Source organism: Pinus tabuliformis, chromosome 7 (genome assembly GCF_031772625.1).
Source record: "Pinus tabuliformis cultivar Carrire ecotype Pingquan chromosome 7, CPIR1, whole genome shotgun sequence".
In the NCBI taxonomy this organism is placed as follows: domain Eukaryota; kingdom Viridiplantae; phylum Streptophyta; class Pinopsida; order Pinales; family Pinaceae; genus Pinus; species Pinus tabuliformis.
In genome coordinates this window covers 899,977,762-900,049,850 of record NC_142293.1, presented here as the reverse complement: position 1 = coordinate 900,049,850, position 72,089 = coordinate 899,977,762, and positions in this window count along the sequence as shown.

The following is a 72,089-nucleotide window of genomic DNA, read 5'->3' as shown; positions in this document are numbered from 1 at the left end:
TACATGGCAACGTATGAAAATACCATATGGAACTATAAATAGATGCCATGTGGATTGTTCAAATGCTAACATGAATGATGACAAGGCAATGAATGGTGACATGGCAGTCAATGATGACGTGGTAGGTTAAATGGATCGTGACTGGGCATTTTGTGGGCAAATCACAGGCTGCCATGTGGATGAATCATGGGCTACCTTATGGCAACCTAAATTTGAACAAAATATAGTTAAATTCTAAAATATATGCGGGCAGGATTTGAACATGAGACCTCATCCAAACAAATCAAAGGACTTACCATTAAACCACCCAAGTTTATCATGAAATAAGGTGCAAATATTTCTTTTTAAAGTATATTTTGACAAATTATGTGAGTAAAAGGTGGCTCATAGAGAGGAGTGGATGGGGTTTGACCCCACAACCTTTGGCAAAAAAAATCAGATCTTAACCATTGTGCAACAACTCATTATTGTGATATGAATATCATTCAAAATATTTTTATTATTGTTTTTGTTGCATGTTGCTACAAGCTTTTTAAAGAAAACTTCATGGGCTCATTTCACACAATATTTGTTGGATTATTCTCAAATTTTGCAGACAAGTTCCTACTATTTGTATCTTTATGCATAGAAAAAATCAACACCATCCAATGGACAGATCTCGAGATATAATTGAAATGGTTGTAGGTGATGATGTGTTTCGATAATTTTTTTTTTGCAAACTTCAAAAATGGTTTTCTCACAAACTACACATCATATTGAGCTGAAATTTTGTAGGAAGGTTCCTATCATCCTAATTATTTTGCACAACAATATCATATCGATCCCATGCACGTATCTTCATATATAAGTGAAAAGTTCGAAGCTGATGATATTCATTTTCTCGAAAAATGTGAAGCGGATTGGGTTGAAATTTACAAGGGTTGTTCATTAGAATATTATGCATTTTTTGTACAAAAATGATGAGAACCCAATTCCTAGTTTATGAGATACCTTCAATTTAATTTCTGCATTTTGTACTTTTTTTGCTTTTGAAATAAAACTACAAATTTTTATTTAAGTGATACAAATCAAATTGAATGAAATTTTTGTTAGAAAATGGAGACAAATCAAATTGAAAATTGAAGATAAAAATTAATTTAGGCATTCTTTACATCTCAACAACTTAAACCATTCCATAAAACTTTTCAAAGCCATTTATTTGATTCCTACTTTCCAATCATTTAGGTCGCAACAAGGCGCAAGAAGAGAGCATACTTTGAAATTTAACAATTATTTTTGCGTTTTAAAATCTGAAACATAGAAAGCATAGGAAAAAGATCAGACCCTAAATTTTTATCTCTTCCTCTTTCATGAATATCCATTTTCCTCATAAATATATCTGCCAATGGCCAGTGAATGAAGTGGCTCTTACTGCACCACAATGAAATCACACAAAAAAATCATGGTTTTATTCCTTTGTTCTACCTTAATATACCAAAAAAAATAAAACTTTTCTTCAAGTATATGCATATTTCCAATGTAACCATCTACGAATCAAGATCTCTAGTATGATCATATCCAATTCTGAAAAATATATCTCTATGTCCTCTAGGATATGAGAGACCGGTTTTACTTTTGATGAGAAAATTTGTTGAAGAATGAAGGAATGTTGTGGCCTAGCATCTACTTGGAACCAATATTCAATGTAGTCGATTCTTTCCTAGTTCTCTTTATTAGTTATCATGCCTTGAATTTATTCTAGAATTTACCTTCATTCTCTAAAGGGTACCAAGGATCTGGAAACAAACATTCTAAAAATTCTTCAATTTTTGGCTCAAATGTTTACTTCTCATCATTTGTAGTCCATTGGATCTCTTGTTCTTTTACTGCTTCTTGGGATGAACTATATCCTTGGTGGCTATTCTAGAACTAGGACAAGGGCTTGAGAAGACTCTTATAGGGGCATATCCTTTTCTTCCCAACAAATCATTAAGTATCATTTTAGTTCCTTTACTGGTCTAGAGCTCTTACTTCAAAAATGGATTAGTATTGAGAGTCATACATTATCCACAAAAAAATTGAAATTCATGCATCCTATATGATTTTAATATGATGTTAACCATGCATCTAAGAATAAATGAAACTACCATGAGTTTGTCTAAACTTTCAAAATAAGCACCTACGTATACCTCCACTACAATGACACCAAAATGTTGGGTGATTTAATTGTGAGTTAAATCCCTATCATTAAATTGTTAACTCAGGGTTCGTTCACTTATGAGGTATATGTGTACTATATATACTAGGTGATTATTTATTAGAATAGATTAACATAATGCAAGAAACTTGAAACAAATTACAAAAAAAATAGTGAAAGAAAATGAAAAGCAAGTGCACACATTCTCTCTTAGTCACTCTCTCTCTCAAAGACTACCTCTATGAAAAAAAACAATTCTAATCTATGCTATGAAATGAAAAAGTAATTTAATCTAGTAGTCTATGAGATTACTAATGTGAGATTACTAGTGTGCCAATCCAATCCAAACATAAGGAAATTAAATCAATCTTAACAAAACAACATTAATGAAATAAACATAAAAACATATAATCAAAATAACATAAAAGAAACTAAACTAAACTTGCATAAATGAAATAACATAAATATTTACAACAAAGGAAAGAGGTGTGCAAGCTGCGGTTGATGGGGGCCCTCTACTCCTCAGCAAGCACACTGAACAATTGTCAAAGCTTGGAGATCAAATAAACAACATGTATTCCATAAAATGAAGTTGGAAAAAGTTTCAAAGGTATTACAATAATTGAACTCTCTTCATCTCTGTACTCACTTTACAAATTACATTAATCATTTCTTCTCCATTATTCTCTATTCTATAATATCTCATATCTTTGATGGAACACCTTTGAATGAAGGATGCACTCATATTTATACAAAAACTTAATATAACTAAACAATAAATATAGATCCACAAATCTCTCCCAGATCCACAATTATATCTTGTGGTTATAACCAATTACCTAAAAATATGAGATACAAATCATCTCACACATATTTAAGAGACACATATGAAAACATCCATGATTCTTCTCCTTTGAATGTGCTTAGTCAATGATCTAAATCTTCTAGAAATATTCCACAAATCTTCATGAGTTGAAATTGAAATTCGAATTTGTGGTTGAGTGGCCAAATAAGACTCTTATATAATCTTAAAATAGGCCTACAACATCATAAAACTCATCCCACTTTTAGATATATATGAAAACATGGTAATTTCCTAATATTTAATCATAAATTCTCTTAAAATAATTAAAATAAATGACTTGGACAATAATAATGATAAACCCATATGATCATGCAAATGGCATTAATGTAGGGTTATGGAGCTACAGAATATGGTAAAGAGTTACGAAATATAGTAAAATGATAGCGATGAGGGTGAAAGAGGATGACATTTTGGAGGCCCAACATTGACCTTCTTGCAGTTTTATTGTTTTCATATTTCTTTCTAATTTGTGGAGTCACTTCACCTCTTCTTGGAGTATCATGAAAACTTGATGTTCCTTGCTCTTGAACCTATACCTTTTCATATTTAACACTTATATCTATTTTTACATAATCATCACTATCATTCCATACACCAGTATTGTTCATTTTATCCCCTTCCTCTACATTCTCAAACAAACACCACATCCCTACTTGCAACCAATATATGAGAACTAGGATCAAACAACTTGTATTCTTTTGTATCATCACAATAACCAATAAATATGCACTTAATTGACTTGGAATCAAGTTTTCTTCTTTTATATTTTAGAATATATGCAAATGCATGGCATCCAAAAACTCTTAAATGGCTCAGTTTGGGTTTATACCCATAAAATGCCTTAAAATGTGTTTTACGATCTAAAATCTTCATAGGACTCCTATTTTTCAAATAAACAATACTATTAACGCTTTCAACCCAAAATCCATTAGAAATTTTTTTACCTTGAAGCATACTACATGCACATTCTACTGGTGTTCAGTTTTTCCTCTCGATAACTCCATTTTGCTAAGGTGTATGTGACATTGTAAATTGATGTAGAATCCTATTCCTTTTACAATATTGATTAAATGATCTCGATTTATATTCTCACACATGATCATATGTGAGAATTTTGAAACACTTTCCCATTTGTTTTTCCACCATATTTTTGAACTCTTTAAAGTACTAAAAACATCAATCTTCTTTCTTATGAAATAGACCTATGTATACCTATATATCTATCAACAAAAAAAATAAAAAAATACCATGCTCCATCAAGAGATCTAGTTTTCATATGTCTACATACAATGGTATGAATCAATGCAAGTATTTCCCTCTATCTTTTCTCTTTATGTATAATAAATTACTTTCTATGTTGCTTTCCAAGTACACATGCTTCACATTCAACATGATCATTCTTCATAACGGGAAGACCTTCAAGCATTGATTTATTTCGAAGTAACATTAAATCATTGTGATTTAAATTATCATATTTTTGATACCAGAGCTCTACTATTGACATTGTTGTAGATGCCAATTCTTGACTTGTCCTGGTCGCATCAAACTTATTCAATCCTCCAACTCTAGTACCTGTGGCAATAACCTTGTAGCAATCTTTGACATCTTTAACATCACACTATGATTTTACAAATTCCACCTTCAAATCTTGGTCAACAATAGTAGAGACAAAAATTAAATTATTTTTAATACCAGGAACATACATCACATTATGGATCTGTCTCTCTTGTCCATTAGGAAAATTCACACATATTATTCCATAACCTTGAACTTTAAGTGACTTTTTATCTCCTAAATAAACATATGTTCCATGAATGTTATCATAATATTCATTAAACCAATATTTATTACAAGCCATATGGATTGATGCACAAGAATCAATGAACCAAGAAATAATATTATTAGTTTCTACATACAATGCAACATCATAAACAAACAATCTAAGATTTTTAAATGCATCACTGATTGAGGTGTCTTTGTCAACAAAATTTCCATTAGGCCTTATGTTTCTTTCTTTAGACTCATTATATTTTCTTTTATAGAAATCTTTAGAGTGATTCTCAGGTTTTCCGACAATAATAAAAATCATCATTTCTCTTATCATGAGTTGGAAATTTAGATTGTGCCATACCTTTTTCTTTTTCTTGAAACTTGCCTCCTTTTTTCTTGTCTCATGGCTTGCCTCTGTATGGTTCTTTACCCTTGGCTACCAATGCCAAATCTGAACCATTCAAGCCCAAATTAAATCTCTTCATCCTCTCTCCCTATTGTAGAAGGATTCTGATCAATTCATCAATCGTAGGGGGGGTTATCTCTAGCTGAAAGACTTGAAACAAAAAACTGATAATCTTGCACTAGGCCATTTAATGTGACAGTGAAATAGTTAGTACTGGATACCTTGTCACCAATATATCCTAACTTATCACATACATATTATACATAGGAAATGAAATTGCTTATATTTTCATTCGCTTCCATTTTTATAGACAAAAAATTGTTTTCAAAAATAAGATTTGATTTGTATTTGTTATTTCATACAAACCCTTGAGAACATCCTAAATTTCTTTTGATGTCTTGTAATATATGACATGAGGAATTATATTCTCTTCTATGGACATACGTAACTTAGCACCTTTGCTTCATCTCTCATGTCTACCAATTTGGAACAGATGTTGCAACAATGGTTTTGGGATCATCCCCACTCACAAATGAACACAAATTATAACCCTCTAAAATTGTTAGCAACTTGAATTTCCAGTTCACATAAGTTTCTCCATCAAGTTTAGTGGATTCATTCAAATAATAATCAACCAAAAGATTTTACATGATGACAAAATTTTTTGTTTTTCCAAAGAACAACTTCTAAAAAGAAATTATAATTGTTGAACCAATTAAATCCTTAAAAACATACTCATTTAATTCTCTCCTTTTTCACACCATTCTCAAATAACTCTTCTTTCTTTTGACTCTTTTTCACCCTTAAAAATGTAACACCCCACATAACAATCATCACACCTAAAAGAATATCATTGCACCTTTTCAAAACTGTTTTAATTGCGTCGTTTCAAAAACGTTTTTTTTTTAATGTTTTGAGACAAAAGTTAGAATACCCTTTTTTTTTTCAAAATTACAAATGATGGTCCGCTGCAAGCAATACCTAATTTACTCCAAATTATTTGTTGGAAAGGCAGAGGAGGAAAAACAAAAATTTAACACACAAAACACACACGAGTTGTGGCTCTTCAATTGATCACACAAACTTGATAATTACAATGAACCCGATGAAGGTTATTTAAACTTTTTTTTTGAATAGCGACTTGCCCAAAATAACTTAACATGCAACCACACACTAAATTTGACTTTACTCAAAATATGACTTAACTCGACTTGACTTAACTTGAGTCAGTTAAATGACTCTAATTTTAGATAACTCTCCAATGCAGGAGTAATTACCTATCTTTAACACTCCCCCTTAATTATGACCGCTAAACTAAAACATGACTCATGACAACTCAAACATTCCTTTTGATCTACATCTCAGCTAGGCTTACAACATCCAAGTTTCCTCTGTGAAACTCAAATACATCTTTTGCTAATGTCTTAGTAAATATATCAGCCAATTAATCGCTCGATTTACAAGGCTTCAAGTGGACTTCTCCATTTCTCACAAGTTTTATAATAAAATGATATCTAGTATCAACATGCTTTCTCTTTTGATGAAACATGACTATTATTGGATAGTGCAATGGATGAAGTGTTGTCACAATATATTATTGTTGATCTTTGTTGTTTCTTCTTGATTCCATCAAATACTCTTCTTAACCATAGTACTTGGAATTTTGTTGATGTTGTTGCTACATATTCTGTTTCTACTCACGAAAGTTTCACAATAGGCTACTTCTTAGATGCCCATGAAATCACACCTGAACCAAGAAGGAACACATAACTAGAAGTGACCTTCCTATCATCCAAACTTCTTGCAAAATCATTATCTATATATCTAGTCAAATCCTTCTTCTTTGTGTGATCTGAAATGAGGGCTTAACATCTTTTTATACTTACAAGAACCTCTCACTCCAAAGCTTAACAATTATATGATCTAGCTTATGTTGACAACTGCGGAATTAAGTACTTGAAACAGGTGTATGTATTTTTATGTTTTTAACTATTTAAGTGCTTTAAGTTGATTTGTTTCTGTGGATATTAAACACACATAATAGCTATATAATGAAGAAAATAAACATCAACACATAACAGCAAATTTAATCTAGGAGTTCACCCGAATATCGTGGGCTACGTCTCCTTGAGCTTCTGTCAATTTGAATTGGCTCTTTGGGATTATGGCTTCAATTCTTTTACAAGTTCCACACTCAACTCCAATGGTTATTTTCTGAACCAATGGGCTTAGAAAACGATCTATATCCCTGTCATGGTTGTCATCATTCTACAAACAGATTTAGGATCCCTTAGACTTTATTCCTTCAATCGGTGCACTGAGCTTCCCTGAGCTTCTTAATGGCACAAAGTCCTTCAGAATTATTCAACTGTCTCTGAAACCTCTTCTACTATCTCCAACACATATCATGCATCAACAATAGACTGTTCATTTGCTCAAAATGAGCACTGCATCCCCGATCTAGGTCTTCCTCCACGGTTGGCACTGGGCTGCCTCAAACTTCCCTATAGAACCTCAGCCTTTAGAAATATTTAGATGCTTCTATAAACCATTGAAATGGATTCAGAAGGCTCATTATAGTCATGAATGACTGTTGGTGCATTGAGAACAGATACTGGTAGCTCCTGCAACTGCCTCCAAACCCTAGTGGCCCTAAGCTCCAAAATCTCCCTGGATGAAAATTTCCCTGAAGATGGCTACTTCAGCTTCTCTGAACTATTCCATTGGCTTCATAGGGCCTCAATTAGCCTATCTAGCCTCTTGTTTCACTCTCTTAGGTCGAAAATCACTTCTGGAGTGCATTTATTCTTTATCTCCTAGTAATCCTCCACTAAATCTGGCAGACTGCACTTAACTGTAGTTAAATTTGGCAATTCCCCTAAATTTATGCGCTCTGCCAAACTAAACTGTCAGAGTTGGTGGTTACCGTTACCTCTTCCGCGCATGTGACCGGTATTACCACCGACCGTTAGGGATATGGTTAGTGGTTTTGATGGCCACAGTTTACTCTGCGTAATGGGACCAGTCTTTCGGGATCAGTGGCAGGTAAGACCACTGGTGGTCCTGACCCCCAAACCACTGCCCATTAAACATTAAAATAAAATTTTGTCCATAGACTGTTAAGAACCATTGTTATCAGAGTTGCTAGTGCGCTTGTTTAGCCAGCCAGAGGTCATGGGTTCGATTTCGTCGGACCCAACAAAATTTTACAATACCATTCTAGGGCCACGTGGTGGCCTCCGGGCTTGCCACGTGTCAGCTCTTGAATGGTCAGCCAAACAGAATATTTTGAGGAATATTCCAAATAATATTCCTTGGAATATTATTTTTCTAATATCTTCCAAAAATCATTTATTCTTGGAAATTGCAGTTTACTAGACTTTTTCAAATGGCGATAAATTCTTCATATGGTGTGAGTTTTTCGAACCGTTTGCAACGCTAGAATCAGGAAGACGAGATCTATCCGGTCATTCAGGTTGAATACTCTTTCAAAAACTTTGAATTTTGAGCTATCATTAAAGTCTTGGATCAATATCTGATCACTCCTCCGCGTTGGGAATATTTTGGACCCAAAAAGACTGATACACTAATCTAAACAATAGATGAGAGTATAGTACCCTCTTCTTTCAGCCTCCATACACTTTCCTGCATGGTTGGTGCCTTTGAACCAAAACTAAAAGGTAGTAAACACTTCCCTTCCTGGATGCACTTGTCCTCCTGTTAAGAATTGTCTTCCTTGAACTCATTCAGAATTTACAGAAGGTAGCTGAACATCGCTTCCAAGCCACTTCCATGGTGACCTTTTTTTCTTCAAATCTCCTTTAGCAGACGATGTCAAAATATAAGAAAACAACTTGACGACATAAATTCTTGCTCCATCAAAAGAAACAAATTTCACATCATGTGAATCATCATCATGTCTTTACATCTTGTGTAAAAATGATCGAATAAGTCCCAAGCTGACAAAAATCATGCCTTTTCAAACATTTGACCCTTCAAGTCAAGCATGTACATAAAGAATTTTAATGGTTCTTTTAAGAAGATGAAACACTTCATCATTATCTCCCATTTACAATCTTGGAGACCAAATCAACTTTTCCAAGTTGACATGACATTACATGCATGTTTAAACAAAAAAATATGATGGTCGATAGCTTTCCATCAAGTCAATTACATACATGTTCAAATACAAGGAAATCATTAACATCCCTATGTTCATACATTCCATTCTCATGCATGTATTCGATTCTTCAACTCTCTCTTAAGTACAATCATGAGTACAAGATCCTCGATCACATGTACATGTACTTTCAAAGCTGAAATGAATATAATTTTGTTGCAATAAAGTGAGTCTACATAGTCAACTTTTCCATCCTGCAACTTGCATTCCATTAGTAAGAAATGCAAATAGATGTGACACATTTCTTTTCTCATCAAAAAAACATGTAACTTTAATTGGATAAGAATTCTAACCATTTCTTAACGATCCACACCAAAGGTGCTTCCTTTAACTGCACATCGACGTCAACATGTGGATCATCCTGAAACTCATCGATTATGGAAACTTCCTTTCCATTGTTACCATAATCTTTTTCCACTTTCTTCAAATTTCGTGGAAGCATTGTTGGATTTGGGGTCCAACACCTTTCAGTAACATTTCCTTGCTTATGGAAATAAGTATAACACATGTTCATCTTCTTGACAACATAATTTGCCTTGTCCAATGGACCTTTGGCTTCTTGCCTTCTTTCCTTCAAAAGTTTCCTATATGTGGCCATTCTCTTCCAACATCTAGAAACACTATGTTTAACCAAACCACAAAAGGAACATGCAATTCCTTTCCAATGCTTATGTGGAAATTTATCATGCTTAACACAATCAAAAGAAGTGTGATTGAAATCAGATTTATACCTTTCTCTTTCACCTTCATTACCTTCATGAGGATGTGAATCAAATGAAGAAGTAGCTCCCTTTGGAACACCATCAATCTCTTCAATGCTTTTAGAGCTTTCACAACTTCCTGGTTCAAGTGCATGCTTATGTACACCTTCTTCTTGCAAATGATATTTCAAACAATTGCATTCTCCAAGAATAAAATCTTTACAAAGTTTAGGTAGGGAACCTGAAATGAAACTCCTTCAAGGAACTGTTTCAATTGCCTTCATGATTTCTTTGGAACTTTCTCCATAAGATTTTCCATAGCTAAGACACAAATATTTAGGCCTTTCCTCAACCATTATTGGCTCAACTATACCCTGTGCATGTTTGCCCAATCCTTTTCCTTCATAGCCCATTTTGGACATTAACTTGGACCCTATGCCTCTTGTATGTTTTTCAAAAGAACCAACATAAACATTCTTAGAGGAAATTGAAGACAAACTCTAATTGTTTACGTCTTCTTTAAGCTGATACTTGAATAAGGCTTCTTTGGAACAAGGAGCTGTGTCTCTAACTCATGTATCTTTTCCATATCCATATTTGCAATATGAAGTTGTCTCTCCATTTCCTGCAATTTGTCAGAAAGCAATTGCTTCTCTTCCTTCATGGAATTCAACTGCTCTCAAAGTTCGGTGCTCATTTCTCTCACCATATCCATCATGATGAACAAATCTTGCCTCAAGTCTTCATCAAAGAATCTTGTGAAAGAGGAGGATTTGGAAAAATCACTTGTAGAAGTTTTCATCATCAAAATTAACAAAATCACTTCAAAAAAATTCTCAAAGTTTTCAAAGAACTAATGACAAATTTCTGAACTAAATGGCAGTAGAATCAAATTCTTATTCAAGCAACCTTTTGCAAACAACCCTCTTATGCTTCAAGGGTTGCCTTTAGGTCCTTGGGGTAAGGAGAATGCCTTCAGCCCTTCCTCCTTCTTGTCCTCTCCTAGACTTAGCTTATAAGTAGCTTTCCATTCACCTTTGCAAACTCAAACAATAGTTAGTTTACAAACAATCAAACAGTAGAATCCTTTGTATTGTTTAAACACCTATCAAGTCAAACAAGCAAATAGATTTCTCTGTAAATCAAGCATCATGCTCTGATACCACCTGATTTGAAATGAGGGTTTAACATCTTGTTATACTTACAAGAACCTCTCCCTCCAAAGCTTAACAATTATATGATCTAGCTTATGTTGACAGCTGCGGAATTAAGTACTTGAAACAAGTGTATGTCTTTGTATATTTTTAACTTTTTAAGTGCTTTAATTTTATTTGTTTTTGCTGATATTAAACACACATAACAGCCATATAATGAAGCAAATAAACATCAACACATAACAACAAACTTAATCTAGGATTTCACCCGAATATCGTGGGCTACGTCTCCTTGAGCTTCTATCAATTTGACTTGACTCTTTGGTATTATTGCTTCAATTCTTTTACAAGTTCTACACTCAACTCCAATGGTTATTGACTGAACCAATGGGCTTAGAAAACAATCTATATCCCTATCATGGTTGTCATCATTCTGCAAATAGATCTAAGATCCCTTAGACTTGATTCCTTCAATCGGTGCACTGAGCTTCCATGAGCTTCTTGATGGCACAAAATCCTTTAGAATTCTTCAACCATCTTTGAAACCTCTTCTACTGTCTCCAACACATATCAGACATCAATAAGGGACTATTCATTTGCTCAAAATGAGCACTGCATCCCCGATCTAGGCCTTCCTCCACGATTGGCACTAGGCTGCCTCAAAATTCCCTGTAGCATCTCAGCCTTTAGAAGTCTTCAGCTGCTTCTATAAACCATTGCAATGGATTCAAAAGGCTCATTAAAGTTAGGAATGACTGTTGTTTCGCTGAGAACGGATACTGGTAGCTCTTGCAACTGCGTCCAACCCTTGGTGGCCCTGAGCTCCAAAATCTCCCTAGATGAAAATCTCCTTGAAGATGGCTTCTTCAGATTCTCTGGACTATTCCATTGGCTTCAAAAGGCCTCAATTATCCTAGCTAGCCTCTTGTTTCACTCTCTTAGGTGAAAAATCACTTCTCGAGTGCATTTATTCATTATCTCCTAGTGATCCTCCACTAAATCTAGCAGTCTGCACTTAACTGCAGTTAAATTTGGAAATTTCCCTAAATTTCTCTGCTTCGCCAAACTAAACCGTCAGAGTTGGTAGTTACCGTTACCTTTGGCGTGCATGTGACAGGTATTACCGCCAACGGTTAGGGATATGGTTAGCGGTTTTGATGGCCATGGTTTACTCCGCGTAATGTGACCAATCTTTCGGGACCGCTGGTGGTCCTGACCCCAAAACCTTTGCCCATCAAACTTTAAAATAAACTTTTGTCCATAGACTATTAAGAACCACTGTTAGCGGAGTTGGTAGCACGCTTTTTTAGCCAACTGGAGGTCGCGGGTTCGATTCCGTCGGACCCAACAAAATTTTACAACACCATTCCAGGGCCACTTGGCATCCTCCGGGCTTGCCACATGTCAGCTCCTGATTGGTTGGCCAAAAGGAATTTTTGGGGAATATTCTTTTTTCTAATATTTTCCAAAAATCATTTATTCTTGGAAATTGCAGTTGACTTGACTTTTTGAAATGGCGATAACTTCTTCATATGGTGTGAGTTTTTCGAACCATTTGTGGTGTCGGAATTAAGAAGACGAGATCAATCCGGTCATTCACGTTTGAAACTCTTTCAAACAATTTGAATTTTGAGCTATCATTAAAGTCCTGGATCAATATCTGATCATTGTGCTTGCATACATTATGCCACAATCTATAGTTCCTACTATGTATCTCAGAATTCATTTTCTTGCTCTCCAATGTGTGTCTTTTCGAGTCTCCATAAATCTGGAAACAAAATTCACTCCTTGCATAATATCCGATCTTGTAGTTGTGAGATACATGAGGCTACAAACCAATGTTTTGAATAGAGCTAGATTGACATTTGATCCTTCATCATCCTTACATAAATTTGTACCTGTTGCAACTAGTGTAGGGTCATATTTACAATTTTCCATCATGAATTTTTTCAGCAAATATTTGGAATATTTATTTTGACAAATAAAAGTTCCTCTTTCGGATTGCTCAACTTCTATGCCAAGAAAATATTTCATAAGTATGAGATCTTTCATCTCAAATTCTTTCTTCATGTATGCTTTAAATTCATCCAATTCAAAATCACATGTATAAATCATGTCGTCAACATATAAAAAAACAATCAAAATATGTCCATGCTCATTTACCTTTGTGCACAAGGAAGGCTTAATTTTGCTTATGCAAAATACATTCTTGATCGTGTAGCTGTCAATTCTATTATACCAATCTTTAGGCCATTTCTTGAGCCCATAGAGCACTTTCTTCAACTTATAAACTTTATTTTCTTGTCCTTCAACTTCATATCCTGGAGGTTGCTGCACATAATTTTCTTCTTCTAAAACTCCATTCAAGAAGGATGATTTCACATCCATCTGATAAAATTTCCACTTGTTCTAAACTATTGTTTCTAAGTCTACCCTTACACTATCCAATCTAGCTACTCGAGCAAACGTTTCTCCTAAATCTATTCCCAGTTGTTGCGAAAATACTTTTGCTACAAGTCTTGCTTTAAATCTGTCAATTTCACCTTTCTCATTCAACTTTGTATTGTACACTCATTTCACACTAATGAGGTTTTTATCATTTGGAAAATCAACCAAATCCCATGTATCATTCTTTTCAAAAGCTTCAATTTCTTCATCCATGACTTGCATGCAATTTTCATCTCTGATTACTTCATCACCTGATTGATTTCTGGGAGAATTTAGATCTAATGATCTGCTTGAAGATCCATGTTGTTCAAAAATTCTTGGAGTCGTTACTAGCCTTGCTATGTTTGGTGTCTGCTCTTGTGATCCCTGCTGCTCAGTTTCTGCTACATGCTCTTCTTCCATCAGTGGCACTTGTACATTAACTATCTTATCTATACTCCCATTCCATGACTCCTATTCTTTGAACACAAAATCTCTATTGATTATGATCTTCTTGGTGATAGAATTATACAGTTTGTAAGCTTTTGACTACTCACTATAACCAATAAATATGAATTTTTCACTTTCATCATCCAATTTCCCCTTAGCTCCTTAGGCACATGTGCATAAGCTACACATCCAAACACTCTAAGATGAGATACACTACAAGACATACCTAGCCATGATTCTTCTGTTACTCTGTTCATCACAATCTTTTTACGGGATCTGTTTATCACATAAAAAACACATGCAACTACTTTTTCATAATACTCATTAGAAATATTTCTTCCTTTCAACATGCTCCTTGCCATATTCATAATGGTTGTGCTCTTTCTCTCTACTACACCATTCTGTTGCGGCGTGTACTTGTTTGTAAAATTCTTTTTAATTCCATGTGGTTTGCAGTAATCATGGAATGCCTTCCAATCATAATATCCACCATGATCTCACCTCAATACCTTGATCAATCGATCACTTTGGTTCTCGGCTAAGGCTTTGAATTCTTTGAAATTTGAAAAATTTTCATTCTTATGCTCTAGGAAGTAAACCCAAGTATTTCTACTATAATAATCAATGAAAGTGAGGAAGTAACAACTTCCACCAATCGACTGTGTCCACATAGGTCCACATGCTTCTCTATGCACTAGCTCAAGAGGTTCTTTTTCTTGGATACAACATGTAGTTCTAACCCCATTTTTTAATAATATTCCAATATCAAGGCTTGAAGCTATGTTAGCTCACTTGTATCCCACATTGTTGAGGTGTCTTTTGACATAGAAATAGGAGGAATGTGGAAGGAAATGGAATCATTTTTAATTGGAATGATAATGTTTGTCATGTTCTTGTGACGTCTTTGGAATCTCTAACAGTTTTAAACAAGTTTACCCTTTCCTCCTTTGTGAACAATATCCCTTACATGGTGAGTAAGTTTTTTCCTAGTTATAGTAACTTATCATAATCCCAATGCAAAAGTGGGACTATTTTTCCCCCAAGGTCAAGAATTTCTCCCCTCACTCTTACCACCCTAAATATTTAAATAAATTTAAAATGTATATAGTAACTATTTTAAAAGTAACAACACATATTTTATTAGTTTATGTTAATGTTATTTGTAATACATATAATATGTGTTACATTTTTTATTGGTTTTTGGTAATGGAAATTGTAAAATGTATAGCCCTTTAAAATATAATAAATCATGGGAATTCAGGGTTGCATGGGAAGATAGTAGATAGATAGAAAGGGATGTAAGTGCATGTACACTCGAAAGAAAGGAGATGAAAAGAGGATACAAGCCATCTTAGTTTCATCCCAACACATCATGGTTCTCCATCACTTGATTCCAAAGCTATTATCATTGCAACAAGTCAAGACTCACACATTAAATTAGGTAATTATGGAAGTGATAAGGTTCTAATTTTGCTTTATTATAAAATAAGAATGTAGAATGGAGCTTAGAGTTTATAATAGCAATGTGGTAAACATTAGTTATTTAAATGGATGCTTGTATTTACAACCAACTAGAAAGGTATGCCAAAGACGGGAGGGATTTTAGTTGTTATTGATAATATAATGTTTCATCTAACTTTGTACTTTTTAAGTGGAAAAATTGAAGGAATTGGTTTTTAAGGCCCATTTTAAGGGTGATTCCTAGTTTGTTGACCTAGGATAAGAAACATACAAGGATGATTTTAGGCATACACTAACACCTTCTATAATAAAAAATCACAATAATATATATCAACTCCTCGAAGACATTCTACATTGTTGGCATTATGATACAAGTCTTGTTCTTGATGGAAACTCACATATATGATGAATGATGGTAGTTCACAGTGTAACAAGTTAACAACACAGGATTACAGATCAGACTCCAGAGATTGAAGAAAGAGAATGGTCTAAGAAGTATACGTTGTTTCACCTTGTCAAAGTAGCGTATACAAGCGGGCTCACTGTACAAAAGAAGTGTATCCATATGCGCGCACTTTCAAAGGAGGAAAAGCGTGTATGGGTTAGAAAATCAAGGAAATTTAAGATTAAATAATACTAAGGCTCAATACCATGGTATTATCCAACAATATTGAGCGGAGTAACGGTTATTTGATCCCGTCCAAGAATACCACATGTTCTAAGTGTTGTTTTGGTCCGAGGTATTGAGAAAGGCCAAAAACTATATAAGGAGGAGAAGATCAAAGGGCCATGTGTGAAAGTGAATGGGTTTTTCATGATTACTTCTATCTAAAGTATATTTTATGTTGTAAGGGTTATGGTAATGATACGATATAAAATATCACGTGCACCTTTGGCTACAATGTTGGATCAGGATGATGAAACCTGAAATGACTTATCATTGTATGATCTGATAATGGATGGGCTAGATTTGAATGCTAACGCATGTTTTATTCTGTAAATGTTATGATTTGGGTATGACTGAAGTCTAGAATATCTGTGAAGTTTTAAGTTAGTATTTGCAGATCTATGCATTGGTTAGCCTTGGTGAAGGCGTGTATACACGTTGGTTCGACACTTCGAAGTAGCATATACATTATGAAATATGATGTTTGAAGTTGCAGTTGGTTATGGTTGTTGATGTAGAGTTTTTGGTTCTACTCTGTGTTCTGGTGACAATGTTCTGAATGTTCAAATTGATTGATTGTGATTTTCTTCAGTGTTGATGGGTTTTCAGTGATTGGTTGTATTGCAGTGGTGATTGATTTTGAGCTTCAATGTTACTGATGGGTCATGTAAGCATGCCAAAGGAGATGGAATAACCTACCACAGAGTCTCTGGATCAGGGAGTACCACTCTCCTAAGAGATCAAGAAATGCATTCGAAAGGATACCCCTGTATAAGAAGGTCATGCAAAGACTGAAGATCAACTGGATTGGACTAAATATTAGTCCACCATTGTTGTTGGGTTTGATGGAAGGTAGGAAGGAAGAAGAGGAAAGAAAGCAATGGGAAGAGATAGAGAAAAATGCAGGGTTCTATCCTCAAGAAGAGACACCATCCACAGAAGCCTGGGATGTTAGAGAGGCCACCAGGGCTATGAAAGATATGGATATAGATGACTAGGTTGCTCAGAGGATGAGAAACAATTTCAATAGGGGGTTGATGATGAGGCTCATCATTAGGTAAACTATATGGGTCACAATGCATGGCTTATTAAATTTACTTTTCTCACATTTATTTACATATTTTGTTATATTTTGCTTAGTGAGAAGAGTAAATGTGAGTTACTATGTTATGTGGCCTAATGTGTGTTAAACATAAGAATTGGAGCATTTTTGGGTTGAATTAAGTGCGGGAATTCAGAGTAGATAGACAAGAGAGATTTTAGGGGTTGGTATCCCTCCTTAACTCCTCAAATCATTCAAATATTCCTCCACTCTATCTCATCAGTTTGGTGTCACTGCCAGCCAAGAAAACCGAGTTCATTGGTCGCCAAGCCAAAGACAGTCAAGGAAGATTTATTCTTGAGTTAGGCAACCAAGTATCCCTTTTTTCTAGGGAGTTGGTTGTAGCTCTAGTATTTTATAAATAAGAGAGCCAAGGGACTCATTAGGATTCGAATTTTTGTTGTAGCCAAGAGGCCATTTTGAGCTAAAACATTTTGACTCTATTATGATGATGTACATGAGATTTTTATGATAATGAGAAATTTTTTTTTGATCCAGCACTCAGTTGACTCAGAGCGCTGAAGCTCTTGGGTTAGGGCCCAATGCTAGTAGTAGAAGTTCCTCTTTTGTAGTTTTATTCTTAGCTTAGAATGAGTTAACTGTTGAATTTTTTTGTTTTGTTTTGTTTTGTTAGCTTAGCAGGTTATTTGAATTGTTCACCTTCCCTACACCTTCTACAACTTTCGTGCACCCCTCCAACACCTCATATCACTATCCTTACCCTCCAAAACCTCTCAGCTAACTTGTTGTAGTAGTTTAGGACATCTTGTAGTAGATCAGGACATCTTGTAGCAAACCTGTAGCAACATATTTTGACCCTGTTTTGACCTAAAATGATAGGATAGCCTAGTATAGGAGTAGGTTAGCCCCTCAACTTGGACTCCATGATCAAAAGTGCCAACTAGACCATCTTTCTCATTCCTTTCCCTACTGCAAGATCAGATAGAATTATCTTTTATATTTATGAAGTTAGCAATTAAGACTTTTTATGAAAATGTCAATGAGATAGTTTAAGCTTGCATGTTTGAATTCTGAGATGATATAGTAACTTTCTATTTTCAAGAAGTCTTGGTGGCTAGATGATCAATTGCAATATTAGCATAGTTTCTTTCTGCAAGTAATTTGTGTCATTTCATAGCTAGATGATTTATGACATTTCACAGAATTTACAATTTGGCAGTTTTCATTTCCTAGTTAGACAAGCATTTACTTTCCCTACACTAGAACTAGCTTTACATTCACTGTTAGTATTCAAACTCCCTTTAGTTCAATAGAGGACTGGTCTGGAACCCTAATGGTCAAGTGCCCCAGTTGAGAAGTGGCATGAGTAGAATGATGCATCTGATGTGTATATAGCACTGTCACCTCCAAGTTTGTACGAAACACAGGGTTGATGAAGTAAAGTTGGTAGCCCTAGGAGTTGCAACATTCTTACTGCAATACATAGGCTCATCAATTCTTATCTATGTGAATAGATTTGTTGATGTTGAACATAGAAATAAATCGTTGGATTATAGGTAGTTAATGAATTTCATTAACGAACATGAGACTACTCAACATTGATGTTAATGAGAGTCAAGATTCCTAAGTACATCTTGCTCGGTACAAATAGATGTGTCAAATTCGATCACTTAGAAGATCTGACAAACTGGGGACATTGATGTATTATCATTGCTTATTGGCGAGAGAACTCTCCATTAAGGCATGCAAGCCTTAAAGTACTAGAAATATCTCTAGTCTTGATCCCATATGGCGTGTCAGAGTCAATGTGCGAAGACATGTTAGAAGGGAGGCCTTAATGAATCCTCTATCATCCAATGCGAGTATAAAATAATAATTTGAAGGACCATAGATGAAATATTTTCATTATGAAGCAAGGTTTATTTGACAAAGAGGAAGAGGGAAATGGGGTGACTCAGCATTGTAAGGGAGCTGAATGACTTTACTTTTGGGTTAAGGGTGAGTGAAAATGAGGTAGGAAAGTCTGAAGATTATAAAGGGAAAATTAGTTTTGAAATTTAGCAGTAGTGAGATAGAAATTCATGGATGTGTAAGCTTAGAACGAGGAAAATGAATAAGTTCATAATGACATTAGTTGCATTTTGAAAAGTTTCTTTGGTAGCAATTGACATGCTGGATGTGATCAAGTTATCCTCTTCAATATTTATTTTGGAACATGCTTTTCTTTGAAAAATGTGGTCTTTAAAAACCACCCATGCATAAAGTAGTCTTGTTATCATCTTCAATCTTGGAAAAGACTTATCACTAATCAGCAATAAAGTGCAAGATCTGCAAAAATTCACAAATAGTTCTTAATGAAATAGATTCAAGGAAAAATGAAATGCATTTTACATGTCGGCAGAGGTGCACTTTAGACTACTTTTCTTTCTAGCTACCTATTTTGAGTGCTTTAAAAAAACAGATTAGAGTAAATGCATGGAAAACATGATCTGATAATTTTATTTCTATTTTCAGGAAGTTTCGGGGTCCGTTTGCTACAAAATCCAGAAAAAAAAGCCACTTTTTATTGTCTCAAATGTAGATGAAAATTATTCCGTGGCTTAGATCTTGGCTAAACCTTTCCAATGACGCTTGAATCGTAAAAAATGAAAATTTTATGAGAAAGTTATGGTTGTTTGAAGTTTTGGCAAAAATGCAGTGATTGGTGCCACATGGCAACGTATGAAAATACCATATGGAACCATAAATAGATGCCATGTGGACTGTTCAAATGCTAACATGAATGATGACAAGGCAATGAATGGTGACATGGCAGTCAATGATGACGTGGTAGGTTAAATGGATCGTGACTGGGCATTTTGTGGGCAAATCACAGGCTGCCATGTGGATGAATCATGGGCTACCATGTGGCAACCCAAATTTGACCAAAATATAGTTAAATTCTAAAATATATGCGGGCAGGATTTGAACATGAGACCTCATCCAAACAAATCAAAGGACTTACCATTAAACCACCCAAGTTTATCATGAAATAAGGTGCAAATATTTCTTTTTAAAGTATATTTTGACAAATTATGTGAGTAAAAGGTGGCTCAAAGAGTGGAGTGGATGGGGTTTGACCCCACAACCTTTGGCAAAAAAAATCAGATCTTAACCATTGTGCAACAACTCATTATTGTGATATGAATATCATTCAAAATATTTTTATTATTGTTTTTGTTGCATGTTGCTACAAGCTTTTTAAAGAAAACTTCATGGGCTCATTTCACACAATATTTGTTGTATTATTCTCAAATTTTGTAGACAAGTTCCTACTGTTTGTATCTTTATGCATAGCAAAAATCAACACCATCCAATGGACAGATCTCGAGATATAATTGAAATGGTTGTAGGTGATGATGTGTTTCGATAATTTTTTTTTGCAAACTTCAAAAATGGTTTTCTCACAAACTACACATCATATTGAGCTGAAATTTTGTAGGAAGGTTCCTATCATCCTAATTCTTCTACACAACAATATCATATCGATCCCATGCACGTATCTTGATATATAAGTGAAAAGTTTGAAGCTGATGATATTCATTTTCTCGAAAAATGTGAAGCGGATTGGGTTGAAATTTACAAGGGTTGTTCATTAGAATATTATGCATTTTTTGTACAAAAATGATGAGAACCCAATTCCTAGTTTATGAGATACCTTCAATTTAATTTCTGCATTTTGTACTTTTTTTGCTTTTGAAATAAAACTACAAATTTTTATTTAAGTGATACAAATCAAATTCAATGAAATTTTTGTTAGCAAATGGAGACAAATCAAATTGAAAATTGAAGATAAAAATTAATTTAGGCATTCTTTACATCTCAACAACTTAAACCATTCCATAAAACTTTTCAAAGCCATTTATTCGATTCCTACTTTCCGATCATTTAGGTCGCAACAAGGCGCAAGAAGAGAGCATACTTTGAAATTTAACAATTATTTTTGCGTTTTAAAATCTGAAACATAGAAAGCATAGGAAAAAGATCAGACCCTAAATTTTTATCTCTTCCTCTTTCATGAATATCCATTTTCCTCATAAATATATCTGCCAATGGCCAGTGAATGAAGTGGCTCTTACTGCACCACAATGAAATCACACAAAAAAATCATGGTTTTATTCCTTTGTTCTATTTTAATATACCAAAAAAAATAAAACTTTTCTTCAAGTATATGCATATTTGCAATGTAACCATCTACGAATCAAGATCTCTAGTATGATCATATCCAATTCTGAAAAATATATCTCTATGTCCTCTAGGATATGAGAGACCGGTTTTACTTTTGATGAGAAAATTTGTTGAAGAATGAAGGAATGTTGTGGCCTAGCATCTACTTGGAACCAATCTTCAATGTAGTCGATTCTTTCCTAGCTCTCTTTATTAGTTATCATGCCTTGAATTTATTCTAGAATTTACCTTCATCCTCTAAAGGGTACCAAGGATCTGGAAACAAACATTCTAAAAATTCTTCAATTTTTGGCTCAAATGTTTACTTCTCATCATTTGTAGTCCATTGGATCTCTTGTTCTTTTACTGCTTCTTGGGATGAACTATATCCTTGGTGGCTATTCTAGAACTAGGACAAGGGCTTGAGAAGACTCTTATAGGGGCATATCCTTTTCTTCCCAACAAATCATTAAGTATCATTTTAGTTCCTTTACTGGTCTAGAGCTCTTGCTTCAAAAATGGATTAGTATTGAGAGTCATACATTATCCAAAAAAAAATTGAAATTCATGCATCCTATATGATTTTAATATGATTTTAACCATGCATCTAAGAATAAATGAAACTATCATGAGTTTGTCTAAACTTTCAAAATAAGCACCTATGTATACCTCCACTACAATGACACCAAAATGTTGGGTGATTTAATTGTGAGTTAAATCCCTATCATTAAATTGTTAACTCGAGGTTCGTTCACTTATGAGGTATATGTGTACTATATATACTAGGTGATTATTTATTAGAATAGATTAACATAATGCAAGAAACTTGAAACAAATTACAAAAAAAATAGTGAAAGAAAATGAAAAGCAAGTGCACACATTCTCTCTTAGTCACTTTCTCTCTCAAAGACTACCTCTATGAAAACAAACAATTCTAATCTATGCTATGAAATGAAAAAGTAATTTGATCTAGTAGTCTATGAGATTACTAATGTGAGACTACTAGTGTGCCAATCCAATCCAAACATAATGAAATTAAATCAATCTTAACGAAACGACATTAATGAAATAAACATAAAAACATATAATCAAAATAACATAAAAGAAACTAAACTAAACTTGCATAAATGAAATAACATAAATATTTACAACAAAGGAAAGAGGTGTGCAAGCTGCGGTTGATGGGGGCCCTCTACTCCTCAGCAAGCAGACTGAACGATTGTCAAAGCTTGGAGATCAAATAAACAACATGTATTCCATAAAATGAAGTTGGAAAAAGTTCCAAAGATATTACAATAATTGAACTCTCTTCATCTCTGTACTCACTTTACAAATTACATTAATCATTTCTTCTCCATTATTCTCTATTCTATAACATCTCATATCTTTGATGGAACACCTTTGAATGAAGGATGCACTCATATTTATACAAAAACCTAATATAACTAAACAATAAATATAGATCCACAAATCTCTCCTAGATCCACAATTATATCTTGTGGTTATAACCAATTACCTAAAAATATGAGATACAAATCATCTCACACATATTTAAGAGACACATATGAAAACATCCATGATTCTTCTCCTTTGAATGTGCTTAGTCAATGATCTAAATCTTCTAGAAATATTCCACAAATCTTCATGAGTTGAAATTGAAATTCGAATTTGTGGTTGAGTGGCCAAATAAGACTCTTATATAATCTTAAAATAGGCCTACAACATCATAAAACTCATCCCACTTTTATATATATATGAAAACATGGTAATTTCCTAATATTTAATCATAAATTCTCTTAAAATAATTAAAATAAATGACTTGGACAATAATAATGATAAACCCATATGATCATGCAAATGGCATTAATGTAGGGTTATGGAGCTACAGAATATGGTAAAGAGTTACGAAATATAGTAAAATGATAGCGATGAGGGTGAAAGAGGATGACATTTTGGAGGCCCAACAATGACCTTCTTGCAGTTTTATTGTTTTCATATTTCTTTCTAATTTGTGGAGTCACTTCACCTCTTCTTGGAGTATCATGAAAACTTGATGTTACTTGCTCTTGAACCTATACCTTTTCATGTTTAACACTTATATCTATTTTTACATAATCATCACTGTCATTCCATACACCAGTATTGTTCATTTTATCCCCTTCCTCTACATTCTCATGAAACACCACATCCCTACTTGCAACCAATATATGAGAACTAGGATCAAACAACTTGTATTCTTTTGTATCATCACAATAACCAATAAATATGCACTTAATTGACTTGGAATCAAGTTTTCTTCTTTTATATTTTAGAATATATGCAAATGCATGGCATCCAAAAACTCTTAAATGGCTCAGTTTGGGTTTATACCCATAAAATGCTTTAAAATGTGTTTTAAGATCTAAAATCTTCATAGGACTCCTACTTTTCAAATAAACAATACTATTAACGCTTTCAACCCAAAATCCATTAGAAATTTTTTTACCTTGAAGCATACTACATGCACATTCTACTAGTGTTCAGTTTTTCCTCTCGATAACTCCATTTTGCTAAGGTGTATGTGACATTGTAAATTGATGTAGAATCCTATTCCTTTTACAATATTGATTAAATGATCTCGATTTATATTCTCACACATGATCATATGTGAGAATTTTGAAACACTTTCCCATTTGTTTTTCCACCATATTTTTGACCTCTTTAAAGTACTAAAAACATCAATCTTCTTTCTTATGAAATAGACCTATGTATACCTATATATCTATCAACAAAAAAAATAAAAAAATACCATGCTCCATCAAGAGATCTAGTTTTCATAGGTCTACATACATTGGTATGAATCAATGCAAGTATTTCCCTCTATCTTTTCTCTTTATGTATAATAAATTACTTTCTATGTTGCTTTCCAAGTACACATGCTTCACATTCAACATGATCATTCTTCATAACGGGAAGACCTTCAAGCATTGATTTATTTCGAAGTAACATTAAATCATTGTGATTTAAATTATCATATTTTTGATACCAGAGCTCTACTATTGACATTGTTGTAGATGCCAATTCTTGACTTGTCCTGGTCGCATCAAACTTATTCAATCCTCCAACTCTAGTACCTGTGGCAATAACCTTGTAGCAATATTTGACATCTTTAACATCACACTATGATTTTACAAATTCCACCTTCAAATCTTGGTCAACAATAGTAGAGACAAAAATTAAATTATTTTTAATACCAGGAACATACATCACATTATGGATCTATCTCTTTTGTCCATTAGGAAAATTCACACATATTATTCCATAACCTTGAACTTTAAGTGACTTTTTATCTCCTAAATAAACATATGTTCCATGAATGTTATCCTAATATTCATTAAACCAATATTTATTACAAGCCATATGGATTGATGCACAAGAATCAATGAACCAAGAAATAATATTATTAGTTTCTACATACAATGCAACATCATAAACAAAAAATCTAAGATTTTTAAATGCATCACTGATTGAGGTGTCTTTGTCAACAAAATTTCCATTAGGCCTTATGTTTCCTTCTTTAGACTCATTATATTTTCTTTTATATAAATCTTTAGAGTGATTCTCAGGTTTTCCGACAATAATAAAAATCATCATTTCTCTTATCATGAGTTGGAAATTTAGATTGTGCCATACCTTTTTCTTTTCTTGAAACTTGCCTCCTTTTTTCTTGTCTCATGGCTTGCCTCTGTATGGTTCTTTACCCTTGGCTACCAATGCCAAATCTGAACCATTCAAGCCCAAATTAAATCTCTTCATCCTCTCTCCCTATTGTAGAAGAATTCTGATCAATTCATCAATCGTAGGGGGGGTTATCTCTAGCTGAAAGACTTGAAACAAAAAACTGATAATCTTGCACTAGGCCATTTAATGTGACAGTGAAAAAGTTAGTACTGGATACCTTGTCACCAATATATCCTAACTTATCACATATATATTATACATAGGAAATGAAATTGCATATATTTTCATTCGCTTTCATTTTTATAGACAAAAATTTGCTTTCAAAAATAAGATTTGATTTGTATTTGTTATTTCATACAAACCCTTGAGAACATCCTACATTTCTTTTGATGTCTTGTAATATATGACATGAGGAATTATATTCTCTTCTATGGACATACGTAACTTAGCACCTTTGCTTTCATCTCTCATGTCTCCCAATTTGGAAAAGATGTTGCAACAATGGTTTTGGGATCATCCCCACTCACAAATTAACACAAATTATAACCCTCTAAAATTGTTAGCAACTTGAATTTCCAGTTCACATAAGTTTCTCCATCAAGTTTAGTGGATTCATTCAAATAATAATCAACCAAAAGATTTTACATGATGACAAAATTTTTTGTTTTTCCAAAGAACAACTTCTAAAAAGAAATTATAATTGTTGAACCAATTAAATCCTTAAAAACATACTCATTTAATTCTCTCCTTTTTCACACCATTCTCAAATAACTCTTCTTTCTTTTGACTCTTTTTCACCCTTAAAAATGTAACACCCCACATAACAATCATCACACCTAAAATAATATCATCGCACCTTTTCAAAACTGTTTTAATTGCGCCTTTTCAAAAACGTTTTTTTTTTAATGTTTTGAGACAAAAGTTAGAATACCCTTTTTTTTCAAAATTACAAATGATGGTCCGCTGCAAGCAATACCTAATTTACTCCAAATTATTTGTTGGAAAGGCAGAGGAGGAAAAACAAAAATTTAACACACAAAATACACATGAGTTGTGGCTCTTCAATTGATCACACAAAATTGATAATTACAATGAACCCGATGAGGGTTATTTAAACTTTTTTTTTGAATAGCGACTTGCCCAAAATAACTTAACATGCAACCACACACTAAATTTGACTTTACTCAAAATATGACTTAACTCGACTTGACTTAACTTGAGTCAGTTAAATGACTCTAATTTTAGATAACTCTCCAATGCAGGAGTAATTACCTATCTTTAACACTCCCCCTTAATTATGACCGCTAAACTAAAACATGACTGATGACAACTCAAACATTCCTTTTGATCTACATCTCAGCTAGGCTTACAACATCCAAGTTTCCTCTGTGAAACTCAAATACATCTTTTGCTAATGTCTTAGTAAATATATCAGCCAATTAATCGCTCGATTTACAAGGCTTCAAGTGGACTTCTCCATTTCTCACAAGTTTTATAATAAAATGATATCTAGTATCAACATGCTTTCTCTTTTGATGAAACATGACTATTATTGGATAGTGCAATGGATGAAGTGTTGTCACAATATATTATTGTTGATCTTTGTTGTTTCTTCTTGATTCCATCAAATACTCTTCTTAACCATAGTACTTGGCCTTTTGTTGATGTTGTTGCTACATATTCTGTTTCTACTCATGAAAGTTTCACAATAGGCTACTTCTTAGATGCCCATGAAATCACACCTGAACCAAGAAGGAACACATAACTAGAAGTGACCTTCCTATCATCCAAACTTCTTGCAAAATCATTATCTATATATCTAGTCAAATCCTTCTTCTTTGTGTGATCTGAAATGAGGGCTTAACATCTTTTTATACTTACAAGAACCTCTCACTCCAAAGCTTAACAATTATATGATCTAGCTTATGTTGACAACTGCGGAATTAAGTACTTGTAACAGGTGTATGTATTTTTATGTTTTTAACTATTTAAGTGCTTTAAGTTGATTTGTTTATGTGGATATTAAACACACATAATAGCCATATAATGAAGAAAATAAACATGAACACATAACAGCAAATTTAATCTAGGAGTTCACCCGAATATCGTGGGCTACGTCTCCTTGAGCTTCTGTCAATTTGAATTGGCTCTTTGGGATTATGGCTTCAATTCTTTTACAAATTCCACACTCAACTCAAATGGTTATTTTCTGAACCAATGGGCTTAGAAAACCATCTATATCCCTGTCATGGTTGTCATCATTCTACAAACAGATTTAGGATCCCTTAGACTTTATTCCTTCAATCGGTGCACTGAGCTTCCCTGAGCTTCTTAATGGCACAAACTCCTTCAGAATTATTCAACTGTCTCTGAAACCTCTTCTACTATCTCCAACACATATCATACATCAAAAATAGATTGTTCATTTGCTCAAAATGAGCACTGCATCCCCGATCTAGGTCTTCCTCCACGGTTGGCACTGGGCTGCCTCAAACTTCCCTATAGAACCTCAGCCTTTAGAAGTCTTTAGATGCTTCTATAAACCATTGAAATGGATTCAAAAGGCTCATTATATTCATGAATGACTGTTGGTGCGTTGAGAACAGATACTGGTAGCTCCTGCAACTGCCTCCAAACCCTAGTGGCCCTGAGCTCCAAAATCTCCCTGGATGAAAATCTCCCTGAAGATGGCTACTTCAGCTTCTCTGAACTATTCCATTGGCTTCATAGGGCCTCAATTAGCCTATCTAGCCTCTTGTTTCACTCTCTTAGGTCGAAAATCACTTCTGGAGTGCATTTATTCTTTATCTCCCAGTGATCCTCCACTAAATCTGGCAGACTGCAGTTAAATTTGGCAATTCCCCTAAATTTCTGTGCTCTGCCAAACAAAACTGTCAGAGTTGGTGGTTAACGTTACCTCTTCCGCGCATGTGACCGGTATTACCACCGATCGTTAGGGATATGGTTAGCGGTTTTGATGGCCACAGTTCACTCCGCGTAATGGGACCAGTCTTTCGGGATCAGTGGCGGGTAAGACCGCTGGTGGTCCTGACCCCCAAACCTCTGCCCATTAAACATTAAAATAAAATTTTGTCCATAGACTGTTAAGAACCACTGTTATCAGAGTTGCTAGTGCGCTTGTTTAGCCAGCCAGAGGTCATGGGTTCGATTCCGTCGGACCCAACAAAATTTTACAACACCATTCTAGGGCCACATGGTGGCCTCCGGGCTTGCCACGTGTCAGCTCTTGAATGGTCAGCCAAACAGAATATTTTGAGGAATATTCCAAAGAATATTCCTTGGAATATTCTTTTCCTAATATTTTCCAAAAATCATTTATTCTTGGAAATTGCAGTTTACTAGACTTTTTCAAATGGCGATAAATTCTTCATATGGTGTGAGTTTTTCAAACTGTTTGCAACGCTAGAATCAGGAAGACGAGATCTATCCGGTCATTCATGTTCAACACTCTTTCAAAAACTTTGAATTTTGAGCTATCATTAAAGTCTTGGATCAATATCTGATCACTCCTCCCCGTTGGGAATATTTTGGACCCCAAAAGACTGATACACTAATCTAAACAATAGATGAGAGTATAGTACCCTCATCTTTCAGCCTCCATACACTTTCCTGCATGGTTGGTGCCTTTGAACCAAAACTCAAAGGTAGTCAACACTTCCCTTCCTGGATGCACTTGTCCTCCTGTTAAGGATTGTCTTCCTTGAACTCATTAAGAATTTACAGAAGGTAGTTGAACATCGCTTCCAAGCCACTTCCATGGTGACCTTTTTTTTTTCAAATCTCCTTTAGCAGACGATGTCAAAATATAAGAAAACAACTTGACAACATAAATTCTTGCTCCATCAAAAGAAACAAATTTCACATCATGTGAATCATCATCATGTCTTTACATCTTGTGTACAAATGATCGACTAAGTCCCAAGCTGACAAAAATCATGCCTTTTCAAACATTTGACCCTTCAAGTCAAGCATGTACATAAAGAATTTTAATGATTCTTTTAAGAAGACGAAACACTTCATCATTATCCCCCATTTACAATCTTGGAGACCAAATCAACTTTTCCAAGTTGACATGACATTACATGCATGTTTAAACAAAAAAATATGATGGTCGATAGCTTTCCATCAACTCAATTACATATATGTTCAAATACAAGGAAATCATTAACATCCCTATGTTCATACATTCCATTCTCATGCATGTATTTGATTCTTCAACTCTCTCTTAAGTACAATCATGAGTACAAGATCCTCGATCACATGTACATGTACTTTAAAAGCTGAAATGAATATAATTTTGTTGCAATAAAGTGAGTCTACACAGTCAACTTTTCCATCCTGCAACTTGCATTCCATTAGTAAGAAATGCAAATAGATGTGACACATTTCTTTTCTCATCAAAAAAACATGTAACTTTAATTGGATAAGAATTCTAACCATTTTTTAACAATCCACACCAAAGGTGCTTCCTTTAACTGCACATCGACATCAACATGTGGATCATCCTGAAACTCATCGATTATGGAAACTTCCTTTCCATTGTTACCATAATCTTTTTCCACTTTCTTCAAATTTTGTGGAAGCATTGTTGGATTTGGGGTCCAACACCTTTTAGTAACATTTCCTTGCTTATGGCAATAAGTATAACACATGTTCATCTTCTTGACAACATAATTTGCCTTGTCCAATGGACCTTTGGCTTCTTGCCTTCTTTCCTTCAAAATTTTCCTATATGTGGCCATTCTCTTCCAACATATAGAAACACTATGTTTAACCAAACCACAAAAGGAACATGCAATTCCTTTCCAATGCTTATGTGGAAATTTATCGTGCTTAACACAATCAAAAGAAGTGTGATTGAAATCAAATTTATACCTTTCTCTTTCACCTTCATTACCTTCATGAGGAGGTGAATCAAATGAAGGAGTAGCTCCCTTTGGAACACCATCAATCTCTTCAATGCTTTTGGAGCTTTCACAACTTCCTGGTTCAAGTGCATGCTTATGTACACCTTCTTCTTGCAAATGATATTTCAAACAATTGCATTCTCCAAGAATCCAATCTTTACAAACTTGAGGTAGGGAACCTGAAATGAAACTCCTTCAAGGAACTGTTTCAATTGCCTTCATGATTTCTTTGGAACTTTCTCCATAAGATTTTCCATAGCTAAGACGCAAATATTTAGGCCTTTCCTCAACCATTATTGGCTCAACTATACCCTGTGCATGTTTGCCCAATCCTTTTCCTTCATAGCCCATTTTGGACATTAACTTGGACCCTATGCCTCTTGTATGTTTTTCAAAAGAACCAACATAAACATTCTTAGAGGAAATTGAAGACAAACTAGAATTGTTTACGTCTTCTTTAAGCTGATACTTGAATAAGGCTTCTTTGGAACAAGGACCTGTGTCTCTAACTCATGTATCTTTTCCAGATCCATATTTGCAATATGAAGTTGTCTCTCCATTTCCTGCAATTTGTCAGAAAGCAATTGCTTCTCTTCCTTCATGGAATTCAACTGCTCTCAAAGTTTGGTGCTCATTTCTCTCACCATATCCATCATGATGAACAAATCTTGCCTCAAGTCTTCATCAAAGAATCTTGTGAAAGAGGAGGATTTGGAAAAATCACTTGTAGAAGTTTTCATCATCAAAATTAACAAAATCACTTCAAAAAAATTCTCAAAGTTTTCAAAGAACTAATGACAAATTTCTGAACTAAATGGCAGTAGAATCAAATTCTTATTCAAGCAACATTTTGAAAACAACCCTCTTATGCTTCAAGGGTTGCCTTTAGGTCCTTGGGGTAAGGAGAATGCCTTCAGCCCTTCCTCCTTCTTGTCCTCTCCTAGACTTAGCTTATAAGTAGCTTTCCATTCACCTTTGCAAACTCAAACAATAGTCAGTTTACAAACAATCAAACAGTAGAATCCTTTGTATTGTTTAAACACCTATCAAGTCAAACAAGCAAATAGATTTCTCTGTAAATCAAGCATCATGCTTTGATACCACCTGATTTGAAATGAGGGTTTAACATCTTGTTATACTTACAAGAACCTCTCACTCCAAAGCTTAACAATTATATGATCTAGCTTATGTTGACAACTGCGGAATTAAGTACGTGAAACAAGTGTATGTCTTTGTATGTTTTTAACTTTTTAAGTGCTTTAATTTTATTTGTTTTTGCTGATATTAAACACACATAACAGCCATATAATGAAGCAAATAAACATCAACACATAACAACAAACTTAATCTAGGATTTCACCCGAATATCGTGGGCTACGTCTCCTTGAGCTTCTATCAATTTGACTTGACTCTTTGGTATTATTGCTTCAATTCTTTTACAAGTTCTACACTCAACTCCAATGGTTATTGACTGAACCAATGGGCTTAGAAAACCATCTATATCCCTATCATGGTTGTCATCATTCTGCAAATAGATCTAAGATCCCTTAGACTTGATTCCTTCAATCGGTGCACTGAGCTTCCCTGAGCTTCTTGATGGCACAAACTCCTTTAGAATTCTTCAACTATCTTTGAAACCTCTTCTACTGTCTCCAACACATATCAGACATCAACAATAGACTATTCATTTTCTCAAAATGAGCACTGCATCCCCGATCTAGGCCTTCCTCCACGGTTGGCACTAGGCTGCCTCAAAATTCCCTGTAGCATCTCAGCCTTTAGAAGTCTTCAGATGCTTCTATAAACCCTTGCAATGGATTCAAAAGGCTCATTACAGTCAGGAATGACTGTTGGTTCGCTGAGAACGGATACTGGTAGCTCTTGCAACTGCCTCCAACCCTTGGTGGCCCTGAGCTCCAAAATCTCCCTGGATGAAAATCTCCTTGAAGATGGCTTCTTCAGATTCTCTGGACTATTCCATTGGCTTCAAAAGGCCTCAATTATCCTAGCTAGCCTCTTGTTTCACTCTCTTAGGTCAAAAATCACTTATGGAGTGCATTTATTCATTATCTCCTAGTGATCCTCCACTAAATCTGGCAGTCTGCACTTAACTGCAGTTAAATTTGGCAATTTCCCAAAATTTCTCTGCTCCGCCAAACTAAACCGTCGGAGCTGGTATTTACCGTTACCTTTGGCGTGCATGTGACAGGTATTACCGCCAACGGTTAGGGATATGGTTAGCGGTTTTGATGGCCATGGTTTACTCCGCATAATGTGACCAATCTTTCGGGACCGCTGGCGGTCCTGACCCCAAAAACTTTGCCCATCAAACTTTAAAATAAAATTTTGTCCATAGACTATTAAGAACCACTGTTAGCGGATTTGGTAGCACGCTTGTTTAGCCAACTGGAGGTCGCGGGTTCGATTCCGTCGGACCCAACAAAATTTTACAACACCATTCTAGGGCCACGTGGCAGCCTCTGGGCTTGCCACATGTCAGCTCCTGATTGGTTGGCCAAAAGCAATTTTTGGGGAATATTCTTTTTTTCTAATATTTTCCAAAAATCATTTATTCTTGGAAATTGCAGTTGACTTGAGTTTTTCAAATGGCGATAACTTCTTCATATGGTTTGAGTTTTTCGAACCATTTGTGGTGTCGGAATTAAGAAGACGAGATCAATCCGGTCGTTCACGTTTGAAACTCTTTCAAACAATTTGAATTTTGAGCTATCCTTAAAGTCCTGGATCAATATCTGATCATTGTGCTTGCATACATTATGCCACAATCTATAGTTCCTACTATGTATCTCAGAATTCATTTTCTTGCTCTCCAATGTGTGTCTTTTCGACTCTCCATAAATCTGGAAACAAAACTCACTCCTTGCATAATATCCGATATTGTAGTTGTGAGATACATGAGGCTACAAACCAATGTTTTGAATAGAGCTAGATTGACATTTGATCCTTCATCATCCTTACATAAATTTGTACCTGTTGCAACTAGTGTAGGGTCATATTTACAATTTTCCATCATGAATTTTTTCAGCAAATCTTTGGAATATTTATTTTGACAAATAAAAGTTCCTCTTTCGGATTGCTCGACTTCTATGCTAAGAAAATATTTCATAAGTATGAGATCTTTCATCTCAAATTCTTTCTTCATGTATGCTTTAAATTCATCCAATTCAAAATCACATGTATAAATCATGTCGTCAACATATAAAAAAACAATCAAAATATGACCATGCTCATTTACCTTTGTGCACAAGGAAGGCTTAATTTTGCTTCTGCAAAATCCATTCTTGATCGTGTAGCTGTCAATTCTATTATACCAATCTTTAGGCCATTTCTTGAGCCCATAGAGCACTTTCTTCAACTTATAAACTTTATCTTCTTGTCCTTCAACTTCATATCCTGGAGGTTGCTGCACATAATTTTCTTCTTCTAAAACTCCATTCAAGAAGGATGATTTCACATCCATCTGATAAAATTTCCACTTGTTCTAAACTATTGTTTCTAAGTCTACCCTTACACTATCCAATCTAGCTACTCGAGCAAACGTTTCTCCTAAATCTATTCCCAGTTGTTGCGAAAATACTTTTGCTACAAGTCTTGCTTTAAATTTGTCAATTTCACCTTTCTCATTCAACTTTGTATTGTACACCCATTTCACACTAATGAGGTTCTTATCATTTGGAAAATCAACCAAATCCCATGTATCATTCTTTTCAAAAGCTTCAATTTCTTCATCCATGACTCGCATGCAATTTTCATCTCTGATTACTTCTTCAAATGAAGAAGGTTGGAATATCAACAATAAAAAATTTGAACTAACATTCAAATCATCATAAATATCTTTTATACTTCTCATCTTTCTCTTACCATTGCTTGATTCATCACCTGATTGATTTCTAGGAGAATTTAGATCTAATGATCTGCTTGAAGATCCATGTTGTTCAAAAAATCTTGGAGTCGTTACTAGCCTTGCTATGTTTGGTGTCTGCTCTTGTGATCCCTGCTGCTCAGTTTCTGCTACATGCTCTTCTTCCATCAGTGGCACTTGTACATTAACTATATTATCTATACTCCCATTCCATGACTCCTATTCTTTGAACACAAAATCTCTATTGATTATGATCTTCTTGGTGATAGAATTATACAATTTGTAAGCTTTTGACTGCTCACTATAACCAATAAATATGCATTTTTCACTTTCATCATCCAACTGCCCCTTAGCTCCTTAGGCACATGTGCATAAGCTACACATCCAAACACTCTAATATGAGATACACTACAAGACATACCTAGCCATGATTCTTCTGTTACTCTGTTCATCACAATCTTTTTACGGGATCTGTTTATCACATAAACAACACATGCAACTGCTTTTGCATAATACTCATTAGAAAAATTTCTTCCTTTCAACATGCTCCTTGCCATATTCATAATGGTTGTGCTCTTTCTCTCTACTACACCATTCTGTTGCGGTGTGTACTTGTTTGTAAAATTCTTTTTAATTCCATGTGGTTTGCAGTAATCATGGAATGCCTTCAAATCATAATATCCACCATGATCTCACCTCAATACCTTGATCAATCGATCACTTTGGTTCTCGGCTAAGGCTTTGAATTCTTTGAAATTTGAAAAATTTTCATTCTTATGCTCTAGGAAGTAAACCCAAGTATTTCTACTATAATAATCAATGAAAGTGAGGAAGTAACAACTTCCACCAATCGACTGTGTCCTCATAGGTCCACATGCTTCTCTATGCACTAGTTCAAGAGGTTCTTTTTCTTGGATACAACATGTAGTTCTAACCCCATTTTTTAATAATATTCCAATATCAAGGCTTGAAGCTATGTTAGCTCGCTTGTATCCCACATTGTTGAGGTGTCTTTTGACATGGAAATAGGAGGAATGTGGAAGGAAATGGAATCATTTTTAATTGGAACGATAAAGTTTGTCATGTTCTTGTGACCTCTCTGGAATCTCTAACAGTTTTAAACAAGTTGACTCTTTTCTCCTTTGTGATCAATATCCCTTACATGGTAAATAAGTTTTTTCCTAGTTATAGTAACTTCTCATAATTCTGATGCAAAAGTCGAACCATTTTTCTCCCAAGATCAAGAATTACTCCACTCACCCTTACCACCCTAAATATTTAAATAAATTTAAAATGTATATAGTAACTATTTTAAAAGTAACAATACATATTTTATTAGTTTATGTTAATGTTATTTGTAATACATATAATATGTGTTACATTTTTTATTAGTTTTTGGTAATGGAAATTGTAAAATGTATAGCCCTTTAAAATATAATAAATCATGGGAATTCAGGGTTGCATGGGAAGATAGTAGATAGATAGAAAGGGATGTAAGTGCATGTACACTCGAAAGAAAGGAGATGAAAAGAGGATACAAGCCATCTTAGTTTCATCCCAACACATCATGGTTCTCCATCACTTGATTCCAAAGCTATTATCATTGCAACAAGTCAAGACTCACACATTAAATTAGGTAATTATGGAAGTGATAAGGTTCTAATTTTTCTTTATTATAAAATAAGAATGTAGAATGGAGCTTAGAAGTTATAATAGCAATGTGGTAAACATTAGTTATTTAAATGGATGCTTGTATTTACAACCAACTAGAAAGGTATGCCAAAGACGGGAGGGATTTTAGTTGTTATTGATAATATAATGTTTCATCTAACTTTGTACTTTTTAAGTGGAAAAATTGAAGGAATTGGTTTTCAAGGCCCATTTTAAGGGTGATTCCTAGTTTGTTGACCTAGGATAAGAAACATACAAGGATGATTTTAGGCATACACTAACACCTTCTATAATAAAAAATCACAATAATATATATCAACTCCTCGAAGACATTCTACATTGTTGGCATTATGATACAAGTCTTGTTCTTGATGGAAACTCACATATATGATGAATGATGGTAGTTCACAGTGTAACAAGCTAACAACACAGGATTACATATCAGACTCCAGAGATTGAAGAAAGAGAATGGTCTAAGAAGTATACGTTGTTTCACCTTGTCAAAGTAGCGTATACAAGCGGGTTCACTATACAAAAGAAGTGTATCCATATGCGCGCACTTTCAAAGGAGGAAAAGCGTGTATGGGTTAGAAAATCAAGGAAATTTAAGATTAAATAATACCAAGGGTCAATACCATGGTATTATCCAACAATATTGAGCAGAGTAACGGTTATTTGATCCCGTCCAAGAATACCACATGTTCTAAGTGTTGTTTTGGTCCGAGGTATTGAGAAAGGCCAAAAACTATATAAGGAGGAGAAGATCAAAGTGCCATGTGTGAAAGTGAATGGGCTTTTCATGATTACTTCTATCTAAAGTATATTTTATGTTGTAAGGGCTATGGTAATGATACGATATAAAATATCACGTGCACCTTTGGCTACAATGTTGGATCAGGATGATGAAACCTGAAATGACTTATCATTGTATGATCTGATAATGGATGGGCTAGATTTGAATGCTAACGCATGTTTTATTCTGTAAATGTTATGATTTGGGTATGACTGAAGTCTAGAATATCTGTGAAGTTTTAAGTTAGTATTTGCAGATCTATACATTGGTTAGCCTTGGTGAAGGCGTGTATACACGTTGGTTCGACACTTCGAAGTAGCATATACATTATGAAATATGATGTTTGAAGTTGCAGTTGGTTATGGTTGTTGATGTAAAGTTTTGGGTTCTGCTCTGTGTTCTGGTGACAGTGTTCTGAATGTTCAAATTGATTGATTGTGATTTGCTTCAGTGTTGATGGGTTTTCAGTGATTGGTTGTATTGCAATGGTGATTGATTTTGAGCTTCAATGTTACTGATGGGTCTAGTATGAAAATTGGATGAAACGTGGCCTTCATATTGTGTTTTTGTGTACCAAGAGTATCCAGTCTGAAAATTTATGAAACATGGTCCCTGGAGGAAAAGAGAAGGTTGTAGCCTTCTGTAGGCCAATGCCTATGTATTAGTAAACATATCTGCTAGTACAAGAGCTAGGGGGTTAGAGATCCCTTCTAGTAGCAGATAGAGAATGAGTGAAGGTTGGAGACTTATGTAGGTCGGCGCCTATGTACTAGTAAACATATCGGCTAGTACAAGAGCTAGGGGCTTGTAGCTCCTTTCTAGTAGAATTTGGAGAACGAGAGAAGGTTGTAGCCTTCTGCAGGTGGGTGCCTTCGTACTGGTATGAATCTGTACCAGTACAAGATTGTAAAAAGGTTTTTCTTATATTAAAAGAAGAGAAAGACGACAACAACAGGTGGTTTTTCTCCTGCATTGGGCTTCCACCTTAACTATTGGTGTTCATGTGTGTTTCTTATGTGTGATGGTTTGTTATGTTATTACTACACATGGTTACTATTTAAATGGTTAATAAAGTACTGATGCACTGATTAAAGATCAACATATGATGAGTTAACTAAATCATAAGTTCACTGGATACACGATGGTTGCCTTAAGAACAGTTGCGTGCACATGCGAGTTCCCTTCACTAAAGTAGCGTATATAAATTTGATTATGGAATGAAAAAGTTATTGTTGGGAATAATACTGATTCCCCCCCCCCCCCCCCCCCCCCCCTTAGTATTATTCCCAACTATTGGTATCAAAGGAGGTCCTTCAGAAGAAGCTTGATCACTTGAAGGAAGATCTCTCAAGATGAGAAATCACGAAGGAATGTGATCTATCAGACCACCAATCTTCAATGGAGATAACTTAGTATATTAGAAGACAAGAACTAAAGCCTATCTTCAGTCACTTGGAGCTAAGGTTTGGGCAATTTTGGAAAGAGGATACCAATATCCAGCAGCAGTCCCCACAGATCCAACAAAAAGGAAATCATATGAAATCAATGCCAAAGTCGTCAATGCTCTATTGGGAAGTCTATCAGAATCAGATTCGTCAAAGTCATGCAGTTCAACACAACCAAGGAAATATGGGACGAATCATTCAAAGCTACAAAGGAGACTCCTAGGTAAAATTTGCTAAACTCCAAACTCTCAGAATCCAGTATAAACCTCTCAAGATGCATAGTGATGAAATTATTGCTAATTATTTCTTACGAGTAGATGAGATTGTAAATCATATGATAAATATGGGTGAAGAAATAAAGGAGGCTACTAAAGTTGAGAAAATTTTGAGAACTCTATCTTCTAGATTTGAGTCAAAATTATTTTCCATTGAAGAAAAGCAAGATCTACAATATGTTACTATTGTTCAACTTCATGGAATTTTAACTGCCTTTGAAATGAGGAAAGGAGGTCCATCAGAAATCAGAGAAGCCATTTTCAAAGCTTCTGCAAAAGGAAAAGGAAAGGAAGATCTCAAAGAATTAGGATACATATTAGAAGAAGATGAGGTAAACTTTGTGAAGAAACTTCAATGGGGTTCCGGGAGATTCAAAGGTAAGATTCCCTTCAAATGTTTTGCCTGTGGAAGAGTTGGTCATTATGCTACTAAATGTCCTCATGAAAAAGGAAAGATTTCTGTAGAAGGTAATAAAATAAGTTATTATACTCATGAAGATAATGATGGTCTGTCTAATAGTGATGAAGATGATAAAGATTTTAAACTTATCATGGCATATGAAAATGATGCCTTAGAAGAAGAAGATTTGGGTAAAGAAATCACTCAACTCAAAATTTGTTTGGCAGAAAAGGATACAGTAATAGAAACAATGAAACATCAGGTCACTGAAAAGGATAAGCACAATGAAAAATTAGAGTGTGAAGTAGTAAGTCTAAGAAAAGAACTTGAGAAGATAAAAACTCTGAATTTTAGATTTACTAAAGGATCAGAAACATTAGATGAAATCACCAAAGTTCAATGTTCTCCTCTTATAAAGAATGGTCTTGGTTTTCATGAAACTATTGAAGGTGAATCTAGCTCACAAGATGAGGTAAAGAACTCTAATGCACAATCTAAAATGCTCAACAAGGAGATAAGAGGCCAACCCCATCAACAACTAAGGAAAGAAAGACTTCAAATAAAATTATTTACTGCTAACTATGGAAGTGATAATCAATTCTTTCCTCTGATGAATAATGTCAATTGTTTTTTATCTCATAATTTTGGACATGTTGTAGCTAGATGGAGAAGTAGAATGGCTCAAGCTAATAACTGTCACATAGAAAGATCATCAGTTTCCAGGTACTTTAGAGGATATTGTTTTTCTTGCAATATGCATGGTCACAAAGCTATTTATTGCGATAGAAGGAATCTGAAACATATAAGATGTTATGCTTGTAACAAGTTTGGGAATATAGCATAAGAATGCAGGAGAAAAACTCAACCAGTATGCCAAAAGGAGCAAACATCATCACACTCCAAGGTACAGAAGAAGAAGGAAGTGTTGTTAGAAAGATGTGGCATAGCTTAGTATACAGACATAACATACTCAGGGGAGCTGAAAGTGTGAAACTTTAGTATTCCAATTCTCAAACGTAGTTATTATGAAGACAAGTCGTGTATATACGCAAGTTAGAAGCTGCACAATTGCGTATATGTTGTTTTGATGAAGCAGTGGGACAAACTCAGGAAAAGGGGTCTCATATGGTTCAGCCAATTATCAATTATCTTTTCTGTTCTGACTGATGATTATTACAATATGTTGATGAAATTTAGAATTTCTTTTGGCCCTCATAAGTTGTTGATAACTTGATGAGTAACTGGTTGATGATGATTCCTTGATGATTCTTACTAACAAATGCAATGATCAGATTTGACAGTGAACAATTGGCACAAGTTTAGGGGGAGCATATGCTTCTAATAATTCATTGTTGGCATTATAATAAAACACCTTGGTACATGATGATACTTATATTGATTGATTCACATAGTTGTTTTGATTCAGATGACTCTTTTAATGAAGGACATATACAGGTTGTTGATCTTGATGTTACTAACATATGATTATGGTGCATATCATATATGGTGTATGATAGTTGTTGATGACTATCATGGTCTTGTTTAGATCATTGGTCCTTGTTATAAATGTCATGTATATCATTTGATGTAAAGGTCATGTAAAGACCTATTGTTTAATTTCTAACCTCACTATGCATGGGAAGGAAGATGTAATAATTGCAAATGTTCCGTCATGTATGAACATTTGGTATATCCCTACTTGGTTGGGTGATTGATGTATGTATAAGTCATTGGTGATAGGAAGGTCATACTCACATAGTCAAGTGATAGAGTCATGTACTTCATCTCACATCCATCAGAGATTTCGGTAAAAACTCAGGCGGAGCATGATCAAAGAATTTAGCATGTGCAGTGCATCCCCACGGGGGAGAATATCTTGGTCCACCCTTTGCCCTTGATGTCAAAGGGGGAGAGTATCTTGGTGTTGTTTGATATATCTAACAGGTTCTACAACCTGACGTAATAAACACCAATATGGTTGCCATCAAGTCCAAAGGGGGAGATTGTTGGCATTATGATATAGGTGTTGTCCTTGTTGGAAACTCAAATATATGATGAATGATGGCAGTTAAAGGTACAACAGGTTAACGATAAAGGATTACAGATTAGACTCCTGTTGATGCCACAAAAATCATTGTATCAACATTGGGGGATAACCACCCGGTCTGGACCTTAATACAACTCCTTTTCCTTTTGGAATGGTGGCTCCGACTGGATATAATGGGACCAGTTTACCAATAATGAATAAAAGGGGATGGATGAGTGATTGGTTTCTAATAAATGATAATGAATGTATGACTTAATCTAACAGCAAAAACATAAATGACTATTCTATCCCAGGAGGCTTCTATTCTTTTAAGTGCAACGCTTGATGATCTTTGTTCATTGATAGGCATATAGATGACTCTACATAATAAACATAGACATTCATTCACTTAATGATTGCTTTGTTCAAGTAGTTGAACAAAGTGATTAACAAAACATTGTTACACTTATCCTTTTATATTACCAATACATGTATGATAAAAGAAAAGCATGTTGTAAACATCCAATAGTGGAAATTGTAAAGAATGTTGTTAAAAACACACGCATATATCCGATAATAGCAAGAGCGATCAAACAACAATTCACATAAACAGAATGAACTCAAACATAGATAGTAGTACCATATGAGCTGCAAATCATTCCCAACATCAATCGCTATTTGAATTCCTTCTTCCGACTCAGAAATAATTTTAAACAAAGGCAGTAGTGCACATCCACATAAAAGCTTCGTTATCAAAATTGCAATAATTGGCCCAGTCTTTATAAAAAAATATGCCTGAAGTACAGTAGTGCAACTTTAGGTTTAAGTCATATACAAAAACTTAGGACCCTTTCCAATGCATTGAAAGGGTCTATAAATACTTGATTAAAACTAACTAACTATGAAATTAAAATCCTACTTAATGATTTGGAGTATCTTCCTCATAGAAATCTGGCAGTCGGCAGCATGATTCATCACTTTAGTTGTTTTCCTTTCGACCTGAGTTGGCATATTGCTAGCATTGGTTCCACTTCTGGAGGTCCGTTGAGACGAGAATTGAGTTGGGTAGCATAGGTGGCATCTTGTATATCGTGAATGATACACCCGATTGCATCTGTCAGGCACTTGAGGGCGACTCTCTGGCTGTATGGTTTTACTAGGAACAACCAATAGGTGTCCCAAGTCAAACTGTTAATACCTGCGATCAATCTCCCATTCTTCTCCAGCTCTTGATAACATGACTACTCCAATGTTTTAGCCGGTAGTAATTTACCTGGGGTACATTGAGAGACCATGTTAGACAAGTAGAGAGTATCATTAATAAATTCAACCAAATTACTTGTGGTTAACTTGCATCTGGAAAGTTCTCTCTCTGCCTTAATTAACTGGGATTGCCATTCCATAAATAGGATCTCTTTATGGGATTCTAAGATTTTTGGCAAATTAGCTACCTGTCCCTCATTAGTGTCTTGCCACTCAAGAAAATTGGTCAAGGTCTCATCGGCCTGCTCCAAGTCTGTTGTAGCATCAACCGATTTATCAATTATTGACGCTGTTATGTCACATAAAGGTTCTTCTTAAGAGATTTGTTGACATAACAGCCTTATTTGTGTTACCAATGCTTTGTTAATCTATTGTGCTTCTGCTCTGAACTCTACAGGCTGCAGAAGATTCTTTGACTTTTCTATTTGGGCTAATAATTGAGCAATTTTCTCATCTTTAGATTTCCCCATCTTTTAATGCACTGCTTTTAATTTTGCCAACGCTTCCGACAGCTCTTTCTGCTTTTGAATTTCACTTGAATCAATTCTTTGCTTTTCTTCCTACAATTGTTTATTCAATTGATTGTTTATTTGTTGTTGTGTAGACAACTACTGTTCAAGTTGCTCTGCTTTCTGTTCTGCCTCCGATAATTGTACTTGAGGCGATTGCTTGGTCCTTTTCTCTTAATAGATTAGTCACTTCTGATGCCTTGTCCATGGTGGGCGTTGAATAGGCTCCAGCATATTGGGACAATTTTGTAAGATCATCAGAAGGATCAAACTCCTCTTTCCAGACCACATTGGCTGTCACTGTTTGTTCAGGGAATAGGGAAGGTTGGTCAGTCCTTCTCCTCTTGCGATGTCATTTTACTACAGCCCTGTGCTTTGGGCTGTAAAAGACATCCAATGGAGGTATCTCCTCCACTTGCAAAACGATATGATCCGAAGGATCCTTAGGAATTATCTCTATTCCTGTAGAAAGGGGTAGGCCGCTGGTTCCACTTGGAACCTCTTTAGATGTTGTATCCTGTGTGTCAGCCGCTTTTGATGTATCGGCTTCCTTTGAGCTCTCAAGATTGCTTATGATTGAGTCGAATTGCTGCCATTCCTAGAGCAATTTCGGGTCAATCTGGGCATCTACATTCACGTCCGTGCTACTCTGCTCCTTCTCTTTCCTCTGTATTTCCTCTTGCTCTTTTCTCTGCACTTCCTCCTGCTCTTTTCTCTGCACTTCCTTCTGCTCTTTTGTTTGGATTTCTCCAACAATTTCTGATGTAGCAGGAGGTTCATTAGTGAGTCGCTACTCAGGCACGCTTGATTGTGTCATCGGGGTCATTGTTAACAGATCTAGAGGCAGAGTTTGCAACCTCTGTTCTCTAAGTCTGTTGAATTCAACTAACCCATCGTCATGATATTTCATTTTGGCTAGTGATTGAACCTGGAATAGCGACTCAGCTGAGGAGAACAGGTCATCAAAATCATCATCTTTATGGTCAAATTTAGTGAGTTTTGCCTGTTCAAGTGCATTGTAGGCGACTTTGTTTGGATCAAATCGCCTATTAGGAAGAGTGGCGAGATTCAGTGCCTTAATCTTATCTGCTTCTTTCTCTGCATGTTTAAAGTCATGCAGAGCGTAAACACCACATCTTAGAGGAAAAGAAGGCCAAACCTGCTTCTTTTTATTCCTTAGAGTTTGTGTAACTCCTTCGGATGTAATCTGATATGCTACCTCTCGGGCTAACAGTTTGTCGGGTATATACAAAGGGAGGACATGAGGCTTGGCCTGGCTGCCAAAAATTCTTACATAGGTGAATTTTTCTTCTCCAAACCATCTCCCTATGGCTGTCAAGTCAATCTCCGCTTGTGAGGAAATCTTAGGAGCAGGTTTGTCAAAAATGGCATAGTGAATGGGTAACATAAAACCATTGCAAACTTGATATAAATGGTGTTTATAGTGGGCTTTCCATAACTTCTGGTGGTGTATATGAATGGGAATGGGGTCTTGTGGAGTCCATCTCCACCCCAACACAGGAAATTCAGAATTAAAACACAGGATGTCCAGGATGTAGGCACTATAGTAAGATGGGGGAATGAACCTTTCAGTAATGCAGGATTTGTTTCTGAATTCAAGAACTGTGGTTGCTAACTTATCAGACAGTATATTTCCCCAATCCATTATTTCACTATTGCATGTTGCCTCCATTAAAGGTACCATTTCTATAGTGAAGTTTGAGGAATCATGTAACCCCCACAACCTACACAACATTACTCCGGCATAACAATAAGGAGAAAACAAGGAATCGACAGAGTACTTACCCGAAGACTCATGCTTGTGTTTCGCTGGGTTTTGCCTCCAATCCCGTATGGGTTCTGATTCAATGTCGTTTTCATTTCTGAATTTCTTCAGGAATGCTTTGTTGTACTTCTTCTCCGATGCAGGAAAATGGTACATTTGCCTCAAATCATCAAGTTGAAACGGGCCGAACACTCTCCCGTCCATGGTGCAAAATGTTCTGTTTGTGATTGGGATTTCTTCAATTTCCCATCTCACCACATCTGTATATGGGAGAATTTGTTCTCGGGCTACTACCTGGTGAAGGTAAGAGTCGGCTAAATCCTTTAAAGTAGCATCAGACTTTCGAGTCGGGTCTGTTGTGGCTTGCACTATTGTTACCTCAGGCTCTTCGGCCTCAACCAGATTGTAGATGCTCAGCCAAGTAGTTTTACCGAATCCTAGACATGTGGTGTCCGATATCAGTACCTTTTTGCTTGATCCTAGATCGGCAATATGTTGTCCTGTAATTGCCGAAGCAGAAGCTGTTCCAGTTTTCTTAGATTTCTTCCCCATTTGGCTTGAATTTGCTGCTTCGGAAGAGCTCTGCACAGGAGAGAAAATGAACGTAATGCGGAGAATTGGTGGCGCAAACCAAAGATGAGCGAGATATATTAATCAATGAATAATGGAGGTTTTAACTTAAGGTGGCCGCGGATACAATCTCTGAAGAGATTTTAGCCTTACTGTTGCATTAAATGGCCATTTAAACCTGTCAATCCTTTAAATGCTCATCATATCGTTTATTGGTCGAATGATTCATTTAAGCATGGCTTTGATGTTTTGGCGTTGAGCATAAGTGAATCACTATCGGGAAGAGAAAGGCCTTCAATACTAAATAACCATAATATATCCCGGCCTTTTCAATATTTTTTGAAATATGTGCTTAGCTTTATCGCAATCGGCGATCGGGGGAATGCTTAAGTTTTTATATTGGTGTCCTTTCGGAATCCCCGATCGCGGATAGCGATATCGCCAATTCGCATCAGGATTTTTAAATGAGGGCTTTAGATGCATGCATGGTACATCCCCGATCGCCAATAGCGATATCGCATCGGAGTGAAGAGGGGCCTTTTGTTATGGTCGCTTGCCTTCCCGATATCCGATAGTCATTTATGCATTGTTGCATTGGGGAAAATCAATGGGTCTTTATGTCATGCATCCTTTGTTATCGCGATATGCGATCTTGCAATCGCTTTATCGCAATAATAAAGGATTATTCGTTGTTTATTATAAGACCGATTAAGTGATTTTTCAAAAAGGTTTATAATGTTTTATTTATTTTCGGACCTTTTCAATAATGATAAGTTGATACCAATTTAAATGAAAAGGGACCCATTTCATATTATAGTTTTAAAAATAAAAATTTTATGAAATGGGGGGTTGTTGTAGAGCACAAAAATTGGCGATTCGTTGGGAGAAACAGTTATCTCTGAGAAGTACTGAAATATTTAAACTTTCTTTCAACAAGAATCTTATCAAAGAGGAAAATTCTAATATAACTAGGTATATATACCTTCCGAATAAAATAAAAACTATCTTTGCTAATTTCTTCTCTTGTTAAAATTAGATACATTCTAAGTTTTAAATTGGCCTCTATTGGTTGATAATGATAAAACAGAAAACCTTTCCAAATCAGCCTTTTTAATTGACTCCTTTGTCATAGGTAGAGCCTCTGCTGCTAGAAAACATTCATAGTTTCGACAGGGATACCTTTTAACCATGTTATTGTCCATTATCCCATCCATTTCAGAGTATGATTAAAAAAATGAATTCAAAATGCCTTCACATTTTGTATCTCTTTTTTTTTTTTTGTTATTTTGTAAGATAAAAATCCATTGTCCTGGTTTGGTGGCCAGCTGAGTGACAATTCCATTCACTGGTAGTAATCTAACTGAACAAGCTGGCTCGTGATAAGACCCCTTGTCTTATGATTCTAAGCCATTACCCTGTTTTGGTATGCAGTATTGGTAATGTCGGTTAAACTATTTCCTGATGATCATGGTAAGTAGGCTTGTAATAAGACCTCTTATCTTTTATATCAAATATTTTAGAATTACACTCTGAGTAATCACAAACTTTGATGAATGGGATGGACAATTTTCTCCTTAAGAGCGAATGGATGACAGGGTAAGAGTTGAAGATGCTGAAGTTGGATTAGTTTCTGTTTTGATATTGATAACCTTTTTTGTGACCAATTTGAAAACATAAAATGATTTACAATACTTCTAAACCTTGAGAAGAGTTCACAAAAATTGAAATGTGGTTTCAGAATGCGAATATACCTAGTTTCCTAGAATTGTCCCTTTTGTTTAAGGCTTCTATTATTTAAAAGTAAATATCAACACTACGTTTTTGAGAAACTTTTAAATACAGCAAAGGGTCAATGGAAGATACCTTACAAATTTATTTCCTAATGGTCCTACAAGCTACAAATTCTACTAAACTAAAAAAAGGGAGAAGGGGTTACCTCCTCAATTGAAGAATTTCTTTAAGATGAGGCCATTAACAGGAAGAGAATCTCTCTTACCTGATAAATCTTGTAATATGAATGTTGAATGGCCTATCTTCTCGCAGATCTGAAATGGTCCAAGCCACATTTTCTGGAACTTGGTGTGTTTTCCTTTATCCTGATGGGCTTTGTCCCATTTTAGAACTAGATCACCGACTTGCAACTGTTTTGAACTCGATGAAGTTGAATCAAAGGATGACTTGATAATTTGCTGATGTTTTGCATCAGTAATTTTGGCCCTTTCTCTTTCCTCTTCTAATTTTAAGATTTGATCATGTCTAAGTTGAATAGAAGAAGAAGGGATTTCTTCAATAAACTGAACTAGGGCTAGAGAAGGAAGGACAAGATTTGTTGGTAGCACTGCTTCTTTCCCATATACAAGATTGAATGGAGAAGAACCTATGGAAGCCTTCTGTGTTATCCTATCAGCCCATAGTGCGAATATTAAAGATTTGTGCCAGTTTTTATGATTCTTTTCGATAGTTCGCTTAATAATTTTAACTAGATTTTTATTGGTAGATTCTGCTAAACCATTACCCTGGGGATAGTAATTTGCAGAATATTTCAATTTAAACCCCCTTTTAATAGTGAAATCAAACATAGCATTCCCATAGAAATAAGATGCATTATAAAAAACAAGAGCATTTGGGACACCAAACCTGGTAATGATGAATTGATCTATGAATTCCATAATTGCCTCAGAATTTGTTGTCTTTAAAGGAATCGCTTCAACCCACTTAGTAAAATAATCAGTGGCAGTAAGGATATACTTATGTTGTTTGGACGAATGTGGAGTGATTTCTCCAATGATGTCCAATCCCCATTGCTCAAATGGTTGTTCAATGTTGACTGGTTGCAAAGGGAAAGCTGGCTTTCTTTGTCTTCCACTAGAAGTTTGACAACTTCGGCATTTCCTTACATATTCATGAGCATCTCTGAACAGGGTGGGCCAATAGTATCCAGCATGAATGATTTTGTGGGTTGTTGTGTCAGCTCCAAAATGTCCTCCCGTTGGTCCATCATGTAGTTCCTGCAAAACCTTTTGTGCTTCAGGTTTTTCTAGGCATCTTAATAAGATTGAATCATAATTTTGCCTAAAAAGTACATCATCAATGATTGTGAAGTTTCTTGCTTTTAATCTAATGGCCCTTTTGTTTTTATAAGACAGGTTCGAAGGTGCATATCCATTTTTCAAATAAAAGATCAAGTCTGCATATTGTGATTCAGAATCAGTAATACTTATTTGGTTGATTTCTTCGATATGTTCTGTATCACCTGGTTGTTGAATGTTGGATGCTCCTGCCAATAACCTGCAAAAACCTTGGGCTCTAACAATCTTTGATGGCTTGATTTCCAAGTCATATTCTTGAAGTGCTGTAACCCAATTTGCCCTTTTTTCACCTAATTCCATTTGGATTAGTAGTTGCCTTACGGTAGGAAAAGGAACTATAACTTTTGTATGAGATTTTAAAAGGAAGGGTCTGTAATGTTTGACAGCTTTATACACAGCAAAGGCTTGTTTTTCTACTTCGGAATAATTCAGTTCAACACCCTATAGGTTTGAACTATAAAATGAAATCGGTTCTTCCAAGTTGTGATCATTAATCTGAGTGAGTACTGCTACATAAGATGAATCGGATGCGATAGTATACAATGTGAAATGATTAGAAAAATTAGGAGTGTTCAAAGCGGGGACATTGATTATTGATTGTTTAATGGAATCAAATGCTTCCTTTTCTGTTGATCCCCATCTAAACACTGAATTTTTCTTAATCATAGTTTGTAGTGGCAAAATGATGTGAGAAAAGTCCGGAACAAATCTTTTGACAAAATTGATTTGGCCTAAAAATGACTGCATGGATTTTTTATTATGAGGAAAAGGGATTTCAGAGATTTCTTTAATCCTATCCAGATCAATATAAATACCATCTTTGGAAACAATAAAGCCCAAGAGATTTCCTTGATTAAGAGCGAAGAAGGATTTTTTGGCATTGAGTGAAATACCGTATCTTCTGCAGCGTTCAAAGATTTGATTTAAATCATGCAAATGATTGGATCTCTTCTTAGAAAATATAGTAATATCATCTAAGTAGACTACTACTGTTTTATTGATCAATCCTTTGAAAGCTATATCCATCACTCTTTGGAACGTGGCTCCTGCATTAATAAGTCCGAAAGGTATTTTTTGATAAGCATAAGTTCCCCATTTTGTTCTGAAGGTAGCTTTTGAGTCTGTTATCAGGATGGACCAAAACTTGGTTATATCCTGAAAAACCATCTAAAAAGGACATCAAATCAGAGCCTTCTACTAAATGGAGTATCTGCTCCATAGTAGGTAATGGGAAATTATCTTTTAGGCTTGCCTTATTCAGATTTCTGAAATCTATACAAATCCTGATATCGCCATTTTCCTTCCTAACAGGCAGCATATTGGAGACCCAGTTTGAGTGCCGAATGAGAAAAATAATCTTAGCTTTCAAGAGTTTATTGAGTTCTGATTTTCTTTGACTCTCTAAGTTCAGATGTATTTTCCTGAGCTTTTGTTGAACTGGTTTTTGTTCAGCAAGCATTGGAATGGTATGCTGGATGATAGATGCATCATATGTCTTTAAATCGCCATATTTCCAAGCAAAAATATGTTTATTTTTCCTTAATAGTCTAATGAATGTTGTCTTTCCTTCCACGGAAAGTCCTAATCCTAAATTAATGTTTTGAGGATTTTTCTCAGTGCCAAGATTTATCAATTCAAACCTTAAGGTGGAACTTTGGAGCTTTGTATTGGTCACAGGTTTAAACCTGTCTTTAATATCGTAAAGATCCTCAAGCTTCACCACAGGCTTCAGTATTGAGTTTTCCTCGTGCTTTTCTCTCATCTGAAGATCATGTTCGCCTTCCTCTATGATCTGATCATTGTAGGACTTTTTAGAAGTCAAAAATTGTAGGATGTCTTCATCGTGATTGAATACTCTCCAATTATTGACATTGTCAGGAATTGATGGTCTAAAAAGAAACTCTACTGAAAATCTATCTGGGCTATAATCTTCGAAAGGTAGGAATTTGGAAGCAACATTGGCTAGCAAGTTGGCTGCTGAATTTTGAGACCTAGGGATGGAAGAAATATTGAATGCTAAAAAGTGAGAGGTGAGTTCTTGTACCAGCGACTGATAATGTTTGAGGTGGTTTGAAAGGCAATGAATCATATTTCTCACCTGTTTAATAATAATTTCTGAATCGCCAAGCACTTTCAGATATTGAACCTTAAGGCCAATCGCTTTGTATAGTCCTTGGACTAAGGCTTCGTACTCAGCTGTATTGTTTGTGCATTCAAACTCCAACCTACAAGACAGCATTGTTTTTTCTCCCTGAGGGCTAACCAAGATACATCCTACTCCTGAGCCTTCGCTAGACTTGGAGCCATCAAAATATAGTGACCAAAATAAAGAATTATCAACAGTTTTATTTACAGTTTCCTCAGTATTGTTAAAACATCTTGACCTATCTGTTTGTGAATAATTTTCGATCTGAGATGTAAAATTGTTTACTGAGAAAGGAGATGGTTGGGCTGTTAAGTTGCCAAAGAATGATTCAGATGAATAATTCCCCAAGATATTGTTATTAAATGCTATTGGTTGATTTTCCTATTCAAATTCTGTAACAGTGTGGGTCATGTGTTTTTCCCGATTGATTTTTATTTGATTTGGCTTTCCCTTGTAGGGTAGCCACATGTGGGACCAATCGGTAGAAATATACCCATGGAGCTTCTCATACCAATCCCTACTGAAGATTAAACCATAAAATTCAGGTATACCGGCGATTAAGATATCAATTCTTTGAACTACTCGTGGATCGGCCGATAACTTGATAGTTACCGAGTTACTTTCTCCTAAAACCTGGACCTTGGTTCTATCTAACTGCACAATGTGGATTGCGGACTTTTGGGGCTCAATGTTCAGTTTGGAACAAACCGAAGCTGGCATTATATTTGAGGATGCCCCTGAGTCAATCAAACAATTGTGCAGATTTCGATTATAAATCTCATAGGTTAAGAGGAAAGGAGGAGTATGGGAATTTGATCTGTCTCCAATCAGAATCATATCAGTAGCTTCAATCCTACTAGAAGGTGGTTGACCTGAATCATTTGCAGCTTTAGCACTGGGAAGAGGTGAAGAAGGAACAACATTCAATTCTTTGAGAAGCAATTTTTGTTGATGTTTTAGTTTACTAAGTTCAAACATAGTAATGTTTGCCTTAGTTTTCTTCATATCATCAACAATATTGTAATCCATTGAATCAGATACTACCAACGTTTTAGATGTTGAAGGTATATTTGAGGTTGAAGATTGGTTTTGTGGAACTGTTGCAGCTGGCTTCTTTGTGGATACCTTTTCCTTTGTTGTAGCAGCACCTGCACTTCTTTTCTTTGAACCTACTTGGACAGGTTCAGGGGCACTTTTACTCCTAGTGGTGACAGGAAAGGCTTCTTGTTCATTTTCTGTATCGGAGTTAGGCAGTATGAAATCCCACATTCCATGGCATTCAACAACTTCCTCTTCTTCATCAGTTGGTGAAATTGTTTCCTCTTCTTCATGATCTGAATCTGCATTAGATATAACATTTGGTGGTTTTGATTCGGTTTTTTTGAAATTTCTAAAGGGCCTTTTAGTTGAGGTTTCTGCTACTTGTTTTTTGATTTCAACCATTTCATTTGACAAAGTCTTAAGGACTTTTTGCAGAACTTCCATATCGTATGGATATTTAGGGGTTTTCTTCTTTGAATCATCTTTAAAAGAGACTTTTTTGGATTTTATATCTTCAAGAGCAACTTTCTTTTCTAGAGCATTAATACGTTTCTCCACAGCAAGTGCTTCTTTCATGTTTTCAGCTAAATTTGGTTTTTCGGCCCTGTCTACGAAAATAGCTATATTGGCAGGTAGGGCAGTTATATACCATTTGCTTCTGATTTTCTCACTTGGTTTGGAGGCCGTTGAGATTTTATTCAAGAGTTTATTAAATCGCGCATTGAATTCTTTAATTGGTTCCCTATGCTCTATCCTAAGATTGGAGAGATCATTGATTAATGTGGCTAAAGATCTATCATCACCATACTTAGTGAGAAACTGCTCTTGGAAAGTGGTCCAACTGGTAATGGATCCAGAAGGCAAGGAAAAATACCAGGATCTTGCTGATCCTTGCAAAGTATAAGGGAAAAGCCTAACGACAACATCTTCCTCTGTTACTCCTTTCAAATTAACTGATAACATGAAGTTATTAATATGTTCCTCAGCTTGTATTCCATCATCTGGGTTAAACTTGGGTAACCATTTTTCAGGAGCATCAGGTAATGCATGTAATGGTGCAGGCATATTGACCGCACCAGGTCTATTCCATGGATTTTCCATTGAAATTCCAGTAGGGGATGAGATGGCTGATGAAATTTCAGATGTTTGGGAAGGACTTGATGTTGAGGATTGAGTAGGTTGGGATGTTGAAGTTCCTAATCCCTGATGAACAACAATGTGTAATGAGGGAGTGGATTGTTGACTTCACACAAGGGAAGATGAGATGGAGGATGTGGATGAAAGTGCTTCACTGTCAGATCCTTCAGTGTTCTTCTTTGCCCTTTTCCTTTTAGGTAAGGGCAGCTCAGTGGGTTCAATACCGAGCTTTCCACTCTGAAGTCTAGTGAGGGGATGAGGTAGATTGAATTGCGAAGTCTCACTGCTTTGAGATACTTCAGATTTTTGTGGTGTTATCGAGAAGCCTCGAAGTTTATGGATGAGTAACTGAACTTCAGGGGACTCGGGACTTAATCGTTCTGGAGTGTTATGGATTTGAGTAGTGGTATTTGATTCCTCTTCTTCTTGCTTGGATACTGGAGATCCAACATGCAATTGGGAAGTATGAGGTGATGTGGAGGGACATTTACTCTCAGAATGGTATGTAGATTTGGATTTGCTCGCCATTCATAGTTAGGCCCTCCTTCTAGCGCAAAAAATGTTGATGCCCCAAAAATCGTTGTATCAACATTGGGAGATAACCACCCAGTCCGGACCTTAATACAGCTCCTTTTCCATTTGGGATGGTGGCTCCGACTCGATATAATGGGACCAGTTTCCCAATAATGAATAAAAGGGGATGGATGACTGATTGGTTTCTAATAAATGATAATGAATGGATGACTTAATCTAACAAAAAAAACATAAATTACTATTCTATCTCGGGAGGCTTCTATTCTTTTAAGTGCAACGCTTGATGATCTCTGTTCATTGATAGGCATATAGATGACTCTACACAATAAGCATAGACATTCATTCACTTAATGATTGATTTGTTCAAGTAGTTGAACAAAGTGATTAACAAAACATTTTTACACTTATCCTTTTATATTACCGATACATGTATGATAAAAGAAAAGCATGCTGTAAACATCCAATAGTGGAAATTGTAAAGAATGTTGTTAAAAACACGAATATATCCGATAATAGCAAGAGCGATCAAACAACAATTCACATAAACAGAATGAACTCAGACATAGATAGTAGTACCATATGAGCTACAAATCTTTCCCAACATCAATCGCTATTTGAATTCCTTCTTCCGACTCAGAAATACTTTTAAACAAAGGCAGTAGTGCATATCCACATAAAAGCTTCGTTATCAAAATTGGAATAATTGGCCCAGTCTTTATAAAAAATTATGACTGAAGTACAGTAGTGCAGCTTTAGGCTTAAGTCATATACAAAAACTTACGACCCTTTCCAATGCATTGAAAGGGTCTATAAATACTTGATTAAAACTAACTAACTATGAAATTAAAATCCTACTTAATTTTTACAACTTGATTTGGAGTATCTTCCTCATAGCAATCTGGCAGTGGGTAGCATGATTCATCACTTTTTCTGTTTGCCTTTCGACCTCAGTTGGCATATTGCTAGCATTGGTTCCACTTCTAGAGGTCGGTTGAGACGAGAATTGAGTTGGGCAGCATAGGTGGCATCTTGTATATCAGGAATGATACACCCGATTGCATCTGTCAGGCACTTGAGGGAAGCTCTCTAGTTGTATGGTTTTACTAGGAACAACCAATAGGTGTTCCAAGTCAAACTATTAATACCTGCGATCAATCTCCCATTCTTCTCCAGCTCTTGATAACATGACTGCTCCAATGTTTTAGCCGATAGTAATTTACCTGGGGTACATTGAGAGATCATGTTAGATAAGTAGAGAGTATCATTAATCAATTCAACCAAATTACTTGTGGTTAACTTACATCTAGAAATTGCTCTCTCTGCCTTCATTAACTGGGATTGCCATTCCATAAATAGGATCTCTTTATGGGATTCTAAGAATTTTTGCAAATTAGCTGCATGTCCCTCATCAGTGTCTTGCCACTCAAGAAAATTGGTCAAGGTCTCATCGGCCTGCTCCAAGTCTGTTCTAGCATCAACCGATTTATCAACTATTGACGTTGTTATGTCACATAAAGGTTCTGCTTGAGCGATTTGTTGACATAACAACCTTATTTGTGTTACCAATGCTTTGTTAATCTGTTGTGCTTCTGCTCTGAACTCTGCAGGCTATGGAAGATTCTTTGACTTTTCTATTTGGGTTGATAATTGAGAAATTTTCTCATCTTTAGATTTCCCCATCTGTTCATGCACTACTTTTAATTTTTCCAGTGCTTCCGACAGCTCTTTCTGCTTTTGAATTGCACTTGAATCAATTCCTTGCTTTTCTTCCCGCAATTGTTTATTCAATTGATTGTTTATTTGTTGTTGTGTAGACAACTGTTGTTCAAGTTGCTCTGCTTTCTGTTGTGCCTCCGATAATTGTAGTTGAGGCGATTGCTTGGCCCTTTTCTCTTAACAGATTAGTCACCTCTGATGCCTTGTCCATGGTGGCCGCTGAATAGGCTCCAGCATATTGGGATAATTTTGTAAGATCATCAGAAGGATCAAACTCCTCTTTCCAGACCACATTGGCTGTCACTGTTTTTTCAAGGAATAGGGAAGGTTTATCAGTCCTTCTCCTTTTCCGCTGTCATTTTACTACAAACCTGTGCTTTGGGTTGTAAAAGACATCTAATGGAGGTATCTCCTCCACTTGCAAAACGATCTGATCCGAAGGATCCTTGGGAATTATCTCTATTCTTGTAGAAACAGGTAGGCCACTGGTTCCACTTGGAACCTCTTTAGATGTTGTATCCTATGTGTCAGCCGCTTTTGATGTATCAGCTTCCTTTGATCTCTCAAGATTGCTTATGATTGAGTCGAATTGTTGCCATTCCTAGAGCAATTTCGGGTCAATATGGGCATCTACATTCACATCCGTGCTACTCTACCCCTGCTCTTTCCTCTGTATTTCCTCTTGCTCTTTTCTCTGCACTTCCTCCTGCTCTTTTCTCTGCACTTCCTTCTGCTCTTTTGTTTGGATTTCTCTAGCAATTTCTGATGTAGCAGGAGGTTCATTAGTGAGTCGTTGCTCAGGCTCGCTTGATTGTGTCATCGGGGTCATTGCTAATAGATCTAGAGGCAGAGTTTGCAACCTCTGTTCTATAAGTCTGTTGAATTCAACTAACCCGTCGTCATGATATTTCATTTTGGCTAGTGATCGAACCTGGAATAGCGACTCGGCTGAGGAGAACAGGTCAACAAAATCATCATCTTTATGGTCAAATTTAGTGATTTTTACCTGTTCAAGTGCATTGTAGGTGACTTTGTTTGGATCAAATCGCCAATTAGGAAGAGTGGCGAGATTCAGTGCCTTAATCTTATCTGCTTCTTTCTCTGCATGTTTAAAGTCATGCAGAGCGTAAACACCACATCTTATAGGAAAAGAAGGCCAAACCTGTTTCTTTTTATTCCTTAGAGTCTGTGTAACTCCTTCGGATGTAATCTGATATGCTACCTCTCGGGCTAACAGTTTGTCGGGTATATACAAGGGAGGACATGAGGCTTGGCCTGGCTGCCAAAAATTCTTATATAGGTGAATTTTTCTTCTCCAAACCATCTCCCTATGGCTGTCAAGTCAACCTCCGCTTGTGAGGAAATCTTAGGAGTAGGTTTGTCAAAAATGGCATAGTGAATGGGTAACATAAAACCATTGCAACCTTGATATAAATGGTGTTTATAGTGGGCTTTCCATAACTTCTGGTGGTATATATGAATGGGCATGGGGTCTTGTGGAGTCCATCTCCACCCCAGCACAGGAAATTCAGAATTAAAACACAGGGTGTCCAGGATGTAGGCACTATAGTAAAATGGGGGAATGAACCTTTCGGTAACGTGGGATTTGTTTCTGAATTCAAGAACTGCGGTTGCTAACTTATCAGAAAATATATTTCCCCAATCCATTATTTCACTATTGCATGCTACCTCCATTAAAGGTACCATCTCTATAGTGAAGTTTGAGGAATCATGTAACGCCCACAACCTACACATCATTACTCCGGCATAACAATAAAGAGAACACAAGGAATCGACAGAGTACTTACCTGAAGACTCATGCTTTTGTTTCGTTGGGTTTTGCCTCCAATCCCTATGGGTTCTGATTTAATGTCGTTTTCATTTCTGAATTTCTCCAGGAATGCTTTGTTGTACTTCTTCTCTGATGCAGGCAAATGGTACATTTGCCTCAAATCATCAGGTTGAAACGAGCCGAACACTCTCCCGTCCATGGTGCAAAATGTTCTGTTTGTGATTGGAATTTCTTCAATTTCCCATCTCACCACATCTGTATATGGGAGAATTTGTTCTCGCACTGCTATCCAGTGAAGGTAAGAGTCGGCTAAATCCTTTAGAGTAGCATTAGACTTCCGAGTCGGGTCTGCTATGGCTTGCACTGTTGTTACCTCAGGCTCTTCGGCCTCTATCAGATTGTAGATGCTCAGCCAAGTAGTTTTACCGAGTCCTAGACATGTGGTGTCTGATATCAGTCCCTTTTTGCTTGATCCTGGATCGGCAATATGTTGTCCTGTAACTGCTGAAGCAGAAGCTGTTCCAATTTTCTTAGATTTCTTGCCCATTTGGCTTGAATTTGCTGCTTCAGAAGAGCTCTCCACAGGAGAGAAAATGAACATAATGCGGAGAATTGGTGGCGCAAACCAAAGATGAGCGAGATATATTAATCAATGAATAATGGAGGTTTTAACTTAAGGTGGCCGCGTATACAATCTCTGAAGAGATTTTAGCCTTACTGTTTCATTAAATGGCCATTTAAACCTGTCAATCCTTTAAATGCTCATCATATCTTTTATTGGCCGAATGATTCATTTAAGCGTGGCTTTGATGTTTTGGCGGTTGAGCATAAGTGAATCACTATCGGGAATAGAAAGGCCTTTAATACTAAATAACCATAATATATCCTGGCCTTATCAATCTTTTTGAAATATGCGCTTAGCTTTATCGCAATCGGCGATCGGGGGAATGCTTAAGTTGTTATATTGGTGTCCTTTCAGAATCCCCAATCGCCGACAGTGATATCGCCAATTCACATTGGGAGTTTTAAACGAGGGCTTTAGATGCATGCATGGTATGTCCCCGATCGACGATAGTGATATCGCATTGGAGCGAAGAGGGGCCTTTTGTTATGGTCGCTTGCCTTCCCGATATCCGATAGTCATTTGTGCATTGTCGCATCGGGAAAATCAATGGGTCTTTATGTCATGCATCCTTTGTTATTGCGATATGCGATCTTGCGATCGCTTTATCGCAATAATAAAGGATTATTCATTCTTTATTATAAGACCGATTAAGTGATTTTTCAAAAAGGTTTATAATGTTTTATTTATTTTCGGACCTTTTGAATAATGATAAGTTGATACCAATTTAAATGAAAAGGGACCCATTTCATATTATAGTTTTAAAAATAAAAAATTTATGAAATGGGGGGTTGTTGTAGAGCACAAAAACTCTAGAGATTGAAGAAAGAGAATGGTTTAATAAGTCTAAGTTGGTTCACCTTGTGAAAGTAGCGTATACAAGCGAATTCACTGTACAAAAGAACCGTATACGTATGCACACACTTTCACAAAAGGAAAAATGCGTATGGGTTGGAAAATCAAGGAAATTTAAGATTAAAGAGTACCAAGGGTCAATACCATGGTATTAGTCCACAATATTGAGTGGAGTAACGGTTATTTGATCCCGTCTAAGAATACCACAGGTTTTAAGTGTTGTTTTGGTATGAGGTATTGAGAAAGGCCAAAAACTATATAAGGAGGAGAAGATCAAAGGGCCATGTGTGCAAGTGAATGGGTTTTTCATGAATTCTTCTATTTGAAGTATATTTTATGTTGTAAGGGATATGGTAATGATATGATCTGAAATATCATGTGCACCTTTGGATAAAATGTTGGATTAGGATCATGAAACTTGAAATGAATTATCATTGTATGATCTAATAATGGATGGGCTAGATTTGAATGCTAACGCATGTTTTATGCTGTAAATGTTATGATCTAGGTATGACTGAAGTCTGGAATAGTTGTGAAGTTTTAAGTTAGTATTTTTAGATCTATACGTTGGTTAGCCTTGGTGAAGGCACGTATACACGCTGGTTCGACACTTCGAAGTAGCGTATACATTATGAAATATGATGTTTGAAGTTGCAGTTGGTTATGGTTGTTGATGTAGAGTTCTGGGTTCTTCTCTGTGTTCTGGTGACAATGTTCTGAATGTTAATATTGATTGATTGTGATTTGCTTCAGTGTTGATGGGTTTTCAGTGATTGGTTGTATTGTAGTGGTGATTGATTTTGAGCTTCAATGTTACTGATGGGTCTAGTATGAAAAATGGATGAAACATGGCCTTCGTATTGTGTTTTTGTGTATCAGGAGTATCCAATTTGAAAATTTATGAAGCGTGGTCCTTGGAGGAAGAGAGAAGGTTGTAGCCTTCTATAGGCCAGTGCCTACGTATTGGTAAACATATCGGCTAGTACAAGAGCCAGGGGGTTGGAGCTCCCTTCCAGTAGCAACTGGAGAATGAGTGAAGGTTGGAGCCTTCTGTAGGCCAGAACCTACGTACTAGTAAACATAATGGCTATCACAAGAGCTAGGGAGTTGTAGCTCCCTTCCAGTAGAAGCTGGAGAACACGAGAAGGTTGTAGCCTTCTACAGGTGGGTGCCTGCGTATTGGTATGAGTCTGTGTCACTACAAGATTGTAAACAGGTTTTTCTTATATTAAAAGAAGACAAAGACGACATCAACAGGTGGTTTTTCTCCCGCATTGGGCGTTCACCTTAAATCTTGGTGTTCATGTGTGTTTCTTATGTGTGATGGTTTATTTTGTTATGACTGCACATGATTACTATTTAAATGGTAAATAATTACTGATGCACTGATTAAAGATCAACATATGATGAATTAACTGAACCATAAGTTCACTGGATATACATTGGTTACCTTAAGAACAATTGTGTGTAGTGCGAGTTCCCTTCACTGAAGTAGCGTATATAAATATGATTAGGAAATGAAAAAGTTATTGATTTGATAATACTAATTCACCCCCCTCCCTCTCAGTATTATTAAGCATACATTGACACCTTTTTTAATAAAAAATCACAATAATAGATATCAACTCCTTGAAGACATTCTACATGTTAAAAGAATTCCAACACTAAGGAAATCACCTCAATCAGTTATTCCCCCTACAAGCTGATCTATCCTATTGACCATTATGGCACTAAGTGGATGACACATCACCTGTTACTCACATGTGGGACTAGTCTTGTGTTTATTTTCAAGGATAGTCTATATGATCCAAAACCATAATATTGATTAGGGATTCAAGAATGCAAAATCCCAACCCTAAATATAGATGGTTATGAGGCTATGTTAAATAATGCACGCCTAATCAATAATACATTGCATAGATGTTGGTCTAGACCATATGATGCATAGAATGACATACTACTCTTTCAATTAGTGCTATGACTACAGGTAAGGATTTTTTTCATTGTTTGGCTACTTGATAAAGTAAAACATTGAGAAATTATCTTAGAATTTTTGGACCCTAAAGTGATTGGCATATACATTAGAATGACATTGTCTATAACTACTTGAAATGTTTTTCTGATAGAATAAGTTGTATAGTTAAAGTCGTCTAGTTAAATCACATATCTCTTTTTCTTTAAATGCTTCGTATGTTTGCTTTCTTTGGGATTGTAAGTGAATATTGGTGGAAAAATCCCTTACAAGGTATCCTATGATTGTGATGTTATGGTAGTTCTTATGTTTTGAAGCATTGAAATTTTGAGGATTTTATAAATATCATGTAATCAATGAAATTTCACATATCTCTTTTTGCTTTGAATGCTTTGTATGTTTACATTCATCGGTATTGTAAGTGAATATTGATGGAAGAATGCCTTACAAGGTATAACATGATCGAAGTTTTTTTCTTATGTTTTGAAGCATTACAAGCTTTAGATTACATAAATATCATGTAGTCAATTAAAGTCTAGGTAAAATTTGCATACCTTTCTTACTTGTATTTTGGAAATATGTCTTTCTTTCAACTACTTAAATGATTATTGTAATCTATTAATTTGACAATCAACCTATAGTAAATACACATAACATATCTCATCTATTATTTCAATTATGGCTCATTTTATAAAATTGTTTTCTATTTTAATTACACTATATTTACACCATTTTTTCATATTTTATTACATTAAATGTTTTTTGTGCACTCACTATCCAAGATTTTATTTTAATAGAAAAAACATTTTGTGCATTCTTAATTGAAATTTTCCCAAAAAAGGATACCATTGAACCATGAGCATGTTTTCTTAGCTTGTATTCTTGTATTTTAAACATTACCTAGTATGTTCCAATAATCAAAGTTGCAAAACTACTAGTCATAAATAGTAAAATTAAAATAAAGTAAAAATTGCTTTGGGTAAATATGAGTTCAGTCTTTTACAAGTTACTCTTAATTTAAAAAAGCATTTCAATGTTAACTATTTAAAATGTGCAAAGACATCACTGCTATATAATTCTAGTTTTTGAAATAGTAAAAAAAACTTTTTTGAAATGATTAAAAAAAACTAATTTCTCAAGTTAAGACAAGAAATAATAGTTTTAATTTTTAATTAAATTTCCAAACAAAATTCTAATTCTATTTTTTGAAATAGTAAACCAATTTTTTTTTGAAATGATTAAAAAAGACTAATTTGTGAGATTAAACAAGAAATAATATTTTTTATTTTTAATTAAATTCCAAAACAAAATTCAAAGTTACAAATTAAAGATCAAGATTCAAAATATTACAAAATTATGTGTGTTGTTTGCAATAGAACCATATTAATAAGATACCATTTTGAAATACATTTAAAATTTTAATGTAAATACAAAACATTGGATCCTTCCAAACTATTAAACCCCATAAGAATAAATGCTAGAGAATTAATTATTTTCCGCTATAAATAGGTTGAGAAAATGATTACTTATTTATTTATATATATTTAACATAAAAAAAATCATAGTTTCAATAAAAAATTAATAAATTAGTAATAACTTTAGCATAAATTAGCAATAACTTTAACATTTTAATTGTTAAATTAGTAACTGAGATAATATTTTTAATAAAATTCTTGTCAAATTAAACAAAGTTCTCATAATGATGAATGCTTTCCTTTGATTCTAGTGAACCTGCAAACATAAAGAATGAACACTTCTAAATTTTGACAAAATACACCAGAAAATATCATTTATATTGTTTACATGAACAAATTCATGGCACCTTCCAAATAATATAATAATAATTTCTTACTGTTGTCATCCCTACGCTCTCCACTCTCCATATCCACATGGGTTATATTGAAATTAAGCCACATTCACAATCTTTGGCTAGTGTAAAATACAAGATGTCCTTGCCCTACACCAAGAGAATGAATCGATTTATATATGATACTTGCATAGAAACGTTTCACCATTCCATCTTAAGAGCGTTCGACTTTTGCCTAGGTGCCAGAATGCTCTCAAGTAAAATCCAGGCAAGGTGTGGAACAAGACGTTCCCCAACCGCGTGTTGGATAAATATAGGTGTATTTGGTTTCGAGTAGTATGATCCATAAACCCAACAGAGCTATCCAACTAGGCCACTGAAAGAATGAAAAGCTGACTTCATCCCTTGCCTAAAGCAAGATCTAAAAGTCATGTTGCGCATACGAATCTTCATTAGACTATCAAGAAACGATTACACACCCGACAGTTACACACCTTAATTATTAATTTTTTTATTAATTATTAACTATTAATATGATGGACAACTTTAAAACAAACATTTTAAGGAGTTTTAGTGAAGAAATAGATACCCTTGAGTGTAGCGGAAGCGAACAGAGCTTCGGTTCTCTTAGGGTTTCTCCCCATGGATGGGCAAAGAGGAGGGAAATCTTCTCCTTCCTTTAAGGAGGCGTTGGTCAGTAAACACAAGAAGCCCCTGGATAAAGGCAGAGGTAACGATGAGGAAGGAAGGAGTAACAGGGAAGAGGAAAATGATGGTTCCACTTCGAAGGAGAAGGAAAGCACAAAAGACAAAGAGGAAACTAACACAAAACAAGGAACAAAAGACAAAAAACAGAAGGGACCATGCAAACCCAAGGCGAAATCACTCCTAGAGTGATATTAAATAATACAGAGCTGCAGGCGCACAGGGAGCACATGCAGACTTACGCAATCATATGAAAATTCATGGGGTTATGGCCCACTGAAAAAGCATTGCAAACTTGCATCAAATACCACATTTTGTTTGCACACCCAAAAATTTACAGGAGGAAAATCTTATTCAGTATCACTTGGTCGGTTGTATGGTATTCAATGGGAAAATGTTGCCAAGGGTATACTTCACAACTCCAAATATTCATAATGATGAAAATCTGACAATAACCATAATTCATGATGTGCTTTCTCATTGGTCTAGTAATCTTCTTGACGTTTTGTATCTACAATTGTACAACACTTGTCGTGAAAACAAAAATCAGATTGTTTTTGGATATCTAAACAGGCTTGTTGAATTGAGAAATTTTCAAAAGTTAAAGGTTGGTTTCCTTGTTGGGCACACTCATATTGATCAGATGTTCAGTTGTTTTTCAGTCACAATGAGGAGGAAGAAAGTTGGGAGCGTGTCATCATTAATTGAATGTATTAAGAAATCATACATGTCAAAGCCTATTTTCTATGTATAGGAAGAAATTGTTGACATGCAAAGGTTTATTCTCGGATCGCGTGGTGAGGAGAAATGCATGAACTACTTAATTAGCTTCCAACATCAATTTTGTATCAAAAATATTTATGGGAAAAGACTAATATGGGACAAGAAGTATTCAACTACTGCAGAATGGGTGTCGTCATCAGATTTGGCATTTTTGAAGTTCGTTCCAGATCAGCCAAGAATTGTGTCAAATATATTGTTATTACAATCACTTGCTGAAGTTCATAATGCATGCAAGCAGAATAGAGATATAAATTATTCTGATTGCCTGGAAGAAATTAAAAAATATAGTCGATATACATATGAGTACTTTGATATTGTTGATTCAGTTTGGTGGGAATATTTTTTCAATAATCAAATTGATATCATTTCAAGAACAACAAATGAAGATATATCTTTGAAAACTCCATTTATTTGGCCATAAAATGTGTCAAATGAACCTGTGGAAAGAAAATTATTGAACAACAACAATTTCAAGGTATTATCAATTATTCAGAAGTAGAGGAAAGAGAAATGTATATTGGTTCCATAAGATCTCGAAAACAACATGAATCCATGCAAGACCTTTATAGGGGTTCAATACAGGATATTAAGGAGGGTTACATGATCGAATTGCTAGAAGATGGAGATCCCAATGGCTATCCAATATGGGTTGCTAAGGTTATAAAGGTCATTACAGAAAATGAATATGTTGCAGGTGTTGAAGTACATTGGTATGCCACAAATACACAACCATTCAATGGTGTGTACTAGCCAGAGATGGTAGTTGATAAAAAAATGGCGAAAAGAGAAAAAGAAAGGGTACAAATATAAATCGTCACCGCACAAACCTGTTAAAATTGGAGGATGTTTATATACTTGTTTATGACTTCAATTTAACAAAGAGAGGAACTCTTCGCTTCAAGACTATAGATATTCTGAAGAGGTTGTTACCAGAAGAAACATTGTTGAGATGGGAGTCCACTGAAACTAGTCGTAGATCCAGAAGAATTTTGAAACCTGAAATGGTGGGCATGCATGTGGACTTAGATGGGGCACTAGTTGATGAAAGATAAGAATATGGAACATCTTCCTTTGCATCCAGTCATTTGTCTAAAGATGTGAATTCTGATGGTGTGCAAGAAAATATGAGTGATTTTGAATAATTGTCTAAGGCAATTTGTATAACCGATGTTAGCATCGTATCTTGAAATAAAAATTTTGATTTCCATATGGTGTTAAATGAAGTTATGAGTCATTTTTATGTTTGTTGTATTATATTTTTTAATTATGACGATTTTTATTGTTTAGAATATCTACAATGCAACAATAACTTAGAGATATAATTTATGTTTCATTCAATATACAAGTATTGACATTTTGATTAATTTAGTTATGTAATTTGTTCATAATGTCATGGTTTAAATGTGTTGAAAACTTCGACTTTTTTTAATTCTATGGTTGAAAATTTTCCAATTTTTAATTAATTAATTAATTAATTTTTAATTTTTAATTTTAATTTTATTTTAATTTTTTTTTATCTTTACTGTTATGGCTGAAAACAATTAGAATTTTAGCGATCTTTAGTGTCATGTTATTATATGTTTAACAACATGGATGAAAACTGATGGAATTTTAATGTGTTTTGGATCCTATTATTTTATCTTTATCATCATTACTAAAAAATGTTGAAATTATACTTGGGAAAGAAAAATGTTATTCTACCAAAAATATTAGTGTGTTTTTTTCCTAAAAAACAATTGTTTTTTGCACAAAAAAATTTGTTTTACTGTCATTTTTTAAATATGTTGAAAATTAACCCTAAAAAAACATCATTCTAGTATACACATTTTTCATTTTTAGCATTGTTTTTCATGTTTTTTGGGGGGTTTTTGGCTAGAGTTCTCATTTTGAGTTTATATTTCCCGTTTCAAAGTTTACATTTTTTTTCCTTGGGTTCATTGAGACACAAATCCAAAAATTCATGCCCCAGTATCTCATTTTCTTTTGTAAATAGAAGAGTAGCAATAGACATAATTTCTGAATGCATTGCCACATCTTTTGCACTCTAGCTAGGAAAGAGGAAAGCCAAGGTGGGTTTGTAGTGTCATATTAGAGGGGCATAGTATTTTTCTTCTAAATTCTTTTAGTATATACTATCAATGTTAGTTGGTACAAGTGGAACAACTCTTCTAGGGATGGGTTTCGGGTAGCAAAATAATGCCCACGAACTTAGAAACTACAGTAATGATCCATTATGGCCATATAAATTATGTGTTTATTCTATTTTACTTCATTGTTTATTTTGTAATGACTTCATGAACCCCTTTCTTTTTGTTTGAATGTATAAGTCAGATAAATGACTACTTGTCTAATATGAATTTATTATTATTTTACTTTCTAGGTATTCTAAGCATAGAGAATGGTGCAAAAGTGGAAGTTGTGCATCGAAGCGTCTTGCCATCCAAATCCCGGTCAAGCCACTATGAAATATGTGCTTCATAATGTGGCAAGAAATCATGTGTTGCATAGAAATATAGAAGTGCACATGAGGACAACGAATAATGAAGGCTATTATATGTTCCTTGTTTAGGGGTTAAAGGAGGCAAAAAATTGTGTCAATGATATTAACATTTTCACAAACTCGCAACTCATATGCAATCAGATCAACAACATCTATGAAATTTGAAAATGAAATTTAAAACCACTTTACAAGGAAGCAATAATGTGGATTTCTCAGTTTCAATATTTTATCATACATTACCATGCAAACATTCATAAGTTGCAAACTGATATACTTTCCAGAGGAATGTCAACTGTAACTTGATGGAGGTGTTAGAGACGACATCGGATCACCATCTATTGCAAGAGAAGTCATTGATCAACATCAACATAGTTTCCCAATATGTGAATGTGTTGTTGTGATTATTTTCCTTGGGGATATCATGGCATTGTTCTTTCACTAAAGAAGAACCCATTAATATGATGTTTTTTCATAACCTACAATGATTGGGTTCTTTTGTGCCGATGACAAGTTTATGGACAAATGTGCGACATTCCATGTATATGAACAAATGTAATATTTGCATGGTTTGTGATATAATAGTTGAATGTTTTTGAGGTTATTTACACTCAATGTGCTTGTAAATATCAATGTGGAAAATTTCATTGATTTCAAAATGAATTTTAAAGGAATTGGTGGAGGTTGAAATCCAAGTCATAAGAACTGAATGCATTTCGCAGGTGCTTGTATTGCATGCATGTCTATTTATTTATGTTGGACGTGTATTCAAAACAATTTAGAAGGAAAGAATGCAACACATTTAGCTAAAGTTAAGTTTAGACTAAAACCTATACACATTTTCAGTAGATGTTCTACTTTGAATCATCTTGTTAAATATGTCATCACATGACTCTGACAACAGAAAAATATTTTTTATTTTGTGTTTAACCAGATCAAGATTTGTCCCTAAGATGAGTTTACCAAATCCATGGCTCTTTTTTCCACCTGAGAAAGTATTAGATGAGTTGACAAATTATATAATGATCCACTCGGATGAATGGTTTTGGGAAGTGGGTTTCTCTTTAGCTTTAGTTTAGATGCCTTATGAATATGTTGTATGTTAAGTAGCTTTGAGGTTGCAGACTACAAATGTCATGTTTAAATTGTTTGTATTTGTGGTGGTAATGGTTGCCAGTTGCCACATTTTTTTGTTTTTCCTTTTCCATCTAGACTGAGCCTGGGTTGGTACCAGCCCCAATGTTGGATGGGATAACAATCTGCCCACCTGTGAAATATACAATGAGTGACATATTAGCACAAATTATTTTACCATATTTTGAAATTATGTTAAGGAAATATGCTTTAAAAATGTTTACAAACATGCCTAATGGGTATGGAACTACAACAAACTCCTCATTAGTAAAAGAGGAAATTTACAAAAAGATAAAGTACCATTTTTCTTGTAGCAACAAAGACAGTAATTCCATAACACAAATGATATATCTTTTTTGTAGCAACAAAGTAACTCCATTAACACAAATGATATATCTTCATAAACTATTGAAACTAGCATTTAGATCACCTTATTAACCAGCAAAAGCCATATCAGCCACTGCTCAGAGATTCACATGATGAAATACTCTATTCACAAATTGCTACAAATCTTGTTTTTCTTTCCAGCGACAACCAACGAAGAACTTCCTTTTGGAAGATCATATGAAATAATGGAAAGTATTATGGCATGGCACATTTCTCTAGTTGCCTGTCACTCTGATGCAATGTACTTCTCACCATCCATCACCATTTTTTAACTAGAAATGTAAGCTCTCACAAGGCTTGAAGATTTAGGTGTAATTCAATTGTGCAACAACCTAATTGGGTCATCACATTTGTTAATTCTAAGGTTCTCGTAAAATTTGACATTAATATTATTCTGGGATTTATTACCCATGAGACTTTTCTAATGTGTAATATACATCGAAGTTATTTTGAGATTGCAAATATTAAGTACCCTTTCTATAGCCCACCACAACAAAAGGGAGAATTTTGGGATTATACCCTAGTTTCCAATTTTTCTCCATAATAAGATTCCATCAGACTAACTGATAGATTGCATACCTAATGTAAAACAAGAAAACATAATGGAAGATATAGCCAACTTGAACATTATTGTAAATAGAGGAAATGAGGCTAACTTGGATCAGGGATGAGAGCAAGGTGCTTTATTGATATAGAGAATGGAATATCTAATAATTCAAGTATAGAGGAAAGGGAACAATCCTTATCTGCAATGGCTTCCTTAGGGCTGAAAAACCCATGGGACATTGGAATATTGTTGATAATGCAAAAATTTCCTTGAAGACCTTGCAGATTTTTTTGAAATGAGAAAACATGAGATGGGGAATTTGACATTTGGAAAAGATGACCAGTTAGCAGTTGAATTTGTTACTTCAAATGCCAGTATTAGATCTCCTTTTTCCATCCAAATGCATAGCTTTTTTGAAGTGAAAGACATTGCAGGCAACATTGTTCATGTAATAGCAACAACAAATGCAATCATTGCAGGTCTAATTGTACTTGAAAAAACTAGTTGCTCAGAAATTATTCAAAGAACTATAAAATGATATACTATTTACAAAATCCACCAAGGAATATGCTTCTAATGCTAGTAGAGCCATTTGAACCCAAGAGATATTGTTATGTATGTTCAAAGACACTTGTATCACTAGAGGTGAATACTCAATAAGAAAAACTGAAGGATATCATAGAAAACGATTTCAAGGCTAAATTGGGTGTCAATTCACCATTGATCATGCATGGTTGTACACTTTTGTTTGAGTCTGGTGATGACATTGAGGAAGATGTTTCTACACATTATGCACAAAACTTAGAGAAGACATTAGCAGAATATCAATTTCTAATAACAAATGGTGTTATTCTTACAGTAGAGGGCTAGCATAAAGATTCATTGTGCAATATTAATATTCACCACAGAGAAGAATTTCATGAGGATTCAGATGGAATTGTACTGTATGGAGGGCTTCCCAAAGTGGCAAGTGCAAGTGATGATCATGCTGATGAAAGTGGAGTAAAACTTCTAATTGCAACTACAGAAGCTGGTGATGGTTCTGACGATGTTGAATTAATCACAATTGATTCTCTAGTCACTTTTGGAAATAAGAGAAAATTGGACATTAATATAACATTTAGTGATGACAACTCAGGACACTAGTCATTTAGTCAACCCAAATGTCATTTAGATGAGGACATTTCTCACAAGGTATGGGAATGCAATGTTATGGCCTTTGAACCAAGGCTTGACATGAAGGTTTTGTGAAGCCTGGTATGCATTCCTTTTCCTTTCACATCACCATCTTCTAACATTTTAAACATGATTTCTCTCTTATTTAGATATGCATTTTTTTGTCCAAAATTTCCTTGTCTTGCAATTTTCTTTAATATCAATAATCATACCAACTTGTTTAATTTTGGTAATTGAAGGATGTTCTACTACTATTGATTCAAAAATTTTATTATAAAATCGTGGTTTCCACAGCCAAATCCAATAATTGTGGTTTGGAAGTTCCATTTAAAGCCTTAATGCATGATATTTTAGCCATATTTACAATGGCATGATTTGACGTTATCCACTATATATTTTTGCAATGTAACAAAACTTGGCCTCCTTATAGTTGGATTGATTTTCTTTCTAGAGATAAGATTGATAGCCTTTGATATTTTACTACCTTGGATGGTGCCATGTTGGAACCCATGATAAATTTTTTGATAACATAAGAAAACCTTCTTAAAAAGCTGCAAACCTTTCCAAGATTGTTGCCTCAGGCCTTTTTGTTTTATTCTTCTCTCTCAATTAGTGTTGTATCTGCAATGTATGTAGTATGTTTTGTCTCTCTTTCTCCATTCTCCTTTCCTTTTCCATCCCTCCTTGACTTCTTTGCAACCATTTTCCCAAAATTTGTTGGATGGATTCTTTGTCTTTCTCATCTCAGTGGGATACCTATTGATGTGATTCCTCAAGTTGTACAACCTTAATTCCACTTATTTTCTCTTGTCCTTGATTAGATCTCCATCCTCTAATATTTCATTTGTAGGATTAGCACTCCATTTAGTGTGTTTGTGTTGTGCATCATCGCACATTTTCATCCAATCATACCACTGACTAGATAGAACATATTGAATGTGAATCAGAATCCAATGTAGCCTAGTAAAAATACCTCCCAAATCTCTGCTTAGGCTTCATGGGAGTGTGTCTATGAGGAACACATTGGGGATACTCTTATTCTTTATTTTGGTTCACACTTTTCCCCCAATCTTGAAGATTCTATGATATAGTTTTGAGAAAGATTCACATTATGTCTACCTCTTACTTCATAGGTTGCTCTCCATGTATTCCCCTTTTGGAGGAGATATTTTCTACCCCCTTGAGAATGAAAGTGTCCAACCCTACACAGTTCCTTTCTCTTACTTGGCCAAATAGATCTAAGGAAGTGGTTTACCCTATTTTACTCATTATAAGGGTTAAGTGATCAAAGAAAATCACAAAGCCTTAGGCTTGATAGCTAAAGGAAAGAGGAAGCATGGCATGGTCTCAACTTTTAAAACCAAACAATGACCCAGTCAATTAGAAGGATCATAGAATCTAGGAAAAAAACTATGAAGCGGTGGAGGGGGTTGCTCCATGCCAACTTTTATTATGTCGCCATATTTAAAATATCCAACATCAGTGTCTTGCATTGTCTCAAACCCAACATATTGCTTTGTAAGAGACATTCAGCCATGACTTGAAGGGTCACGATCCTTGGGGTAATTGCAAAATTTATGGTTGCATTATTCTGCAATCCTTTTGCATTTACTATGACCTAGTCAAACTATACAGCCTCAACCTTTCCATCATAAATAAGGCATTGTGGACTCACTCGAAAGAGCCATTGTCAGTTTTGGCTCTAAAACGACCTACAGAGAGGAGATGGAAGTGAAAACTCCTTGAAAAATTTGTCCAAGAGGTCTATCACATACTTGAAAGTAATGACCTTCCCGTTAATATTGAATTTATTAATTCTAGGTATATAGTTTACACAATTTGTTGAAGGCAGACACTATCGTTGGATATCATGTAGGTAGATTGCACCTTAAGATATTCATATGGAATTGGATTCGGAGGTGTCATAAGCCACAACATTGTCATTACATCCATATCCATAGACTAACAAAAATATTTTTCCTATTTTAGTTCACTAACTTAACCCATGGGCTAGAAATCTTGTTTTGGAGCCCTTAGATCTATAATAATGCCTTGATAGTTTTAACTTTTCTCCCATTGGATTCATGATTTCTTGGCTGAAAATATTTCCCAACTAGTTTGCACAATCTAAGTGGACTTCCCTACCCTGTTAATGCAACTCCTAACATCCCTAGAGTTAACTGCAACCCTACTAGGAAAGTTTATCTGCAATGGAATTTGAGCTGTTTTTCACCCTCAACAATGAAAAATTTGTTTTATGGTCAACCTATTTAAATAGCTCAAAGAATCCATGCTCATCAAGGTTAACAACCAAAACCATCCCAACTAGTTTTCCACATCAGTTTTCTTAATGCTTGATTTCATTGTCAAAGCAAATACCACTAAATCCATCAATTTCTACTCATGATCCAAGCTAACCCAAAGGTGTCCCTACTCACTCAAATCCATCCTACCCACAAATCTCTGCAAGTAACCAATGCAGGTAAAGGTATGGGCTAAAAAATATTTGTACATATAGAGGCAATGTCAAAGAAGAGCATCTATGTACATTTTTTGTTTATGTTACATGTATGAGCACTGAGAAATATCTAAATTATGTTGCAGTGTTTACTCTTTAGTTTGTATTTTGTGTCTTTTATGACATGTTACATCGTTTTCGTTAGGGAATATTTTAGAATGTTGTATGTTACATGGTAGAACTTGTGATGTTTATTCTATGGTTTTCCAAAACCCTCACACTTATGGGCTTCAAATATGTCCATGTCATTGACATGGATACAATTAGAGTTAGTAATTTGACCAGGCAATTTATATTTCATAAATTCCATGCTAGGCAATCAAAATCTAGTGTGGTATGGGAGGTTGTCTTAAAATTTAGACCTGATATGAAAATTTTTGCACACCATGCCAATGTCAAGGATCCTGAGTTTGTGTAGATCATTTTAAGCAGTTTAATGTCGTACTAAATGGGTTGGACAGTCTCGATGTTGGCATACATGTGAACAAACTTTGATTGGCTATAGGAGTTCCTCTGGTAGGAAGTGGAACTACTAGGTATTTAGGACAGGTCATTGTGCATTTTAAGGGTGAGACAGAGTGTGATGACTGCTAACCAAAGCCAGCACCAAAAACATATGCAGTTTGTAAAATCACAAGTACTCCATCAAGTCTACTCTAAATCCAAGCAGAAACTGATATTATGTATACTTGAGATGGAGCACACATCGTGCATCCATTTTACTAGCATTACTCTTAATGAAATTGCTTACATCATGGATGCAAAAGATATGTTACATTTCTAGTTGTACTGAATCACTTTGCAATGATGTCTATGTCATGTTCAGTTGGTTAAAT